We start from the raw sequence: 62,539 nt of genomic DNA, 5'->3' as shown, positions 1-62,539 counted from the left end.
TGTGTGTGTGTGTGTGCGTATACATACATGTGTGTGTATGTGTTTTTTACTCTTTACTGCATTTTTCTGTAATCTTTAATTAATCAATCTACTTTTAGATAACATTTTGATAAAAATCAAGCTCGAATTAGTCTCTTGAATTTTGCCGTTTAACTCCAGTTCTAAGTTTATAGTACGAAACCTTTTCACATTTTTTCCTCGAATATTCTCCCTGTCGACATGAAAGACGTGAAACAAAAGCGATATGACGTCATCTACAGGTGGTATTGTTTCATTTGTCTTATCTGTTGACAAAGATGAAATTATTAGACAATAAAAAGTTATTTTGGTGTAATTGAACTTACTCTTAAATGGAGAATGTTTGAAAATGTTGAAAATAGCCTTCCACTTCATATAAAATATTATATCTTTATAAAGAATCAAAGGATCACTTTTTGTATTTATTTTCCTACTCCACATTATCATCATCCATGTTTCACAATTGACATGCATCATTTATAATTTCAAGTTGTTGATTTTGTGCGGTTACATTAATCAAATAACAAAATTTCAAAGTTTCATCTAAATTATTCCATATCAAGAGTGTTTTCTTTTCAAATCAGGTTGGAATTTTTACTCACAGATGATTTCCCAATATGGTAGTCAGGATACTTTGTGGGTGGCGGTAGCATGCTGTATTGATTTTTGCCCTATAATCGAATTTTCGTTCCTGCCCCTTCCAATATTTGTCAAGTCTGGCTTCAAACTGCACAACTGTCTCGGAGACCACTACCCTATCTGGCAGTCTATTGCAGGCACTAACCACTCGGTTTGAGAAAGAGTAAGCTACTTGCGATGATTTAATCTACCTCTAGTCTTTGAAAATTTTCTTTTCGTGGCCTCTCGTCGCATTTTCTTCCCTCATCCTAAAGAGACTCTCGGTACATTCCTTGTCATATTTGTTGGTTATTTATCTTAAAAGTCTCAATTTGGTTTCCTCTGGATATCCTATATGCCAGGGTAGGCAGATCCATTTTCTTCAGCCTCTCTTCGTAAGGTAGTTCTTAACAACACGGTACCATTTTTGTTGCCCTTCTTTGCACGTCTTCTAGTGTTTCAGTATCATTAATAAGATATCTGGATGGCTTACTCTAATTGTGGTCTTACCAGGGCAGTGAAAAGAGGTTTAAAAACAGCTGGTTTTAGATGTACAAAAGTTCTTCTAACAAGTCCCAAAATCTTATTGGCCTTATTTATCTTCTCCGCCAGATTATCAGAGAACGTAAGATTGTCATCAATAACTACCCCAATATCTTTTTCTGTCCTGGTTTTACTGATTACATTGGACATAGTATAGTCATAATCTTGTACTTTAGTGTTGCCAATTCTCATATATTTACTTTTCTCTGGATGGAACAGCCATTTTTCTGTCCACAATCGTAGTTCGTCCAAGTCCTCCTGCAGCTTTATGCAATCTTCAGCATCCTGTATCCTCCTGAACACCTTGGTGTCATCGGCCTACAGGAACACCTCACTGTTATGTCTGACTGTATCAGACAGATATAGTCTCTAACTAACTAACTACCGAACAAGTGGGCCTGCCCCACACCTATCATCATAACTCAAACTTTCTTCCATTGCATTCTTTCCTTACGCTAACCCTCCAAATCCCCCCCTTCTTCCTCCCTCTCCTCATCTTATCTACCCTGCCCTGTACTACTACTACTGTGTGTCTGTCCATTTGTTTACTATGATCAATGTCTCACTACAATATTTGTTGATAGTATACATTGTATTTTTTCAGCTAGCTAGTTTTTTTTTCCCACAGATGCCATTACTTCACAAAGGAGAAGGCATATATTGTTTATGATGATTATTAGTTTTATTGCTAGGAGACTTTGGCATTATGTCGACATTTTTTAAACTCCATGAATAATAGAATATTATGGTTTTGCTCTTAAAATATGACATTCAATGATTACGATTAACTTTTAAGACATCACTTGAGAAACGTGGATTATTTTTAATCCTTTTTTAGATGTCGGTATTGAGAAACGGGTATTTAAAAATGAAAATCTTCATAATGAAAAATAAATAAATCGAGTAATTAAGTTTAGTACATGGTACTTACTAATGATATTATACATAAATGATATAAATGTGCCAGAAAGAAAGGCATGAAAATGAAAAAGCCTGCCCATCTCATGACATTGGTTAGCTGAAACATAATGCACCAAGGCACATTTCTCCCATAACAGGTTCATCCTCTCAAAATAAATTACGAAACAATAGAAAGAAGTTTTCCTTTGTACCCATTTCCAGGGTGCAGAAAATAAACAAGATTGACGATTGAAGAGAAATGTTCACATATATTTTTCCACGTAGACTTTTTATATAGTTTGTTGAATATTTGGTGATAGTTGTTATCATGATTTATTATCTACATAACTTTTTTATTATAATTATTTGTTTAATCAATTTGGGCTCGTTTTGAATAGTTCAGTACAGTACCACCAGGTGGCAGGAAGAGATGTAAACAAGAAGAGAGCAGACGAATCCAATACATTCATGGCGCTTCGAAAATTACAATTATTACAACGTTTAAATAATGGATACATTATTGCACATGGTAATGAAATTATACTTGGTTTTATTGTATACACATAATATTATTTTCTTTAGCAGTGGATATGAAGAAATGTCAGTTTTTTGCCATGGTTAGTATATAACAAACCCGGTACCTGAAATTATTAACAATTACAAAGTTAACAAACACTATCGTTTTATCATGATTGATAAAGAGTAGATTTATCTTTTGTCACTTTGGTAATTTTTCAAATATTAAATATTCATGAAAAAGTCTTTGGATTTATATTTTTTGTGTTGTGCACACCTACGGCTACGCGATATGTAGCTTTAGAAAATTAAATATTAATTTTATAAATTATCATGATACATGAACGTAATGTGCGATTTTCTTGGCGGAAATGAAAAACAAAAACTTTGCTGCAAGCATATTTACTAACAAACGAAGCCGCTAGGATATGGTACGATGCCATGTCAGTCCAGTCACTGTGACTATCAGACAGCGGCTTTCATGTTGTGGAACGGGTGTTCTCCAACTGCAGGTGACGGTAATAAGTCCTGTTACAAAGACAATTGGGCTTCCTTGGACTTTATGAGAGAACACTGGGTTCTGCCATTGTAATTGTTTGTTAATTGCTAGCTAGGTCAACATGAAAATGGAATTCATGATATTTGAGCTGAAGTAGTTCTCATGGGATGCAAAAAGTCGCTATGAGTATAATGCAATTTGAATTATCCATCTAGCTGTCCTTGTTCTCGAGATATTGCATTTTGAATGGAATTAAATCGGGCCTATTTTCTCCCCGGAAATCGGGCCGAAACGTGCGGTCTGACGAATCGCCGATCGAACGTAAACAATGACGGTTTTTGTTGACAGGCACAATTTTATATAAAAATTTAGCATATGGTTGCATTATTTGACATATTTTCTTTAAGATGTGTGATTTCCATGTAACTTGATCATAGAATTACGTTTTTATCCTCTGCAAAATTACCCACCACAGCTACGAATACCTTCAAATTACATGAAAATCACACATTTTAAAGAAAATAGTTTGAATAATTCAACTATATGCAAGCTATTACACTAATAACACAATAGCTTAATAGTGTAGTTTGATCCATACCACCAGTGATCATAGCGGGCAGGACGAATCGTAGCTGTGGTCCGTAATATTACGGAGGATAAAAACGTAACTTCTCTTTGATCAAATTACATGAAAATCACACATTTTAAAGAAAATAGTTCAAATAATTCAACTATAAGTCTATTACGCTAATAACATAATAGTAAGAAACTTAATAGAGTGAAGTTTGATAAGATGGCGGGTTGATGTTGATGTTGTTATCCGATAATCCGACCCGATAGAAAAAAAAAACTAATTAATACCTCCGATTTCTCAGCTCTACCGTAACACGCTGCCTTTATTTTGGTATTAGAATAATCCACGATACTAGTAGTTTTTCATTATTATAGTCAATTGCCACAACCGTAAATATGTTAGCTCATCTTTTACGTTGAAACATATGCCAATTTTCGATTTACTGCTGAATGCAGGCCGCCATGTTTATCTTATGTTTTTATTGACCGACATGTAACTGATGATGTGAATGTTTGAAATTTACTACGATCGTAGTAAATACACTCACACAACATTTTTATTAATTAACTTTCCCGCGGTATATAAATTTGGCCGTTTGAATGGCGTGCGCATAAAATGACGCGCTATTGTGCTCATCATCGACGGTGGCGCCTCTGGTGGTGTTTGACCTACCTATAATTGCCCTAGGTACAACAATAATCAGGCCGTCAACATCCGTGACAATGACAGTGACCCAGATGATCTTTAGGATTTGAGGTACTGAACTACTAAACATTGGTTAGCTTAAGTTAGGTTAGAATAGACTAATTTATCATCCTTTCATTTCTACGTCCTCGGCACTTATCAAAACAAATATGGCATATCATTCAGCCACCATGCCTTCATTAGTTAGAAATTAGGTTTTAGCAATTGTTTTGTTATTGATTTATGCCAAGAAAATCGCATATTACGTTGATCTATTACAATTTATGAATTAATCATTTTCTATTGCTATATCGTGTTGGCGTGCACAACTAAAATTTTACCAACTTTTTTAACTTAATACAAGTTTTGCTATTAGATTTCTGTAAACAATGAATTAGTGAAACTACAGTAATAGAAATAAAGTTTCAGAATCATTCAAACATGGGTGTTTATCATGAAACTTTTGTTGCCCAATAGCTCCTAGCATAACATATCACATTTATCTGTTCTGTATATCAGAGATTTATTTTCGCTAAATTTATGGAAGTGCACACCCATGTGATCATATAGCATTAGAAAATTAAGAACTGGTTTACTAATAGGGTGGTTGATGAATGGAATAGACTTAGTAACCATGTAGTAGTGAGCGCTGAAACTATCGGTTGTTTTAAGAAACAATTAGACAACTTTATGTATGGGGATGACAAGTGGTGATGGATACACGGAGCTGCCTAGTGTAGGCCTTATGGTCTCTTGCAGTCTCCTTCATTCTTATGATCTTATTTTGTAAATTTTAATACATCCACATACGTTTTTCTAGTTGGAAATTATTAATAGAAAAGGTTGCTTAGAGTGATACATTTATGTATGTAGCCGCTGGGGCTGCTTGCAACACCATCTTTGTTTTGATAGATGGGGTGGCTGAAGAAATCAAACTATGATAAATTTGTCTATTCTAACCTAAGCTACCTAACCTAACCTAACCTACATTCAGTAATGCAATACCTGTAATTCTATTGGTCATCAGGGTCGTGGTCGTTAGGGATGTTGACAGCTGGTTTTGGTATTGTATCGAATCGTACTGCGGGGTATACAGGAGTTGCATAGCTTTAAGAAATGCACAAATCTCAGCATCATTTTATAAATACGTACCATGTGAAGTACTGACGGAAGTACAGAGGATGTACTTCAGATACTGTGGTCACAGCTTTGTTAACATAAGAATGAAGGAGACTGCAAGAGACTATAAGGCCTACACTAGGCAATTCCATGTCCATCACCACCTGACATCCCATCCATAAAGTTGACTAATCGCTTCTTAAAGCAACCAATAGTATCAGCACTCATTATATGGTTACTGAGTCTATTCCATTCGTTAACCACCCTATCAATAAACCAGTTCTTGCCTATTACCTTCTTGGATCTAAACTTATCCAATTCAAATCCATTAATGCGAGTCCTGTCTTGTTGTCTTAATATCATGACCTTGTTTGCGTCACCTTTGTTAAAGCCTTTGTTCAGTAATGTATTTGCTTTTAGCGGGAGTGGACAGACAACATGGCATCTCAATCCTATGCTTGAAGTTTCATTTGGTAGCGTATTTGCTTTTAGCAATTTTTTTGTTACCGATTTCCGCCAAGAAAAACGTATATACTGTAATGATGTATTATAATTTACAAAATTAACATTAAATTTTCTAATACTATATTGTGTAGGTGTACACAGAGGAACTACCATTTTATCAATGGCATGTTAATGTTAGGTTAACTAAAGAGATATTGGACGACATTAAATATCTGTTTGTGCGATTCCGAAGTTTTATGCTTTTTTTTATATTTTGTTTAATTTATTTTTCTTATTTCATTATTATTATTGACATAATTTTTATTTATTTATTTTTTTATATATAGAGGTACAGTGAAACCTCATTAACGGATGTTAATTAGCTGTGGTTTTGGTGTTTTGGAGTGGTTTTTGGGTGGCATAGTAATTGCATGCACTTAACAGCATCACCGAAAACACCGCAAACACAGCTAATTAACATCCGTTAACCCCTTCACTCCGGGCCAAAATCTCACGGGCAGCATTAGCTGCCAGACATGTGATGTTGCTACATGATACTCGCATTATAAAAAATAAAGTTACCGCTGCATATTGCTCGTTCTCTTTCACCCGTGATTTTTGATAACCATAGAAAATATGATGAAGCCAGTTTACAGAGTATGGGGGTCATGCAGGTACAACTGCAATATATATAATCAAGATGCCGACATCGGCATCCTCGCGTACCCACTTGCTCCTCATGATGCCTACGTAGGTGTCATCGTATCGAAGGGGTTAAGGAGAGGTCTCGCTGTACAGACGCTCCTCTACTTCGATTTATGTTTGAAATGACTAAAAAAAAATTGTAAAAAAAAAAAAGAGTGAATTTTTTAGTTTAGCGCGCTCTCCGTAGTTCAAACGATACTTACGCATGATGCTGCGTCCATTGTTTACATTGTACAAACGACAGACTGAAAGTGCCTTGCCTCATCCTCCTCCCCTCCTCCTCCACCATCTCAATTTATGTTGCTTGAATTTAATTTATTTGAAATTGTTATTATTTTACAATGTTATGTGTATAATTAATGATTTAGGGGTGTTTTTTAAGATACGGTAATAGAATTTACGGATGTATAGTACAGTAACAACTTACGTTCATTTTCAACTTACATTCGGCCGTTCGGAACGTAACTAAAACGTAAGTTGAGGAGCGTCTGTATATATTTTTTTCCCGAAAGATGTAGATATCACGTCATTGGTTTACTTGCAGGATGCCGAACGTACCTGTCAGAGGCTTATGGATGTGATGAAACATGGAATCGGAGATTACAGCATCCTCTAATACAGAAGATAAAACCAGGTAGGTTGCGGAGAAGGAGTTGAACCCCAGGAACACCTTCTTCTTCTTCTTCTTCTTCCTCTTCCTCTTCTTCTTTTTCTTCTATTTCTTCCTCAATTTCATCTTTTTCTTTTCTTTTCTTCTTTTTCGTCTTCTTCATTTTCTTTTTCTTCTTATGTTTCTTCTTTTTCTTCTTCTTACGTTTCTTCTTCTTTTTCCTCTTCTTCTTCTTTTCCTTTTTCCTTCTTATTCTTCCTCAACTGTGCATTTTTCTTTGTTTTTCTTTTTTATCATTATTTTTCTCTTCTGCTCTTGCAAAAAGTGAAACTGCAAGTTTAGGACTATAGTACATCCCAATACATATTGATTATCATTATTATTTCTATGGATCAATTTATCTTCTGTATGAACTTGTAGAAAAAAGTAAGATGGGTCTATTCCAATATTACACAAACACACTTTTAATTTTCTATTTTTTTTTTTATTATTATTATTATTATTACTTTTTTTTTGTATCAAATAGTTGTATTAGTATGTTAGGTTAGGAGCTATTGGACAATGTAGATTCCATGTTAAATATCCATGTTTGCGTGATTCCAGAATTTTACCATAAAGCCTTTTGATCCCAGGGTTGTTTAATTTAGCTAATTTAGTACTACTGTCTTTTATTTTGTTTTTATGAATGATGAATGTCCCCTTTCGGGGCTACAGGTAGTAGGACTCCAAATCCCATCCCCCGTCCCTTTTTTGTCGCCTTTTACAACTCGAGTGGGAAAACTTGGTGGTAGTATTCTCTTTCCCCACCACAGGGTTGGCGAAAACAGAAAAAGACTACTCAGAGAATTGGTACAGGACAGCAACAAGGGGTTGGGGGACAGCATAACGGAGGGACAGTCGTAGTATAAAAGTGTCATCATTTCTCTATGAACAGAGTTTTCCTCTATCATGGACAAAATGATGTGTGGCTCTGGTCCATAGGGGCGCCCCATATAGACCCTAAAGTATCAACTGGATGCCACTTTGCCACAATAACATGCAGCCCAAAGGGATTTCTCCCCGTCTTCTCCTTTTCTGCATGAGGGGACGGAGAGGGGGGTCGCCGAATTTATGAAGTGGCCTTGCTGTGGATGTGCTGTGTCTTGCGACACTGTTTCTGACCCAGGGCAGTGGACAGGATGCAGGGATGACCCGTCATCCAGGAGGTGCCAAGATAAGAGAGAGGGAGGAGGGTGGAGGGGAGTGGAATATATAGGAAATGGAATGTGTGGGAGTGGTTTCTATGCCTTTTTCTTTGTGGCAACCCCCCCCCCCCATGTAGGGGGAAAAAGCCTTTGGTATAAGTATGTATGTAGTACTACTGTCCAATCCTCCCTTCCCTCCCCCATTGTAAGCGAACAAATGAAAGTGAACATTGTTGTTCGTGACTTTCCAGCGGAGTTTGCCTTCGAACTGGATCGTAAATACAAGAAGGAGAACCGGATAAGCCCTATCGACGTAGACCTGGTGAGCCGACTCATTTATTCGTATTTTATCCATTGATATATCATTCAATATGTTTTCCGTACGCTAAAGAACCCACTGTTGATTGGATTTAAGAAAAGAAAGGAAATAACAGCAGAATACGATCAACAGTGAGTTCTTTAGTGTATTTATACAAATGTGCTACGATGTTACTTGGCAGGTATTTTTCTGTATTTCATCCATTACTTGTTGCACAAGATTGTGGGCATATATGTCAGTGAATTATGTCATTTTATTATGATAAAATTCATCAGTTTATGTATTTTGTGGTGAATTATTTATACTGAATTCTCTGCCTGGGTATTATATGTGGATGAATTAACCACTTCAGCACGATGATGACTATGTATGCGTCATGAGGCACAAGTGGGTACACAGGGATGCTGGTGTCAGTGTCTTGGTTATATATATATATATACAGTAGACCCTCGTTTTACGCGGGGGTTAGGGACCGGGAACCCCCGCATAAAACGAAAATCCGCGTAAAATTCCGCCACTGAAGGAGATATACCAAAACAATCATTAGAACCCTAATAATTTTATTTCCACAATGAATTGCCATATTGAACAAAATAATACAATAGAAAAATAGGAAAACAATACAATACAAACAAAAGAACAAGAAAAAACAGTGCATGAAATGAATATATGTAGAAGGGGTAGTAGTCTAGGTAGCAGTCTAGTCGGACTCGGCATCAGAATTAGCTGGACCACCACGTTTCTGTAAAAACATGGTGATGGGCAATTGTACTCGGCGCTTTTTCATGTCCTGCAAAACGGCTTTGTAGGGCGCCATAACACTGTCGATGCCATTCTGCGCCGCAATTGCCCTCACCATGGATGTGTCAGTCTCATAAATGGCAGCCTTGAGAGCGGAGGCCTGTCGTAACAAGGCTGCCAATGAGTCCAAAGTTAATCCTTCCTGTGGATGGCTTTCTTCTTCAACATTGCCCTTGGTATTATATGTATGTCTGTGTGTGTGTGTGTGTTGCGTGTGTGCGCGTGTTTGTTTGTAAGAATGTTCATATTCGTGTTTATAAATTGCTTTTATGAGGTTTGCATGCGTGTGTATGAGTGTTAGTATATTTCTGTTTATATTCATGTTTATGAATATATTTGTATGCGTGTGTGTGTGTATGCATGCGTGTGTGCAAAAACCCAAAAATCCGCGTAAATTCAAAACCGCGCATAGAAAATCCGCGTAAAACGAGGGTCTACTGTATATATGTATATATATACATACATACATACATATACCAAGGCTTTTTCCCCCCTTACAAGGGAGGTAGCCAAAAAGGGAAAGGCATAAAAACACTCCCACCCATTTCATCCCTACATACACTCCACACCCCTCCCACCCTCCCTCTCATCTGAGCACCTCCTGGATGACGGGTCATCCCTGCACCCTGCCCACCGCCCTGGGTCAGAAGCAATGTCGCAAGACACAGCACATCCACAGCAAGGCCGCTTCATTTAATCGGCGACCCCCCCTCTCCGTCCCCCCTTGCATATAAGGAGATCATATATATATATATATATATATATATATATATATATATTTTACACAAGTTACCCCTGGATTCCATGAACTGGTTTGATCACGTTTTCTGTGTTTATTATCACATACATATACCAAGGCTTTCTTCCCCCCTTACCAGGGGGTAGCCAAAAAGGACAAGGCACAAAAACATTCCCACCCATTTCATCCCCGAAAACACTCCACACCCCTCCACCCTCCCTCCCATCTTAGCACCTCCTAGATGACGGGTCATCCCTGCACCCTGTCCACTGCCCTGGGTCAGAAGCAGTGACGCAGGACACAGCACATCCACAGCAAGGCCGCTTCATTAAATCGGCGACCCCCCCTCTCCGTCCCCCCATATAAAGGAGAGGACGGGGAGAAATCCCTTCGGGCTGCGTCAACATTTTGCTCACACACACTACCTCACCCCCATTCCCCCATCCAATCCACCTCATGCATCACATTTTCCATATACAACCATTCTCCATTCACCCCTGTCTTCTGTCCTCTCCCGTTCTTCCTCAACTGAAATTCCCCTCTTCCCCAAAGCCCCCTTCACCCCATCCATCTCATCCTAGGACGTCCCCTCATGTTCACTATCTCCACATCTGCCTTCCATACCTCCTTTACTAGTCTTTCTTCACTCATTCTTTCCATGTATCCAAACCATCCTAATACTCTTTCATCCACCCTATCTCCCAGCTCCCTTTCCACCCCTGTTCTCCTCCTCACTTCCTCATTTCTCATTCTATCTAGCCTAGTAACCCCCATCATACTTCTCAGACACTTCATCTCAAACACATTCAAGTTCCTTCTCTCTTCCTCTCTCATGTTCCATGTTTCTGCTCCATACAGTGCTGTTGGCACAATCACTCCTTCATACAGTCTCCTCTTAGCATCCATTCCCAGATTCCTATTCCTCATTATACTTTTTAAACCACCAAGGCATTTACTCGCTTCTCTCAATCTACATTCTACCTCCACCTTCACTCCACCCTTTCCTGCCACATGTGCACCCAAATATCTAAAAATATCCACTTCCTCCAGTTGCTCTCCCTTAATGCTCATTTCCAGATTACTGCCACTTTCACCCCTTGTACATCTCATCACCTTACTTTTACCCACATTTATCTTCAGCTTTCTTCTATCACACACTCTCCCAAACTATGTCACCAGTTTATTATTAATCAGAGTAAAAGAGAACGACTAATACAGCAGTGACCTTTATATTTTATGATGTTAGTAGTGTGATGCATCGTACATGTGGCAGCCAGTGCTGCATGAGAGGATTTGACTCGTACTGAAGTGGTTAATATGTGGGTTAGTTTATCTTTATATGAGCATTCTGAGGTTCCTGAGCTTTACTTTTTTTTTGGGGGGGGGGGGTTTATGGGGTTTGGTGGAGAGGCTCATCTGTGAACGTAAAAGAATGTCGCATGACTGGTGTGTAGGGGTGTTGTTACCGAAGCCTCTAAAATGAAAATATACAATGCTGAAGGTATGTCATGTGTTTTGTGTCCACGTGTTCATAAAATGAAATTATTTTCACAGTTCCTGAATTCCCTCACACCCAAAGATGCCCACAACCTTGCTGATGATGTGGAGCTCTGCTTGCACCGCCTCAGGCGCTCCCCGGACACGATTCACACACTCGCATCTACGGCACATGCAACCGTCAGGGCTTTGCTTGTTGGAGACAATACCGATATGCTCCTGCGACTGCTCTCGGACCCCCTACGATACGGACTCTTCCCGGATCATTATACGTGTAATCTCATGATGGATGCATTCGTCAAACAGAAGAACTACACAGGTTTGAAGCTCTTGTGGTTACGGTTTTTAGATCTCGTCATTTGGTCTTCGGGTAATTGGTCTGTGGTTCTATCTCCTTTAGAAGAAAAAAAATGGCGTGGATGTGCTTGTGTCTTGCAACACTGCTTCTTACCCAGGGCAGTGGACAGGATGCAGGGATGACCCGTCATCCAGGAGGTGCCAAGATAGGAGGGAGGGTGGAGGGGAGTGGAATATATAGGAAATAGAATGGGTGGGAGTGGTTTCTATGCCTTTTACTTTTTGGCTACCCCCCCATGTAGGGGAAAAAAGCCTTTGGTATATGTATGTTATTTATTTATTTATTTTTGTTTTTTTTAGGCATCAAGTAAATGTGTCAGGGTGTAGGTATACATATTGTAGTGATTGCTTTTTTAAATCATTATTATTATTGTTACGATTATGTACATAAAGAGGCGAATCAATTAGAGAAGAATAGGTAAAATGTTCAGATTGAGAGATTATTATGGAAGTGAAGTCAGTAAGTGGAACATGGGCAGAATATTTTAGGGAGTTGCTAATTGTGAAGGAGTATAGGGAGGGAAAGATAGCTGCAGTGGGAAATGCTATGAAAATGAGTGATGAGTCAGGAAAATGGAGGAGAAATAAGGAAGGATGAAGTGAAAGCAGCTGTTAAGATGATGAGAGCCGGTAAGGCACCTGGTCTGGATGGATGCCATGCAGAATGTCTGAAGAAAGGAGGTACAGTTATGGTGGACTGGTTGGTGAGGTTATTTAATGTTTGCTGAAGAGAGGGTAGAGTGTCGGAGGACTGGAGGAGTGCTTGTATAGTTCCACTTTACAAGGGAAAAGGGGACAAGTGTGAGTGTAGTAGTTTCAGAGGGATTAGCTTGTTAAGTGTAGTTGGGAAGGCTTATGGGAGGATCTTAATTGAGAGGATTAGGAGAGGAACAGAGGGAGTAATCGGTGAGGAACAATGTGGATTTAGGATGGGTAGAGGTTGTGTAGATTATATTTTTGTGGTAAGACAGATATGTGAGAAAGCTGTAGGGAAGGGGAAGGATGTTTTTTGGGCTTTTATGGATCTGGAAAAGGCTTATGATAGGGTAGACAGGAAGGCACTATGGGAGGTTTTGCAGATATATGGGATAGGAGGAAAGCTGTTATGAGCAGTCAAGAGTTTTTACGAGAATAGTAGAGCATGTGTCAGGATTAGAAATGGAGAGAGTGAGTGGTTCGAGGTAAAGGTGGGACTTTGTCAGGGATGCGTTATGTTGCCCTGGCTGTTCAACTTGTACATGGATGGGGTGGTGTGAGAGGTAAATGCAAGGGTGGTGGGTCAGGGATTGGTGATGGTTAAAGAAAATGGAGAAAAGTGGGAAATGAGCCAGCTGTTGTTTGCAAACGACACTGCACTTGTGGCAGGATCGGAGGAGGGATTGAGGAAGTTGGTGATAGAGTTTGGGAGAGTGTGTGAAAGAAGAAAGCTGAAGATAAATGTGGGTAAAAGTAAGGTGATGAGATGTACAAGGGGTGAAAGTGGCAGCAGACTGGAAGTGAGAATTAAGGGAGAGAGACTGGAGGAAGTGGATAGTTTTAGATGGGTGCAAATGTGGCAGGAAAAGGTGGAGTGGAGGTGGAGGTAGAATGTAGGTTGAGAGAAGTGAATAAATGCCTTGGTGGATTAAAAAGTATAATGAGGAATAGACATTTGGGAAAGGATGCTAAGAGGAGACTGTATGAAGGAGTGATTGTGCCAACAGCACTGTATGGAGCAGAAACATGGAACATAAGAGAGAAGGAGTTTGAATGTGTCTGAGAAGTATGATGGGGGTTACTAGGCTAGATAGAGTGAGAAATGAGGAGGTGAGGAGAAGAACAGGGGTGGAAAGGGAGTTGGGAGATAGGGTTGATGAAAGAGTATTAGGATGGTTTGGACACATGGAAAGAATGAGTGAAGAAAGACTAGTAAAGGAGGTATGGAAGGCAGATGTGGAGGGAGTGAACATGAGGGGACGTCCTAGGATGAGATGGATGGATGGGGTGAAGGGCGCTTTGGGGAAGAGGGCAATGTCTGTTGAGGAAGAACGGGAGAGGACAGAAGACGGGTGAATGGAGAATGGTTGTATATGGATGATGATGTGATGCATGAGGTGGAATGGGCGGGGGGATGGGGAGTGAGGTAGTATGTGTGAGCAAAATTTGATGCAGCCGGAAGGGATTTCTCCCCGTCTTCTCCTTTTATGCATGGGGGGACGGAGAGGGGGGTTCGCCGATTTAACGAAGTGGCCTTGCTGTGGATGTGCTGTGACTTGCGACACTGCCTCTGACCCAGGGCAGTGGACAAGTTGCAGGGATGACCCATCATCCAGGAGGTGCTAAGATAAGAGGGAGGGTGGAGGGGTGTGGAGTGTTTTCAGGGATGGAATGGGTGGGAATGATTTTATGCCTTTTTCTTTTTGGCTACCTCCCTTGTAAGGGGGAAAAAGCCTTTTGTATATGTATGTACGATTATGTGCTGTGGATGTGATGTGTCTTGCAACACTGCTTCTGACCCAGGGCAGTGGACAGGATGCAGGGATGACCCGTCATCCAGGAGGAGCCAAGAGGGAGGGAGGGAGGGGTGGTGAATGGGAGTGGAGTATGTGGGGATGAAATGGATGGGAGTGGAGCATGTGGGGATGAAATGGATGGGAGTGGATTTTATACCTTTTTTTTTCCACCTTTGTAAGGGGGGGAAAATCCTTTGGTTCATGTACAGTAAACCCTCGATGTTACAGATGATATGGGGACATGGGTCTGTCATTATATGCAAAGATCCATTATATCCGATGGAAATACTGGACAGATCCGTTATATCCTGAAGATTGTCCAGTATTAGAAATTAGTAGGATTAAATTACAGTACACCCTTGACATAAAGGATGATGTGGTGACAGGTCTGTCTTTAGGGTACGCGTACCAGTGGAGATGCACTTGCCCTATGCAGACGCATTTGACACAAAAAAAAACTTCTACCTGCCGATGGTGAATAGATAGGAACATAATTATAGGCTCAAAAAATCACTTAACTATCCCCTCATAATGTGACATAGTCTTACCTTCCTAATCCAAATAGGTATGTGACTGCAGGAGATGAAATAAAAAAAGTACTGTTTTTGAAAGAATCTTTTCATCTCCTGCAGTCATGTACCTATTTGGATTAGGAAGGTAAGACTATGTCACATTATGAGGGGATAGTTAAGTGGAGGGTGGAGGGGTGTGGAGTGTTTTTGGGGATGAAATGGGTGGGAGTGATTTTATGCCTTTTCCTTTTTGGCTACCTCCCTAGTAAGGGGGAGAAAGCCTTGGTATATGTATGTATGTATAATTATAGTCCTATCCATTCACCATCGGCAGGTAGAAGTTTTTCTGTGTCAAATGCGTCTGCATAGGGCAAGTGCGTCTCCATTGGTACGTGTACCCTATATCCGAAGATCCGTTATAACTGAGGATCCCTCGCCATAACAGATGAAAATCTGTTATAGCAAGGGTTTGTCCGGTCAGATTTTTTGTCCATTATATCTGATATCTGGGATATTGAGGGTTTACTGTATGTGTGTATGATTATGTTGTCATTGCCATCAACCGCAGGATTTGAACTTTTTTCGCTTCTGCACAGAGTGAGAATCCTATATGGCTACCAGGGGATCCTTCAGGGCATGATACCAGTGTGGATTGAACAGCGTACTCAAATAACCTTCTTTACAGCGGCAGCTCGGGTGGCGGCATACCTAATGCTACAGGAGGACTTTGGGCCAGCGTTGAGTCAAGCTCTAGCACTAGCTGCCTGTCACCACTACGTCACTGCCGAGAACAATGAAGAATGGGTTGACTATGAGGTTAAACCTGAGGAACCGGTGGAAGAGGTACGAAGGTTGAGGAGAGGATGGGAGGAACTGAGGGGGGAAATGGATGAGGTAGTGGAAAAATTTTAAAGTCAAATATTTTGAGATGTTATCAAGAGTTGGAAGAAGTAGGGGAAAATTTTTAAAGTCAAATATTTTGAGATGTTATCAAGAGTTTATGAAGCAAGAATTGAGACAAGAAGGTAAAACGCATTGACAGAGATAGTAAAAGGATTGAAACCCAAGGCTCTCCCATGCCTAGCCTGTTGGTTTGTGGGTAAAAGCTGATTGCACGAGGAAACGAGAAAATACATTTTCAAGTGCTCATGTGAAGGGGTGATTGTGCTGATGATATTGTGGGGTGGAGATTTTGAATCTAAGAGGCAAGGAGAAGTTTAAATGTGTTTGAGATGAAGTGACAGAGTTTGGGAAGGTATGCAGTAGGAGAAAGTTGAAGGTAAATGGGGGTAAAAGTAAGGTGATGAGATATACAAGAGGAGAGAATGGCAGCAATTTGAGAGTATTAACCTCTTCACTCCGGGGCACATCGCACGTCTGGCAGCATTAGCTGCCCGACGTGCGATGTTGCGTCATAATAATCGCATTATAAAAAATAAAGTCAGTGCTCAATCGTTTGTTCTCTTTCACCCGTGAATTTTGATAACCATAGAAAATATGATGAAGCCAGTTTAGAGAGAATGGAGGCTATGTAGGTATGACTACAATAAATATAATCAAGACGCCAACGTCTGCATTATCGCGTACCCACTTGCTCCTCATGACGCCTATGTAGGCGTCACTGTATGGAAGTGGTTAAGGGAGACTGGAGGAAAAGGATAGCTCAAGATATTTAGGGTTGCACGTGACCAGAAAAGGAGTGGTGGTGGAGGTATTATGTAGACTAAGAAAAGCAATTAAATGCCTTGGGAGATTAAAGTGTCGTGAGAAATAGGCATTTGGGAAAGGATGCAAAGAGGAGACTATATGAATGGATGCTTTGCCAGCTGCACTGTGTGGGGAGGAAACATGGAATTAGGTACCGAGAGGTAAAGTTTAAATGTGTTTGAGATGAAATGTGAGAAGTATGGTAGGAGTTACAAGGTTGGATAGAGTGAGAAATGAGGAGGTGAGGAGGAGAGCTTGGGTGGAAAAGGAGATGACAGATAGGGCTGATGAAAGAGTATTGGGATGGTTTGGACACACAGAAAGAGTGAGTGAAGAAAGATTAGTAAAAGGTGTGTGTGGAAGGCAGAGGTGGAGGGAGTGAACCTGAGGGGGTGACCATGGATGAGATGGATGGATGGGGCTTTGAACTAGAGAGGAATGGCTGTTGAGCAAGGAGAGGAGAATACAAGGGAATAGGGATGATTGGAAAATGGCTGTGTATGGATGATACAGTGATGCAGGCCTAAAGGATTTTCTCCCTGTCTTCACTCTTTTCAATGTCTGTCAAGCAAGGATAGAGTGGTTGAGTGTGGATGATATTTTGATGCAGCCCAAATTGATTTCCCCCCTTCTTCTCTAATAATTTTTGCATGATTGGGAAGAGGGTGGGGGATCAATAAAGTGAAGTGGCATTGCTGTGGATGTGCTGTGACTTGATGGTTCGCTTCTGACCCAGGCAGTGGACAGGAGACAGGGATGACTCTCTCATCCACGAAGAGCTAAAAGGAGAGGGAGACGAGGGTGGGAGTGGGTGCATTCTTTTGACTTGGCGACCTCCCTTATAAGAACATAAGAATGAAGGAAACTGCAAGAGACCATATGGCCTACACTAGGCAGATCCTTATCCATCACCACCTGTCATCCCCATCCATAAAATTGTCTAATTGTTTCTTAAAACAACTGATAGTTACTAAGTCTATTCCATTCGTCAACCACCCTATTAGTAAACCAATTCTTGCCTATTTCCTTATTAAATCTAAATTTGTCCAGTTTAAATCCATAACTGCGAGTCCTCCCCTGTTGTTTTAATATGATGCTCTTGTTTGCATCACCCTTGTTAAAGCCTTTGATCCACTTGAACACCTCTATTAGATCACCCCGCACTTTACGTCTTTCCAGAGATTGTAAGTTAAGGTGCCTAAGCCTCTCTTCGTAAGGCAAATTTCTGAGTCCATGTATCATTTTAGTCATTCTCCTCTGTACTGATTCTAGTGAATTGATGTCCATTCTGTAGGACGGAGACCAAAGCTGTACCGCATAGTCAAGGATGGGTCTAACTATCGCTAGATAGAGTCTAATAATTACCTCTGCATTTCTATTCATTATAAGGGGGAAGAAGCCCTTGTTATGTAGTAGATTTAATTTTGTTTTTGGTTTGACATATAGAAAGTAAGTCGAGCCTTGTCACTAACACGTAACCAAGATTCTAACTTCCTTGTGTTATCTGCAGGTGAAGGTACGGGTAGCTTACCTACGGAATCCCTATAACGACGACCACTTTGACCTGAAAGACCCGAATCACATCGTTGGCAAAACCTTAGCCTCCCTTGCTCCGCTGATGGCATCAAAACCGCTCCTGGCCACCTATTGCGAGGCACTTGGCTGGGCACTCTTTAGCAAGTGGGGCAATCTCCAAGGGTGTTTGGAACGGACTGTCAAAGGCACGGAAAATTTAGATGCTGGAACGGTGAGTTGTGCACATTTTAGAGGCGAGCCAAAGGTCAGAAATCAAGGCCAAATGTAACTCAGTCTTGAGAACTCCAGAAATGAATAATAATCGATCGATTGAGTTAACTTTGGTACAGAGATACACTGACAATATACAATTTGAGTAAATAATGTGCATAGAGGTGCTAGGTGCCTAAGTCCACTGAATGATGGTGTGTTTGCAGTGACCAGGAAGGGGAAGAGGTTGGGGCCATGTCAATTTTTGTTGTACAGGTGATGGAAGAGGTGTTTGTGAGAAGGAAGATGGATGTGTTAGCATTACATGAAAATAAGTTGAAAGGGAGGGGTGATGTCAGTGATGGGTCATTAAATATGTTTGTTGTACAAATGACAGAAGAGGTGTTTGTGAGAAGGAAGATGGATGTGTTAGCATTACATGAAACTAAGTTGAAAGGGAGGGGTGATGGAAGAGGTGTTTGTGAGAAGGAAGATGGATGTGTTAGCATTACATGAAACTAAGTTGAAAGGGAGGGGTGATTTTGAAGTTGGATAGTATGAGAAGTATCAGTTGACACCTCTTCTTGTGAAGAAGTACAGGGAAAACAGGAAATTGATTAACCCCTTGAGTACCGGATGTGTGTTTTGTGACACCTACGTGTCACGGCTGAGTGCATCCGCCAGGAACCGAGCGTGCTCCCTGTGACACGCACGTGTCACAGTTATAAGCTGTGTGTATTGAGGGCCCTCAAGGCCTCGGTTTCTGGTTTAGTTCTACCCATGTGGTGGTAAGTGTCTGTGTTTACAAACATAAGGCTCCAGCCATTCGTGGGACGGTTTGAAACGTTTGTTTACATAAGGTTGATGGGTCGGTAACGAAGGGGTTAATGGACACAGCTTGAAGATTTAGTATCATCCGTCTGTGTTCGTACATCCTTGGCTAATAGATGACACTTTAATTGCTGGTTCCTTGCCATGTTGTAAATATGATTAATGATGGATTTTCTATCGAAATCATGCCACAATATGGACAACATCCTCTAATCTTGTCCAAAGTTTGGCCATGCACCCCACAGGTGGGCAATATGATTTTCAAGAGGAGCAATTGAGGGCAACAAGATTTTTTTTTTTTTTTTTTTTTTTTTTTAACACCCCTAGTTCGAGGATTGTTGCTGGCTACTGTGGGGTGGTGGGTCTCCAGTTGTTGAAATTTGAGGCAACACTTACCATCATGCTCGCTGGTTGAGTGGCACTTGTAAGCAACATCCTCCTTTGTCTTTTTAAGTTTTTCACAGGCATGATATTCTTCCTATTTTTTTTCTTTTCCTGATAACGATCTCAATTTTTTGTCATTAATTCCCGATTGTAATAAACGATCCTGTTAACAAAAAAGTATTTTGTTGTGGTCAAATTATTTTTGGTTGGTGTGAAGTTTTGGGCAATTCGTGTGTCGGCTGTACCTGTGTGTAAGCGGTTTATTTTGTGCTGGCCTGCAAGTGATTCGTTTTGTGTAGCATTGCGTGGTGTGGTGTGCACATGTACGTATAGCAAGATGATGACTGGGGTAGATTTTATTTTGGCCAGATTATATCGATAGCAACATCAACAGAACGGCTTGCATGCCCAGGGATTCAGCCTAGGCCCATAGCCTCCTGATCCCCCACTGGGGGCTCTGCCCTCGGACACCCAGCCAATGTAGATTTTTTTTGGGCTACCCACTATCATGCCTGTTTTCAGTAAATTGCTGTGGCAGTGGTAGAATCTTAACAAAATTTGATTTTTTTTTGTTTTTTTCCAGATTTTTTTTCTTTATTTAGTTTCCATTTTGGCAAAGAAGCGAAAGCTGATGGGAAATGTGCCGTAACTACTGAAGTAAAGAAGCTTACGTAACAGATTTCCAATACTTGGATGTCAGTTTTGTAGTTGTTGATTCATTGATGTTTTATAACTTGAGGGAAAATGTTTTTATTTGTTCGGTCATTCGTAAACAGAAAAAATATATTAATAATTAATGAAGAAAATATATTAATAATTAAGAAAAATATATTAATAATTAATGAAGCGGTCTTGCTGTGAATGTGCCGTGTCTTGCGACACTGCTTCTGACCCAGAGAGGGCAATGGACGGGATGCAGGGATGACCCGTTGTGATCCAGGAGGTGCCAAGATAAAAAGGGAGGATGGAGGGGAGTGGAGAGTATTGGGGATGGCATGGGTGGGAGTTGTTTTTATGCCTTTGGTTTTTTGGCTACCTCCTTTGTAAGGGGGAAAAAGCCTTTGGTATATGTACATACATACATATACCAAGGCTTTTTCCCTCTTACAAGGGAGGTAGCCAAAAATGAAAAGGCATAAAATCATTCCCACCCATTCCATCCCTGAATACACTCCACACCCCTCCACCCTCCCTCTTATCTTAGCACCTCCCTGCACCTTGTCCACTGCCCTGGGTCAGAAGCAGTGTCGCAAGACACAGCACATCCACAGCAAGGCCGCTTCATTAAATCGGCGACCCCCCCTCTCCATCCCCCCATGCATAAAAGGAGAAGACGGGGAGAAATCCCTTCGGGCTGCGTCAAATTTTGCTCACACATACTACCTCACCCCCCATCCCCCTGCCTATTCCACCTTATCCATCACAACATCCATATACAACCATTCTCCATTCACCCCCATCTTCTGTCCTCTCCCATCCTCCCTCAACAGACACTTCCCTCTTCCCCAAAACCCCCTTCACCCCATCCATCCATCTCATCCGAGGACATCCCCTCATGTTCACTCCTTCCACATCTGCCTTCCATACCTCTTTTACTAGTCTTTCTTCACTCATTCTTTCCATGTGTCCAAACCATCCTAATACTCTTTCATCAACCCTATCTCCCAACTCCCTTTCCACCCCCGTTCTTCTCCCCTCCTCATTTCTCCCTCCATCTAGCCTAGTAACCCCCATCATACTTCTCAGACACCTCATCTCAAACACATTCAAACTCCTTCTCTCTTCCTCTCTTATGTTCCATGTTTCTGCCCCATACAGTGCTGTTGGCACAATCACTCCTTCATACAGTCTCCTCTTAGCATCCATTCCCAAATGTCTATTCCTCATTACACTCTTCAGTCCACCAAGGCATTTACTCGCTTCTCTCGATCTACATTCTACCTCCACCTCCACTCCACCTTTTCCTGCCACATTTGCACCCAAGTATCTAAAACTATCCACTTCCTCCAGTCGCTCTCCCTTAATGCTCACCTCTAGTCTACTGCCAGTTTCACCCCTTGTACATCTCATCACCTTACTTTTACCCACATTTATCTTTAGCTTTCTTCTATCACATACTCTCCCAAACTCTGCCACCAGCTTCCTCAATCCCTCCTCTGACCCTGCCACAAGCGCAGTGTCGTCCGCAAACAACAGCTGGCTCACCTCCCACTTTTCTCCATTTACAAAGGAAAAGGGGACAAGTGTGAATGTAGTAATTTCAGAGGGATTAGCCTGTTGAGTGTAGTAGGGAAGGCTTATGGGAGAATCTTAATTGAGAGGATTAGGAGAGGAACAGAAGGAGTAATTGGTGAGGAACAGTGTGGATTTAGGACGGGTAGAGGTTGTGTAGATCAGATCTTTGTGGTAAGACAAATATGTGAGAAAGCTATAGGAAAGGGGAAGGATGTCTTTTGGGCTTTTATGGATCTGGAAAAGGCTTACGATAGGGTAGACAGAAAGGCACTGTGGGAGGTTATGCAGATATATGGGATAGGAGGAAAGCTTCTGGGAGCTGTCAAGAGTTTTTATGAGAGTAGTAGAGCTTGTGTCAGGATTAGAAATGGAGAGAGTGAGTGGTTCGAGGTGAAGGTGGGACTTCGTCAAGGATGCGTTATGTCGCCCTGGCTGTTCAACTTATACATGGATGGGGTAGTGCGAGAGGTAAATGCAAGGGTAGTGGGTCAGGGATTGGAGATGGTTAAAGAAAATGGAGAAAAGCTTACATAACAGATTTCCAATACTTGGATGTCAGTTTTGTAGTTGTTGATTCATTGATGTTTTGTAACTTGAGGGAAAATGTTTTTACTTGTTCGGTCATTCGTAAACAGTTGTACCAACCAACCGCAAGAAAAATATATTAATAATTAATGAAGTGGCCTTACTGTGGATGTGCTGTGTCTTGCGGGACTTCTTCTGACCCAGGGAAATGGTTGGAATGCAGGGATGACCCATTGTCATCCAGGAGGTGCCAAGATAAGAGGGAGGGAGGAGGGTGGAGGGGAGTGGAGTGCATTGGGGATGGAATGGGTGGGAGTGGTTTCTATGCCTTTGTTTTTTGGCTACCTCCCTTGTAAGGGGGAAAAGAGCCTTTGGTATATGTACAAGAAAGATATATTAATAATTATTTTTACCTTAAAAAAAACAGGCCGAGCGAATCAAGACACTGGTATCGAGTGCGGAAGGAGACGACGATATAAGGGAGGAAGTGTTGTCACTCCTGTCTCGGCTTGAGGCCACTGGACGAGTGAAACAGATGGACCTGCGGAGTTTGGTAGATGAAGAGGTTGCGAAGGCCAGGGCGGCATGCGAGGACGCAGGTATAAAAGAACAGGTGCGTTGGTTTCTTGGCTGCGTTTCTTTGGATACAATTATAGCCTGCATGCCATTTATTTAATTTCTATTATTATTTTTTTATGTATTATTATTGTTCCCATTCCTAATTATTATTATTATGAAGTGGCCTTGCTGTGGATGTGCTCTGTCTTGCAACACTGCTTCTGACCCAGAACAGTGGGCAAGATGCAGGGATGTCCAGTCATCCAGGAGGAGCCAAGATAAGAGGGAGGTGGGTGGGTGGGAGTGGAGTGTGTGGGGATGGAATGGGTGGGAGTGGATTTTATGCTTTTTTTTTTTTTTTTTTTTGGCTACCTCCCTTGTAAGGGGGTAAAAGCCTTTGGTGTATATATATGTATAATATTGTTATTATTGTTCCCATTTCTAATTGTTCTTATAATTTTATTTATCTATTTATTTTCTTTCTGTTTATGATGGCACTGTTACTAATTGGAGAAGAAAAATATAAGAAATTTATTTTATTAATTTTTATTTTTCCCCCAAGTTCAGAAAGAGTGGTTTCGTTTTAAAATTTTATTTACCCAACAAACAATACCAACAAAAGCACTTTTGGTAACGGAACAATTAAGTATTTATAGGGTGGATGAAAGAGTATTAGGATGGTTTGGACACATGGAAAGAATGAGTGAAGAAAGACTAGTAAAGGAGGTATGGAAGGCAGATGTGGAGGGAGTGAACATGAGGGGACGTCCTAGGATGAGATGGATGGATGGGGTGAAGGGGGCTTTGGGGAAGAAGGGAATGTCGGTTGAGGAAGGACGGGAGAGGACAGAAGACAGGGGTGAATGGAGAATGGTTGTATATGGAAAATGTTGTGATGCATGAGGTGGATTGGACGGGGGAATGGGGGTGAGGTAGTGTGTGTGAGCAAAAATTTTGACGCAGCCCGAAGGGATTTCTCCCCATCCTCTCCTTTATATGGGGGGACGGAGAGGGGGGGTCGCCGATTTAATGAAGCGGCCTTGCTGTGGATGTGCTGTGTCTTGCGACACTGCTTCTGACCCAGGGCAGTGGACAGGGTGCAGGGATGACCCGTCATCTAGGAGGTGCTAAGATGGGAGGGAGGGTGGAGGGGTGTGGAGTGTTTTCGGGGATGAAATGGGTGGGAATGTTTTTGTGCCTTGTCCTTTTTGGCTACCCCCCTGGTAAGGGGAAAAAGCCTTGGTATATGTATGTATGTAAAATCAGAAGACAAGAAAATCACATGAGACATAATCCTTAACCAACACTTAGTTTACATATCCGGAGGTGCAACCTTGAGGGGCTGGCACCTGGTTCCTAGTCTAGCCCAAAGATCTTCCTCCGACTTCATACAGCTGCTCCCGTTCTTGTCGCTCTCCGCCAGCAACATACAAAGAGCCCCATAACCGTTACAGTACAGAAAACTGTCCAAAACTCTTGTAGCGATGCTACTGTGGTGAAGAGAAAGATGTTTTGGCGAGTTCGTCTCCTTTATTGTAAGGTACGAGTGAACTGATTTTACATGCGGTGGGAGCTGAAATATATACCACGTGGGTAGTCACCCGTGGTGCGTAATTACCTAATTGCACTGGTTTAGGTTAGGTCGGGTCAATCACTGTCAGAGAGCGTCAGGTTGTGGGTGATATGACGCGTATTCTATGGCATGTGGTTATTGTGGTGGGTATAGTCTTACCTCTTCAATACAAGTCAGTTTCTCACATGCAGCATCGGCTGCCATATGTATGATTCATCACACTACTCGCATCGTAAAATATAAAGTCGCTTCCACATTACTCGTTCTCTTTTACTCATAGTAATAATAAACAAGGAAAACGTGATCAAACCTGTTCACAGAATCAAGGGGTAACTGATGTACAACTACAAAAAATATTTATATATAATTGAGACGCAGACGCCGGCAACCTTGTGTACCCACTTGCGCCTCACGACGCATAATGGCGTCATCATACTGAAGCGGTTAAGATGTGCTATAAGGGATTTGCTGGAAAACCCCATTCCAGCCATAATGTTCCTCGAGGAAGTGTGACCGTTTGGTCAGACACCGGAACAACAGCATCAACGATCCAAAATTTCTTTCCAGAGAGATCCATAGGAACTCTGTGAAACTCGTTAGGAAGTCGTTGTTGTTCCCTAGACTGTCTAAGCAGTACCATCTCCCTAAGGAATGCCGCGGCTGAAACGGGGGATTTCCCACAAATCCTTTATGTAGTGTATGTTGTCTTTATATGGGGGGGACGGAGAGGGGGGGTCGCCAATTTAATGAAGCGGCCTTGCTGTGGATGTGCTGTGTCTTGTGACACTGCTTCTGACCCAGGGCAGTGGACAGGGTGCAGGGATGACCCGTCATCTAGGAGGTGCTAAGATGGGAGGGGTGTGGAGTGTTTTCGGGGATGGAATGGGTGGGAATGATTTTATGCCTTTTCCTTTTTGGCTACCTCCCTAGTAAGGGGGAAAAAGCCTTGGTATATGTATGTATGTAGTGTATGTTGTGCTGTTTGCGTGCGTGATTGTGTGTAATGCAGTCTTCCATGACGTGTTATATCCTGGGCAACATGTCCAAATGTTTGTGAATTCGTTTGTGTTTGCAAGTGTTGTGCAAGTGGAGTGGGCCCAGTTTTTGCAGCCAATACCCCATCTAGGCATAAGAGGGTGAATGAGTGGGAGTGGTTTTTATGCCTTTTTCTTTTTGGCTATCCCCTGTGTAAGGGGGAAAAAGCCTTTGGTATGTGTTGTATATGTATGTATGCCTGAATAGAATCACCAACGATGACGATGTCAATCAAATAATTCAGACGGTTGTCCCCGGACTTAAACCCAGGACTTGTATGTTAGCAAGCCCATGCTTCCACCAACCACGCTACTGAGGCTATAAAATTCTTCAACCCCACGGTTAATCTACACCCGCAGGATTTGGGTCGACTGCTAATTATCGTCCTAATCTCAATTTTACGAAGAACCAAGCCCACTTGTAGCTAGTGGTGAAGCTGGTATGTAACCTTGATAGACTTTCGTCGTTGAAATACCTGAATAGAGTCGCCAATGACGATGATGTCAGTCAAATAATTCAGAGAGTTGTCCCACAGGATTTGAGTCGACTGCTAAATGCCATCCTAATCTCAATTTTACAAAAAACCAAGCCCACCTATAGGTAGTGGTGAAGCAGGTCGGTAGAATCATAGACTTGTTAACCCATTAAACTCCAATGACAAGATGTCTTGTCATTTGGTCAAATAAAACAAAAAATCATAAAACACCAAAATGTTTGATCAAACACCAGAAAAATATGACGTCAGTCCTCGGACTGACGTCATATTTTTCTGGTGTTTGATCAAACATTTTGGTGTTTTATGATTTTTTGTTTTATTTGACCAAATGACAAGACATCTTGTCATCGGAGTTTAATGGGTTAACATACAAGTCCAGGGTTGGAGTCTAGGGTCAATTGTCAGAATTATTTGATTTGATGCATGTATGCATTGAACTGAACCCTTTGTCTGTCTGCTCAAAGTGACGGGTTTGGAGCATGTTTGGTAAGTGTATGTTGTGGCGGGTCCAAGATTGCTCTCTACGTCATCGTCATGAAGTTCAATGGCTGAGCGGGTCACAAAGGATTGCAAAGGCCAAGCATACCGACAGGAGACCTTTTGGTCCATATCTAGGTCGGATGCGAAAAAAAAATCATAATATGAATTGATAAATAAAAACTATGATAATGCAGAGAGGGTTGAGGGGATGGCGGTTCGAACCCTGCCACTGGCGAAGTTGGAAAAAGGACACGGTTTGTTAAATTCCACGCTACAAAGTCCTCTGCAAGGGCCACTGCCTTAGCTGCCCAACAGGGAGGAATTTGCGAGGTTAGACCATATCGTCATTATCGAAACTCGAGGCAGTGCTTCACAAAGGATTACAAAGGCGGAGCATGCCAACAGGAGACCTTTTGGTCCATAACTAGGTCAGATGTGAAAAAAAAGATAATAATGATGAATAAATAAAAATTATAATAATATGAAAAATAAAGTAGTAAACAAACAGGTAAATAGTAAATGATAATGAATTGACAGATGAATAATACATACATACTTACATATACCAAGGCTTTTTCCCCCTTACTAGGGAGGTAGCCAAAAAGGAAAAGGCATAAAATCATTCCCACCCATTCCATCCCCGAAAACACTCCACACCCCTCCACCCTCCCTCCCATCTTAGCACCTCCTAGATGACGGGTCATCCCTGCACCCTGTCCACTGCCCTGGGTCAGAAGCAGTGTCGCAAGACACAGCACATCCACAGCAAGGCCGCTTCATTAAATTGGCGACCCCCCCTCTCCGTCCCCCCATATAAAGGAGAGGACGGGGAGAAATCCCTTCGGGCTGCGTCAAAATTTTGCTCACACACACTACCTCACCCCCCATCCCCCCGTCCATTCCACCTCATGCATCACAGCATCTTCCATATACAACCATTCTCCATTCACCCCTGTCTTCTGTCCTCTCCCGTCCTTCCTCAACAGACATTCCCCTCTTCCCCAAAGCCCCCTTCACCCCATCCATCCATCTCATCCTAGGATGTCCCCTCATGTTCACTCCCTCCACATCTGCCTTCCATACCTCCTTTACTAGTCTTTCTTCACTCATTCTTTCCATGTGTCCAAACCATCCTAAAACTCTTTCAGATGAATAATGATAAATGAAAATCAAGCAAATAATGAAAACAGACAAATAATATCAAATAAATGGCTGTCATTGCATTGTTGTTACGATTTCAGTACGGGCATTGGTTATACTCGGCAATGTGTTCTAAAGACCCACAAACAAGAGCTGCATATCATTCGTCTTTATTAGAGTAAAATTGCTACTCGTAAAGGAGAAAAGACATTTTGGTGTGTATGGATGATATTTTGATGCAGCCCAAAGGGATTTCTCCCCGTCTTCTTTATTTTATTTTATTTATGTTATTCTTATTTATTTATGTCTGTGTATGGATGATATTTTGATGCAGCCCAAAGGGATTTCTCCCCATCTTCTTTATTTTATTTTATTTATGTTATTTTTATTTATTTATGTCTGTGTATGGATGATATTTTGATGCAGCCCAAAGGGATTTCTCCCCATCTTCTTTATTTTATTTATGTTATTTTAGTTTTACTTTATTTATTTTCTTATCCAGGAGGTGCTCAGATGAGAGGGAGGGTGGGAGGGGTGTGGAGTGTATTTAGGGATGAAATGGGTGGGAGTGTTTTTATGCCTTTCCCTTTTTGGCTACCTCCCTTGGAAGGGGGAAAAAGCCTTGGTATATGTATGTATGTATTTATTTATTTTTTTTTGCTGTGGATATGGTGTGTCGTGCAACACTGCTTCTGACCCAGGGCAGTGGACAGGATGCAGGGATGACCCGTCATCCAGGAGGTGCCAAGATAGGAGGGTGGAGGGGAGTAGAGTATGTAGGGGATGGAATGGGTGGGAGTGGTTTCTATTCCTTTTCTTTTTGGCTACCCCCCCTGTGTAAGGGGGAAAAAAGACTGGTATATTTATGTATGTATGTATTTTATTTATTTTTTATTATTATTATTATTTTTATTTTAATGAGGTGAAGGGAGGAGGGGTTACCATGTTAATAAAGCAGCCCTGCTGTGGATGTACACTCGACCCTCAATTTAGCGGACCTCGAATTTGCGGACTTTCGATTTACCAGACAAAAAAAGTGTGTCCTATACTGTACATGTGTAAATAGCAGCAACTAGATTTAAGGTAAGAAATGGTTCAATTTCTTCTTTTATATGTAATGTACATCATTATACATATGTAATGTAGCTTTTTACTACATATCTAATACGTATGTGCCCGCCGAAACCTAACAGTATCCAGTATTGGTAACGGACGGACCCGATTTTCAATAACGGACTTTTGCAACTAACAGACGAGGGTCTGCACACATTTGTCCGTTAAATCGAGGGTTAAGTGTTCTGTGTCTTGCTGCATTTGACCCGAGCAGGATACAGGTACGACCCATCATCCATGAGGAGCTAAGATGGGAGGGAGGGAAGGGGTGGTGGACGGGAGTGGAATGGGTGGAAGTGTTTATTTGTTTTGTTATCATTTGTCTGTTTATCATTATTTGCTTGATTCTCATTTATTATTAGTTATATGTCAATTTATTATTATCCACTATTTACCTGTTTGTTTATTATTTAACTATACCTATGCATTTATTTATGTATTTTATTTATTATTTACAATGTTTTACATACATATACCAAGGCTTTTTTCCCCCTTACAAGTGAGATAGCCTAAAAGGAAAAGGCATAAAATCATTCCAACCCATTCCATCCCTAAATACACTCCACACCCCTCCACCCTCCCTCTTATCTTAGCACCTCCCGGATGACGGGTCATCCCTGCACCTTGTCCACTGCCCTGGGTCAGAAGCAGTGTCGCAAGACTATTTACCTGTTTGTTTATTATTCAGCTATACCTAGGCATTTATTTATGTATTTCATTTATTATTTACACTGTTATACATACATATACCAAAGCATTTTTCCCCCTTACAAGGGAGGTAGCCTAAAAGGAAAAGGCATAAAATCATTCCTACCCATTCCATCCCTAAATACACTCCACACCCCTCCACCCTCCCTCTTATCTTAGCACCTCCCGGATGACGGGTCATCCCTGCACCTTGTCCACTGTCCTGGGTCAGAAGCAGTGTCGCAAGACACAGCACATCCACAGCAAGGCTGCTTCATTAAATCGGCGACCCCCCCCTCTCCGTCCCCCCATGCATCCAACCTAGATACGGAACAAAAGGTCTCCTGTCGGCATGCTCTGCCTTTGTAATCCTTTGTAGGTACGTCCCTTTGACAAGGCTACCTTCCTCACACTGGGGAAGAAGCCCTTGGGAGCCTGACGGCATGCTCTGCCTTTGTAATCCTTTGTAGGTACATCCCTTTGACAGGGCTACTCCCCTCACACTGGGGAAGAAGCCCTTGGGAGCTTTAGATTTTTCCCATTTTACAGATTTCTGTCCTAGGAATGTGGGAGAAGAAACGAGAGGAAGAACTGGAGAACCAGCTGAAGGAGTTCGAGAAGGAATGGCTACTGGAGGAGATCGAGGCCAAGAAGAAGGATCTTGCCACCAAGGAGGAGGTCATCTTCTTCTTCGACAACAAGGACAAGCTCGTCATGCTCCTGCCGGAGAAGAAGCGAAGGTATGTATCGCAAGTCCAAACGGTCCCCAGGGGTTCCTCCGCAGTGGGATTTCTCAATCAAGGGTTTCTAGCGGATTATAGAGGCCACGCAGACCATCCGAGGGGTCTGCAAGGTCTTGGCTAGATGTGTAAGAGTTCTTGCTTTGTAAAGAGTATTCTTATGTAGAGTGAACAATATTGTTTAACCACTTCAGTACGAGTCAAATTCTTGCGCACGGCATTGGATGTCATATGTACGATGCACCACACTACTCACATTATAAAATATAAATGTCACTGCAGTATTACTCATTCTCCTTTAGTAATAATAAACAGAGAAAATGTGATCAAACCAGTTCACAGAATCCGGGGTAACTTGTGCAAAGCTACAAAAATATATAATTAAGACGCTGATGCCAGCGTCCTCATGTACCCACTCTTGCATCATAGTACTGAAGAAGTGGTTAAATGTGAAAGTCAGGGAGTTGATGGCCAATCTGATGGCCATTACTGGTCGGCCTTGGGTCTTCTGTAGAAGAGATCTGGGTAGATGGATTGATTGATTTGACTGATCTGGGCAGATGGATTGATTGATTGGACCAATCTGGGCAGATGGATTGATTGATTGATTGATTTGACTGATCTGGGTGGATGGATTGATTGATTGACTTGACTGATCTAGGCAGATGGATTGATTGATTGACTTGACCGATTTGGGTGGATGGATTGATTGATTGATTTGACTGATCTGGGCAGATGGATTGATTGACTTGACCAATCTGGGCAGATGGATTGATTGGTCGATTTGACTGATAGGCTGCAAGACTGGTGGCCGTAAGCTGTTTTCTAGGATATTCGGGATAATGAAATAATTAATATATACATATACCAAAGGCTCTTTCCCCCTTACAAGAGAGGTAGCCAAAAAACAAAGGCATAGAAACCACTTCCACCCATTCCATCCCCTACATACTCCACTCCCATCTACCCTCTTCCCTCCCTCTTATCTTGGCACCTCCTGGATGACAGGTCATCTCTGTATTTTGTCCACTGCCCTGGGTCAGAAGCAGTGTTGCAAGACACAGCACATCCACAGCAAGGCCGCTTCATTAAATCAGCAAAAAAAAAAAAAAACCCTCTCCGTCCCCTCATGCAGAAAAGAAGATGGGGAGAAATCCCTTTGGGCTGCATCAGTTTATTATCCACACCCACTCCCTTCCATGCATCACAGCATCATCCATACACAACCCTTCTCCATTCACCCCTATTATCTGTCCTCTCCCGTCTTTCCTCAACAGACATTCCCCTCTTTCCCAATACCCCTTCCACCTTATCCATGATTAATAGTGATTAAAAAAATATTCCTGTCGTGATACAATTTTTTTTAAAGTTTCCAAGCACAGCATCATCCATGCACAACCGCTCTCCATTCACCCCCATCCCACCTCTGTCCTCTCCCATCCTCCCTCAACAGGCATTCCCCTCTCTCCCAATGCCCCTTCCACCCTATCCATGATTAATAATAATAATAAAGAAAATATTACTGTCGTGGTACAAGATTTTTTTTAAATTTCCAATCACAGCATCATCATACACAACCACTATCCATTCACCTCTGTCCTCTCCCATCCTCCCTCAACAGGCATTCCCCTCTCTCCCAATGCCCCTTCCACCCTATCCATGATTAATATATATATATATATATACACATATATATGATATTAATAATACATACATACCAAAAGCTTTTTTCTTCCTTACATGGGGGGTAGCCAAAAAGAAAATGGCATAGAAATCATTCCCACCCATTTCATTTCCCACATATTCCACTCCCCTTCACCTTTCTCCCTCTCTCCTATCTTGGCACCTCCTGGATGACGGGTCATCCCTGCATCCTGTCCACTGCCCTGGGTCAGAAGCAGTGTCACAAAACACAGCACATCCACAGCAAGGCCGCTTCATAAATTCGGCGACCCCCCTCTCCGTCCCCTCATACAGGAAAGGAGAAGACGGGGGGAAATCCCTTCAGGCTGCGTCAAATTTTTTCTCATACATACTTCCTCACCCTCCATCCCCCACCCACTCCCCCTCATGCATCACAGCCTCATCTATACACAACCCTTCTCCATTCACCCGTCTTCTGTCCTCTCCCGTCCTTCCTCTACAGACATTCTTTTCTTTTGTAAAGCCCCTTTCACCCCATCCATCCATCCCATCCTAGGACACCCCCTCATATTCACTCCTTCCACCTCCGCCTTCCACACTTCTTTTACTAATCTTTCTTCACTCATTCTTTCCATGTGTCCAAACCATCCTAATACTCTTTCATCAACATTATCTCCCAGCTCCCTTTCCACCCCAATTCCTCACCTCATTTCTCACTCTAGCCTAGTAACCCCTATCATACTTCTCAGACATTTCATCTCAAACACATTCAAACTCCTTCTCTTCCTCCTCTCAATAATAATAATAGAAAAATATTCCTGTTGTGATACAAGATTTTTTTTTTTTTTTTTTTACAACAGGTACTACCCGAAGAGAAAGTCACTCATCTACGGCAAGAAGCAGCCCAGGAAAGTGGAGGAAGGCTACGTTCCTCCTGAGATCAGTAAAGGATTCACACAGAGGAGCTGAAGACCGACAAAAATGTTCCTGTTCGCAGTGACACAATGTTCCTGAAGAAACGGAGGACACGTACGACTTGGAACGACGTTTTGATGAAGGGAAGGGGACGAAGAATATTTGATAATATGGAAGGAAAAGGGATGCAGTGATGATGTTGAAGAGTTGTAGTGGACGTGCGTGAGAAGCGAAACGGAGAACCTGTGCGGGTAATGGACCATTTCTGGGTGTCGTAGAACGGAATAGAATATTCAGGTGGCCGGCAGGATGAAATGGTTTGGGCCAAATGTAGAGGTAGAGTCTGAAAATGGTTTGTAGAAATTGAGTCTGAAAAAGATTATGTAGAAATCAAGTGTGAATACTTTTCATAGAAACTGAGTCAGAAAATAGTTTGTAGAAATTGGGTCTGGTATTTGTAGAAATCAATTCTGAAAATGGTTTGTAGAAATTCAGTCTGAAAATGGTTTGTAGAAATAAAGTCTGATAATACTTTGTAGAAATCAAATGAAAATAGTTTATAGAAATCGAATCAGAAAATAGTTTGCAAAAATCGGGTGTGAAAATAGTTTGTAAAAATCAAGTCTGACAGTAATTCGTAGAAATCTGTTCTGGAATAATTTTGTGGAAATCGAGTCTGAAAATACTTTGCCGAAATTTAGTCTGATTTGGGACGTCTCTCCGTAACCACCATTTTCTTTTTGCCATTGGTGCAGGCTGTAATACGACGGCAGAAAAGCAGGGCAAAAAATGGAATAAGATTTATACCAAGGAACACATGTTCTAGATTCTTCTTCAAGTCTTCAAGTAAGCTATAAATAGATTTGTCAGTCAACTCTGTGAGAGAATGGAAACTTGATCATATTTACGACTACGTTTTCTTCTAGATTCCTCTTCAAGTCCTCAAGTAAGCTATAGATAGATTTGTCAGAGTTGACTATGTGAGGATGGAAACTTATCAAATGTTATTTCACTTGTTGAAGCTTTCTCAAGTACACAGATGCAAAATAACATACCTGTATAAAGGTCCCATGGATTCTTGGTGTTGATACAGGATGATTTAAAATGGCAATAGTCATCAGAATAGGTTCCAGTAGGGTATGATAACAACATAATGAAGGAGACTGCAAGAGACCATAAGGCCTACACTAGGCAGTTCCATATCAATCACCACCTGTCATCCATAAAGTTGTCTAACCGTTTCTTAAACAACCAATAGTATCAGTACTTGCTAACTACATGGTTACTAAGTCTATTCCATTTGTCGACCACCCAATCAGTAAACCAGTTCTTGCCTATTTCCTTCTTAAATCTAAATTTGTCCAGTTTAAACCCATTACTGCGAGTCCTGGCATGGTGTCCTAATATGCTGACCTTGCTTGCATCACCCTTGTAGGGGGAGCAGAGGAGGCACAGGGATGAAGGAAGTCGTGACGGATCTTTGGTCAGGCCCTGCTAAGGCCAATCCAAACTCATATCTATACGGCTCAACCGTTGAGCCGTATATGGGGGTATGAGTTTGGATTGGCCTTAGCAGGGCCTGACTAAATATCCGTCACGACTTCCTTCATCCCTGTGCCTCCTCTGCTCCCCCTACAAGGGTGATGCAAGCAAGGTCAGCATATTAACCCATTCAACTCCGATGACAAGATGTCTTGTCATTTGGTCAAATAAAACAAAAAATCATAATAAAACAACAAAATGTTTGATGATCAAACAGCACCAGAAAAATATGACGTCATCAGTCCTTCTCCTCGAGGAGGAGGAGGACTGATGGCGTCATATTTTTCTGGTGCTGTTTGATCATCAAACATTTTGTTGTTTTATTATGATTTTTTGTTTTATTTGACCCAATGACAAGACATCTTGTCATCGGAGTTGAATGGGTTAAGACACCATGCCAGGACTCGCAACCGCTAATCCAGCAGTCCGAATCCGATTCCTGCCCAGGGCGGAAATAATTTGAGCATTGCTGCGCTGCGAGTCAGCACTCCAACTCGTAGGCAAGGAGGTGTGTGTGTGTATGTATATAAGGTATTACCCATAGATTGGCCCTGTCATCTGGGAAGATGAAGACTCTGGTTTCTTCAAAGTCCCAACTATATGAAACATATAAAATATTGGCAGCAGATGACCCGTGTAGGGTTGCATTCGAATTCTGAGGGAACATTTGGTGTAGTCATCGATGAATAGTGGTTGCTGTGAGCATTGTGTCCATACAGATATTTTGTGACAATCATGTTGGAGACGTTCAGCGGTGTATGGCACTTTTTTTTTTTTACAGATCAAACCATTTCATTACATGTTGCAATATCCTTGTTAACCACTTCAGTATGAGTCAAATTCTCGCGCACAGCATTGGCTGTCAAGTACAATGCATCACTCTACTTGCATCATAAAATATAAAGTCACAGCTGTATTACTTGTTCTCTTTTACTCTGAGTAATAAACACAGGAAATGTGATCAAACCAGTTTACAGAATCCGGGGTTAATTTGTGTACAACTACAAAAAAATATATAATCAAGACGCCGACACTTGCATCCTGCTCGCTCCTCATGACGTCTACGTAGGTGAAGGTGGTTTCGGGTAATTTTGAAAGCAAAATATCCTTGTTTAAATATGCTGGGAAATATACTTTTTTATGTGTCGGAGGTGAACGTGGTTTTGGGTAATTGTCAAAGCATGCATGAAACATGAAACTTTTTTTTTTCTCCATGAAATATCCTTGTAAAATAGGGGTGTGTCTTGTATGCTGGCAATTATTGTACTTTTTGATGATTACAATGAATCATGCATTGAAGTCCTTGCGGTCTTTGGTCATCTTGTCGTGTGCGTAGGAGGTGTCTGTACAGTCTTTTGTAAGATACAAATACAAAGGTTGATTGTTGTGTTTTTGATTTATTTTTCACTCCTAAGAATATTTGTATTGTTAACATAAGCTTCCTGGCCAATTGGGTTAGGGGCATCGTTACTTGCAGCGAAGGTTGAGGGGATGGTGGTTCGGACCCTGCCACCGGCGAAGTTGAACCAAGGGCATTATGGTTCGTTAAATTCCACGCTACAAAATCCTCTGTGAGGGGCACCATCCTAGCCTTCTGATAGGGGTGAGTATGCAACATTAAACCATATCAAAATGGATGGGGTAAAAGGGGCATTACGAAAGAGATGAATGTCTGTGGAGGAAGGATGGGAGAGGACAGAAGATAGGGGTGAATGGAGAAGGGTTGTGTATGGCTAACAATAACTGGTTTATCTCCCACTTTTCTCCATTTCCTTTAACCATCTCCAATCCCTGACCCATTACCCTTGCATTTACTAATCGCACCACCCCATCCATGTATAAATTGAACAGCCAGGGCGACATAACACATCCCTGACGGTCTCACCTTTACCTCAAACCATTCACTCTCTTCATTTCTAATCCTAACAGAAGTTCTACTATCATAAAAACTCTTGACTGCTTTTAACAGCTTTCCTCCTATCCCATATATCTGCAATACCTCCCACAGTGCCTTCCTGTCTACCCTGTCATAAGCCTTTTCCAGATCCATAAAAGTCCAAAATACATCCTTACCTTTTCCCGATAGCTTTTTCACATATCTGTCTTACCACAAAAATCTGATCTGTGCAACCCCTACCTGTCCTAAACCCACACTGTTCCTCACCCATCCCTGTTCCTAATCTCAATCAAGACCCATAAGCCTTCCCAACTACACTTAACAAGCTGATCCCTCTGAAACTACTTAACTCACACTTGTCCCCTTTTTTCTTGTAAAGCAGAACTATACAGGCACTCCTTCAGTCCTCTGGCACTCTACCCTCTCTTAAAAAAAAAAAAAAAAAAATCGCCAGTCAGTCCACCATCAGTGTACCTCCTTCAGACATTCTACATGGCATCCATCCAACCCAGGCGCCTTACCTGCTCTCATCATCTTAACAGCTGCTTTCACTTCATCTTTCCCTATTTCTCCTCCATTTTCCTCACTCATCACGGCCAGTTTCTTAGCATTTCCCACTGCAACTACCTTTCCCTCACTATCCTCCTTCACGTTTAGCAACTCCCTAAAACATTCTGGCCATCTTCCTCGCACTGCCTTCTCTTCCATTATCTCTCCTTCTACGCCTTACATATTGTCAATTTCAAATTTGATTTAAGTATTGGAACATAGATCTCGCAGCAACCGCGAGAAAACAAAATTTATATATAGATAAGTTCAGTAACGCAGATATCGTAACCGTATATGTACTAATAAATTTTTTTTTTTCATTTTAACAAGATTCGTGTGTATATGCGTTGTTTGTTAATATTTGATATTATTACAGTTTAAATTAAATATCTAACACATTTATATGTTTGTATTTTTTATGTTTTCTTTTATACAAACTTTAGTGATATATTGAAATATTGGCATTTTGTTAAGAGAAATAAGCTAAATATAGTAGGGGTGACTCTAACTTTTTGAAGTCGGAGTTGATAAATTTCATTGGGAGCCAAATGAAACGATGTTTGAATATTTTGTACCATTACATAAGTTTGAAAATAGCCACTATCATTCTTGATTTTAGTATACGGGAAAAGGCACATGGGAACGCTATTTGTAACAAAGTATAATGTGGCGTACGGAATTACCAGTGAAAAATTTCCCGTACAATACTTGACGTCATCGCAATCGACATTGTCCTGACTTGCCGGTTTTTTCAAACTTTTCAAGAGAAACTTCTCTCGCGTAATTTCGCACCTCCAAATAAAATTGGTGTTATTCAAGTAAATTGTGAAGATTCTCGGATGACATAACAATTTTTTTTAAGACTGCACACGTTCTTATATGTATTCATTGTTTAAATTGCTCACTTTTAAGTTAAATGTTTAATAATTATTTTCTTCTATGTTCATTTCTTTTATGTTTACTTGAACGTTATACTAAAATATAATTTTTGTTCGCGATACGAGTAAAGTATGTTAAGGGTTGCGTTGTTTCTGAAATCGAAATTTACATATTTCGAAATAGCCAAATTGTCTGAATATTTTGTGTAACGCCTCTATTCAAAAGGATCCACAATCATCTTTGCTATTAGAACACGGCGGCAAATGCACTTTGGAAAACTGTAACAAAACAAGCCTGCACCAGTCAAGTACGTAATTGTTTGGCGCCCACCGTGCTGGTATTACAGATATTCATCGTGGAATACTCAAGAGATTAAATTGGCACTAATTCAACAACTGTTTCAAAGTTCTGACTGAAAAGTCTACACATGATTCTACTCATACAAAAGTTGAACTCTTGCATTTGATCAAACATGAAAGTCAACATGAAGTACGAGATAGACGACCTAGCTGCAGCAGCTGACCACAAAATCAGTCTTTCACCCTGTTACTGCCAGTTTAATCACATCGAACTGATATGGGGTCAAATTAAACAAATTAAAAAGAAAAAAATCAAATGACAAGCAACAAATGAAAAATGTTGAAGACCTTACAATAAAAGCTATTGAAAATGTAATTCCAGAAAATTGGAGAAAGGCACAGAATACTCAACGATAATCCAAGAAGATTATATGAAGAAAGAAGTTAAATATAAACACTTGATTGAATCCTTTGTGATAGAACTATCTCAGTCAGGTGACAGCAGTGAATGTGATAACATTGATTGCATTGATAGTGATGAGATGGAATACTAAAGCTCAATGACCAGCAAAAAATAATAAATGATGAAACGAATGAAATAAATTTAATAATAATAATGGGTGTAAATATGATCCGCCTTCTCGTGGTGCACCATGGAAATGTAATTGTTTACAGAACAAAAGTTCACGTGAATGTTTCATTTTCTCTTCTATATTTCTCCGTATGTAAAATCTAAGAACACCATCGTGTTTACGACATAACTATTTTTTAAACCACATGTTTTATTGTAAGCTTGCTATAATGACATATGCATATATCAATTGATAATAAAATGTTGTGTAAAATGTAATATCTTGTCATCTGAATTATACATATACATATACTCGCCGTAATTAATACATTTGAAAGCCTTTTGATTTCTAAATATAGTAACATTGTAGTATAACCCTTCATTGTTCTATTGCAATGTAACAAATCTGGCGATCGTACATAATAGTTGAGAAAAGTGGAAAAAGGTAACACAATGTATTTTATAAATTTATCTATTTATTAACGGGAGGGTGAGTGTAGGAGTAGAGGTTGCCCAGTAGCAGTCCTACCAACCTATGGGAGCTGTACCACGCAGATCTCTTTGTCGTGCCGCTGGGGATGGTGTCTACCCCCAATCGTATAAGTGTCAGTAAGGGTGCTGCCTGCCCGTGCCGTTGATTCTTGCCTTGTAGTATTTCTATGTTATTCTTCAACATTCTCCTGTCGTGTCTTCGTCCTGTCTTGCTCGTAGGTCTTTCTTGGTTTTTAGTTGTTCAGCAGTTGGTCTTCTGACGCCGACTGTGTTCGTAGACGGGCTCGGGCTTAGGTCGTCTATGGTGCCAAGTTGTGACGGCCCATATTTATTTCCCGCTTTTGATTGTGGTATTCGGATTGGTGCCGGTTTAGTATGTGGCCTACGATTATTATTATTATTTTTTTTTTTTTTTTTTTTTTTTATCTGGTATAGTATGTGGGCTACCTATTCAACGCACCGAGGAACGTACTTGGTTGTCGAACGTTGTTCGACAACCAAATACCCCGTTCACACGTCACTTTAAACACTTGTCTGTCGAACCGCGTTCGACGAGTCGTTAGACTGGGTAAACACCCTTTTAGACGTCTTGTGTGACCTCAAGTCCCTTTTTTGGTACTGAGGACGTTTTGGGGCAGTTCCTTTATGTTCTTGGTCTTGACAATATTTCCTATAGTAGAATTGGAAGTCCTTGCTATTTTCACCCCCACCTTTCCCAAGAAAAAGAAATCTGTCTATGACATCGGTTTTCCTAGAGTTGGGAACCGAAATATATTGTATTTTATTCCTCTCGGATAATTGGACATTTGGTTTTATGAAGATGTTCCTAGCTGTTTCTTTCAACTCCCCCCCCCTACCCCCGGATATTTTAATTTCTTAAAGACATTGGTTATGTAAGTTAACTCATCTTCCAAAAATTCCTCACTTCAAATTCTAGAAGCTCTGAGGAAGAAACCTATGAGCATGGCGGTTTTCACTCGCTCACTGTGTCCTGAGAAATAGCGTACAAAGTCGTCTCTGTTAGTGGGTTTTCTGTACACTGAGAATCTTACTCCTTCATCCCTCCTGTGCACCAACGTGTCAAGAAATGGTAATTTGTGGTCGACTTCCATCTCCACAGTGCACTGCATATCTTTATGGACACTATTGAATTTATTTAACTTATGTCCAATGTCGATATTCTCTGGTACTATTACAGTAACGTCGTCCACATATCTTAACCACGCGGTGACTCTACCCATGATCCTTCTCTATTCATCTACCTCCAGCGGTTCCATAAAATAGACAGGCCAACACCGCAGAAAGAGGACTTCCCATGGCGAGACCTCTGTGTTGTCTATATTCCTTACCATTGAACGTAAAAACACTGAATTTGACGCATAGGGATATAAGTTTAATGAATAATTTTTGGGAACCGGTAACTCATCATTAACCCATTAAACTCCGATGACAATGTTCTTGTCATTTGGTCAAATAAAACAAAAAATCATAAAACACCAAAATGTTTGATCAAACACCAGAAAAGTATGACGTCAGTCCTCCTCGCTTCGCTCGCGAGCGAAGCGAGGAGGACTGACGTCATATTTTTCTGGTGTTTGATCAAACATTTTTGTGTTTTATGATTTTTTGTTTTATTTGACCAAATGACAAGACATCTTGTCATCGGAGTTTAATGGGTTAAGCAAGTATGTAGTGCTTAGGTCTCGGTAATTTTTACCATTAAAACAGGGTTGTTGTTTTTTTGGCACTTTTGTTAATTTCTCAATAGAATTAATGTTATTTCTATGATCAGCATACGAAACTATATTAATTGTGAAAGTTTCATCAAAATATTCCGCGTGCCGTCAAACGAAGACCCATATATATATATATATATATATATATATATATATATATATATATATATATATATATATATATATATAGAGAGAGAGAGAGAGATAGATATGTAAATGCCAATATGTTTCTGTTTCTAAATAAGAATATGAGCTAATTTGTACGAACAAATAATTGAGGGAATAACAAACATGCTGACAATGATATCTAATATATCCTTGAGTATTCACCTTGGTCTTTGGATCACGTGCTGGGCTAATTTGTATGAAATAAGTATTAAGGTAAGGGAACATGAAACAGTTTTTAGGAAAACATTTATTACAAATTAGTCAGGTTAGTTTTAAGGAAAACTTTTGTTACAGATTAGTCAAAGCTCATTATATGTGTATGTGTGTGTTAACAAAACTCCCACTCCCACGTGCACCCTCCAAACATGAACCCATGCATGCAGACACGCGGATGAAAGTTTACACACCTTACCCACCCTCCATTCACTCACTCGCGCGGTATGTAGCATACAAACGTAGCACCAATTAAAGTATGACTATTTCCCTTTACAATGAAAAGATATAGCTTATGAAAAGACAAAAACATTGATTTTTTTTAGCTCGACCCTAACTTGGAACGGCACTACCTCACGAGTCTTTTACCGGTAAACTGCCGGTAATTTCCTGTTACGGTAATGATGCTCATCGGTACTTTCGGTTTAGAAATAAACGGTGTTTATACAGCATTAGTGTAGGGTAGACGCGCTTGTAAATCAATTTACCTCTACCATGTTTTTAGTGATGATTTATTACTCGGCTCAGAGAATTTGGTGTGATTAGGCACCGTTAAAGATAATCTAATTTTCCTTGGTTTAGCAGGATACTATTTATCTAAATGAAACTCCTTTAATTATATAAGAATATATCAATACATTTCATACACAAGTCAATTTTAGTACAATATTACGCAGAAAACAATTATATCATATATTATATAGCATAATCTATTTTACTTAATTTTTTTACATATAAATTTGATTTACATATATATTTTGTAAAATATATTTTAGAAATACTATTTTTAAAAACCTAAACATAGCTTAGTTAAGGGATAACTTTAGCTTTATACACATGCATAGGTTTTTGTGTCTGAAAGTGTATTGATTTGATAAATTTATTACGCCTAGTGGCGGCAAGCAATTTACAATCTGAAGCAGTTACAGTGATGAATGTCGCGCAGGACATTGTGGAATCTAAACAAATCAATAGTCACCAAGATATGGAAATCTCATGAATGAATCCATATTATTCTGTTAAAGATATTTGTAGATAACATACATAGTACACGTCATACATATGTACAGTATACATGCACATACATAACACATATACAATACAATATACTATTTATAAATGATCCTTATGTAATTATGATAATACTTAATTACATAAATATACACTGCACCACCAAGATACAATACTAGTATGATATATGCATTGGAGATTTGCATAGTTAGTAAAATGCTTTGCTCAGTGGCGGTAAACAAAATATAAGCTTATGGAGTTACAGAGAGAAACGTATTGCGTGGGACATAGTAGAATTCAAATTAATTAACAACCACCAAAATGTGGATATGTCATTAATAGTACATCTAAATTTTCATTCTGTAAGAGGTATGTACAAACATATATTAGATCTTGTCCCTGTGGTAGTGAGTCTTTCACTATAGGACATGCGAGACAATAATGTTCAAGTGTGTTGGCGTTGGCGAGGTGACACAGCTTGCAGGTATAGTGAGGCACATCCTTAGTCTGAGAGACCTGCCACACTGTTCGGTAATCCAGCCGGAGTCTAGCACTCACTATATTGTGTCTACGGATCAGTAGTCCATGTCGACGATATTTGTGTGAGGTGTCAATGAAGTTATCATAGTGCTGTATGGAGACACTGTGAGCTCGCTCGGTGTTTCTACGATTCACTGTTAGGGTATGCATGGCTGAACATAGGATAGTTTTGTAATACCGTAAGGAGGGCTGGTAATTCGAGAGCACACGCAGCCTTTGCGAGACTGTCCACAGTATCGTTACCCGCGATGCCTACATGAGATGGCACCCATAAAAAGGACACAATCATTGTATTATAATGGGCATAGGCCAATCGACACAATATATCTCGCACTATATGGTCATCAGCAGGTCTTGGAGAGGAAAGGGCGTGAAGGGCAGACTTAGAGTCGCAGATGATTACCTCATTTAAACGTCTCTCAGTAAGGAGGGTACCAACAGTATCTAACAGTCCATTTAGTTCACAGTAGGTGGAACTTGATGTGTCGGGCAAGCGACGGCCAATCCACCCATCTCCCCCTGGTGGCTCCAGAGTGGGGGAGAACACAGCACACGCAGCACTCCCGTCCGCCTGCATTGAGCCGTCAACGTAGAGATGGTGTGCCGTGGGAACTGAGGCAGACACACAGGCGATGGTCTCTAGGGCCAACTGTTTCTGGAGAAGGGGATGGGCCGTTTTAGACGTGGGAGTAAAGGAGACGAGAGGGAGAGGTTCTCGCCAGGGTGGCAATTCAGGTACAACCTCAGCAGCCGGAACATCAATGGCCAATCTCTGGAAGTCAGCACACACGGTACGGATAAGGTTACGTCCACCCGGCCGAAGGTGAGGCCGAGGCATATCAGGGTTGAGTGCCGCCAAGATGACGTTGGAGTAGTGAGGAGCCAGATGGGGAGAACGTAGACACTTGATGCTAAAGTAAGTGACATTAGCGTATATCCTGTCAACAAGTGGGGTCAAGTTAAGCTCAGTCAGCATGTTGACTATTCTGGTGGAGGCAGGACAGCCCAGGATAAATCGCATGACTCTGTTTTGAAACTTATCAAGGGGTTGCAGTGCTGTCTTAGGGAGCTGACAGAGTGCAGGAGAAAGGTAGTCAATTACTGATCGTAGGAACAATATGTAGATGGTCCTAGCGACAGGGATAGAAACTCCTTTCACGTTGTTGGCAAGCCACTTGACAGGGATGAATCGTCGCTCCAATCTATCCAGCAGGTCTTTAACGATTAAATGGATACGTTGCCGTGCGGGTATGGTTGGGGTGACACGCACGGGGGCACCTAGGTAAGTGTATTGTGTGCAGTGTGGTACAACATTCCCTCCCACGGTGAAGACTGGCAATGTTCGAGGGTTGCGTGTAGATAATATCCTACTCTTGTCGGGTGAAATTCTGAGGCCACAAGCAGCTGATGAATCATAGAATGGGTGAAGGAGGACCTGAAGATTCTGGGGTGAGTCGGAGTGGATGCAAATGTCATCAGCATAACACGTGATTGTAGTGCCAGGGATGTCAGGTAGTATAGAAAGAAGGCGATGAACTAGGACATTGAAGAGAAAAGGACTGAGAACGCCACCTTGTGGAGTACCTAAGTCAAAATTTCTGGAGGTACTGCATGCGCCCCTAAAAAGGACTTGAGCAGTTCTGTTGCTAAAGTAGCTTCTTATCTATCTCAACAAGTTACCCTTGATACCAAAAGCCACGGGCTGATCAAGTATGATGTCCCTGTTTGCAATATCAAAGGCACTCTTGAGATCGATGAATGCGACAACACTGGTGGGTGAGAGGCGGGTGTAGAGGTCGAGAAGGCAGTGGTGTGTACCTCGCTGTGGCAGGAAACCATACAGTCGCGGTGAAAGCTTGGACTGGAGACGAAACATCAAACGGTTGAGGAATATTCTTTCAAGCACCTTGCAGAAGCACGAGGTTGGGGAGATGGGACGAAATTTATCAGTGCCGGGTGTAGGTGTGGGCACTATAATACTAGAGGTCCAGGCGCTGGGTATGTAACCCCTCTGAGAGCATATATTAAATAAAGTAGTTGTAAGTGTGGGTTATCTGGGACGTTGAGGAGAAGACGTAAGTTGGGGGAGTGGAAGGATGTTGGGATCTAGTGGGGTGCAAAATAAGTATCATACATGTGAATGTAATAAAAACTATTTCTATTCTATAAATAAGTGTGTTCATATGCGTTGCTTATTTATATTTCATACCTTTACTTTACAAAATTTGGTATTGTACTCATATTTATTTGTATATTTTTCAATTTTTATATAAACTTGAATGTTAAATTGAAAAATTAGAATTTTGTTCAGAGTAAGGAGTAAATGTAAGGTAATGCACATAGGTAAACAGCATATTCCAAAATAACAGCATATTCCAAATATGGACAAACAAATTATTTATATAGCTTGTTAATGACAGATTGACTTTTAAAATCAAAAGACTGCGCAATCAGCCATAGAATCGTATTTGTCTTCACTGAGGCGGGAATACGCTGCTTAGATGATCTGAGATCATCACTGATAATTACGTCGAAATCTTTTTAAATATCCACTTTTGTTAACGATTTTCCAAATAACTTGTAATGAACCTAATGCTATTTTTGCTTATGTGCATAACCTTACATTTACTTATGTTAAATCTCATTAGCCACTTTTCAGACCATCACTGTAATTTATCTAAATCTTCTTGAATATCTAATTGGTTTAAGTGATCATTTACCATTCCTCACAGTTGTATCATCAGCAAATTTGGAAATGGTAGATTTTAGTCCATGGTCTATATAATTTATACTATGAATAGAAGTGGCTTAAGAATGGAACCCTGAGGAACTCCACTTGTAACATTTTTCCATTTAAAATAACTGTTTTCAATCATTCAACCAATTACTAGTCCAACTTAATAAGCTAGTAGTAGTAATATATCTGAAATTTTTTGTAACATTATACCTATTTAAAAGACGAGATGACTCGCGTATGCTCAGTCCGTCAACGCCAGCGAGTCCCCCAGAACCTCGTAGAGACTCGACGCTCTCGAATCCGACCGGCCGTGTCGGTCTCGCCAGCGTGGTGGGAGCACGGATGGAGCTCTTGGGCACGAATCGGAGTGTTTACTTTTATGAAAATTTTGATTCAATGAAATTTTGAGAATTACAAATGCGAGATTATCCCAAGAGAAAAATCGCCGCCTCTTTTAAGGACAAATGGAGTGAATGGGGCAGGCGAAGTAGAAGGCAATAAATACTTTATTATGTGCCGAATGAATTGCAATAGCAATTAAGAAATTAACATTGATATATAGATGAATGAATAAATACATGAAAAAATAAACACAAAAGTTAGTAAACAAACAAACAACTAAATAAGTAGATTCAGCAATCATCCTTGCTATTAGAACACAGGGGAATGCCGTTCGTAACAAAACAAGCCTGCGCCAGTCAAATACATTGTCGGGCGTCCACTGTGCTGTTCACGTCTAAATGCAGAGACGGGTCCAACAAATGTGCGTTCTAGATGATGTCAAAGCTTTGGACACCGTCTGACATGGCAAACTTCCTTCAGAGCTTAGACCTGTTGGAATTTGGCCGGGACTGTACAGATTCGTGCCGTCGTTCCTCCGTGAGGGTACGCTGGAAAGGATCCCATAGCCCGTCGGCACCTGCTGATATGGGCCCAAGTGCCCCAAGGTTCCTTGATAGTCCCCCGCCCTTCTCTTGACGTTGCTGCTTGCAGATATAAGAGATGGGGTGAGGAACGACGCTGTCGTCGTAGCCTGTTCTCTCTCTCCAGGGAATTTGTTCTCGAATTCTATGATAACTAGTTTCCTCTCGTAGGCTGTGATTTGCTATGCGAGGTAGTGGCTGGTTGTCAATTGGGTGAAATATACGCGGTCGTTTAGTTGTAGTAGGTGTTGATTTTCTGCTAGTTCCCTTTTTGCAGTCACTTCTGATTTTGCGTCATGTTCTAAGTTTTCTTCATCACTGGTGCTAATTGTTTTGCGTGTATCTGCCATGCAGCTGTCCCTTTTGTCTTGTGTCGAATATCTTCTTGTTTTCCACATCAAGTGTGTGGTTACCGGTGCCTGTCACATCCTTAGCGTGAATAAAATCCTATGGTTGTGCTATTTCACGCCCTTGTGTGAACAAGTCCCCTGTTTGTATTCTTTAAGGCACGATTTGCGTTAATATGATATGTTGTGTATTATCAATGTATGTTATGAATTGCATTTCATATGTAAACAATTGGGCAATACCAGTCTGTTGGGGCGCGCTTCGAAGTACGGTCTGTCAGAAGAGAAAAAAAAAATTACATAATTTAGTGCGAAAACATGTTCTTTGTTCCTATTGGTTGGAGGTCTTTAAACTACCTAATTTAGTTACAATTCGGCATCCCGGAAACTAAAGCACCTATTCCCGGGCTATATAAAGGCCGGGCAGAGAGAGAAGCATAGAGAGATTACCGAAATTAATAACCGAGAAAGAACCAGAGAAAGCAAGAAAAGAAGCAGACGTCCACAGCTCATCTGATTCTACGCAAAAGTTTTTCTATATTCGTCGATTACAAATCAACTAAACAGGTTGTTTGGACCACAACGTTTGCCCAATTTCCACGCAAGGTACAAAGCCTTCGTTTTTCGGAATTGTTCCCGACTACCAGAAGATTCTCCTACCAGAAGTTATCGTGCATCAGCCATTCCTCAAACACTTCATTTGTTCCCGAGATTTGAAGAGCGAACCAGACGACTTTCCGTTGGTGCGACCTCTAGCAACCAGAATCAAGACTCACCTATTGTAAATGATAATTTTAACAAATAATCTAATTGTCCTGCCTGAGCTGTGTCATTCGTTTGAGCTGCGTATGGCCTTCTTTTTTTTTTTCCCGTGTCGCGACTATCCTTCCCCCTAGGTGGGTCGTGGCAGATATACTTACGAATAGAACTGTGGGGGCTGCTTGAGACATCGTCTTTGTTTAGGTATATGCGGTGGTCGAAGAAATTAAAGACTGATAAATTCGTCTATTCTAACCTAACCTAACCTAACATGCAATTAGTAATGCGATAGCCATGAGGGTCGTCGTTGTCGTCAGGGATGTTGAAGGTCTGTTTTGGTATCTGATGGGACTGTGGGGTGGACATGAGTTGCATAGCTTTAAGAAACGCATGGATCTCAGCTCGGGAGTACCATTTTAAAAACACGTACCGTGCGAAGTACTGACGGAAGTACTGAGGACGTATCCCAGGCCTTATTACCCACTCCTGTTTGCTTTTGGCGGGACTGGACTGACAACGCTGCGTCTCGATCCCATGATCACAGCTTCGTTCGGTAGTGATTTTGACTTCAGCATTTTTATAGTTATTGTTGATTTCCTCCAAGAAAAACGTATATTACATTGATGTATTATACATACACACATACATACATACATACATACATACATATACCAACGGGTTTTTTCCCCATACAAGGTAGGTAGCCAAAGTCAAAAGGCATAAATCCACTCCCGCCCAGTTCATCCCCACATACTCCACTCCCATTCTCTACCCTTCCCTCCTGTTCTTGGCTCCTGAATGACGGGACATCCCTGGATCACGCCCACTGCCTTGGGTCAGAACCAATGCAGCAAGGCACAGCATATCCACGGTAAGGCAGCTTTTTTAATCGCCCCCCCCCGCGCCTTCTCCGCCCCCTCATACGGAAAAAGAGAAACGGGGAGAAATCCCCCCCACTCCCCATCCCCTACCCAATCCCTTCCATGCACCACAGTATCGCCCATACATAACCATTCTACACTCACCCCTACCCTCTGTCTTTTCCCTTCCTCAGTAGACGTTTCCCTCTTTCCCAATGCCCCTTTTACCCCATTCATCCATCTCATCCTTGTTCACCCCCTCATGTTCACTTTCCCCACCTCTGCCCTCCACTCCTCATTTACTAATATTTCTTCACACATTCTTTCTAAGTCTCCAAACCATCCCAATACTCTTTTATCAACCCTTTCCACTCCCGCTCTCCTCTTCACCTCCTTTCTTACTCTATCCGGCCTAGCTCCTACCATACTTCTCAGGCATTTCATCTCAAGCACATTCAAACTCATCCTCTCTCATGTTTCTGCCCCCATAGAGTGTCGTCGGCACAATCACTCCTTCATACAATCCTCTTAGCATCCATTCCCAAATGTCCATGAAACTCGAACCACCTTTTTTTTTTTTTTTTCCTTCTTTCTTTTTAAGGCTATCGACTCCGATGACAAGATGTCTTGTCATTTGGTCAAATAAAACAAAAAATCATAAAACACCAAAATGTTTGATCAAACACCAGAAAAGTATGACGTCAGTCCTCGCTTCGCTCGCAGCGAAGCGTGGACTGACGTCATACTCTTCTGGTGTTTGATCAAACATTTTGGTGTTTTATGATTTTTTGTTTTATTTGACCAAATGACAAGACATCTTGTCATCGGATTTGAATGGGTTAAGGCTATCGACTCATAAGGTAATCATTAAGTCTGGTGTGAATTTGTACAGTCTCGACGTTGTGATCTGAACCACTTCCTCGTAGATTGTTTTACACGGAGCTCATTCGCGTATGTCCACTTGGTACTACGGATGGACCTCCTTTTGTCATGATCACCTGACGAAAATGCGTTTCGTTAATTAGACAATATTAATCTCACAGAGAGTGAGATTATCAAAAATATTTTATTTATTACAAAGAAGTTTTCATTAATCATTACAGAGGAATGCTACATTCATTAAACAAAAAATATTTTATTCTATAAATTTACGTGTCTATATGCACTATTTATCTATATCTTATACCGGAACATTAAAACATTAAATGTTTTACATTTGTATTTGTTTATTTTTTTCAAATAATATGAACTTAAATGTTTGAAAAATTGCCAATTTGTTCAGATGAATGAGTGAAATATGGTTGGGGTGACCAGCTTTTTGAAGTCGTTATTGACAAATTTCATTGTAGCCAAATTAAATGGTAATGTCTGGTTTGAAAAAAAATCCACAGTAATCCACATGGAAACGCTGTTTGTAACAAAACATCCACCGTGGCGCACGGAATTACCACTGACAAATTACCCGTGCAATATTCAGGACATTATCGCAACCAATATTGCCCAGACTAGTCGCAAGATCTAAGAATATAAGGTCTAACCACTTCCGACCGAATTTCGAGGGAGTTGGCGCAGCGGGCCCGTGAACGTCACCTGGCTGTTCAAAGTGGGGTTAGCGGGTCCTATAGCTGTCAGTTGAAGCTGGTCCGTCGTTCGAAAATGACGTCGCCTTCTCTCGCACTGCTCCACGCAATTAGTTATATTCTGACAAATATTATATAAAATATATATATAAATATATATAAAATATTATAGTTCCTGTCTATATATATGAATATATAATATATATTATATATAATATATATATATATATATATATATGATATATAAAATATTATAGTTCCTGTCTTCCTTGGCGTTTCACAGTTTTCTTCAGTGTATCACAAAGAGAAAATGGACTCAGCCAAATGACGTCAGAAGCTGCGCAGAAGATTTCAAACGGTCTGACCTGTATATTTAGACCTTGACTAGTCGGTTGTTAAAAAAAAAAAAAAAAAAAAAAAAAAAAAAAACGTACCTCCAGATCGAATTGGTGGTATCCAGATAAAGTGCAAAAAATATCGGTTGATAGATTAGATCGAGAGGACTAAAGTGGCCGTGGTGCACCCCAAGGTCTAATATAGCAGGTCTAACCACTTCCGACCGAATTTCGAGGGTGTTGGCGCAGCGGGCCCGTGATGTCACCTGGCTGCTCAAAGTGGGGTTCGCGCGTCCCATCGCTGTTAGTTAAAGTTGGTTCGTTGGGTGGATATGTTGCTGCCTCCGCTCGCACCGCTCCACGCAATTAGTTCTATTCTGACATTGAAGATCTATATATACCGATACATATAGATCTTGACAATATGGCTTATTGTGCCATTAAGGGTTGTGGCTCAAACCAAAGGGATAGTAAGCCAAATGTTAATTTTTATCGTTTCCCTGCAAACACACACACACACACACGACGATATCTCCCCTTCCCGTAAAATACAAGTATATAAACATACACACACATGTGAACGTGTACACATATAAACATACCCGACTATATCTCCCCTTCCCGTAAAATACAAGTATATAAATACACACACACACATGAATGCTCATACGACTCGGTGGCGCGGTTGGTAGAGACTCAGACTTTTAAAACAGAGGTATCGGCGGTACCTGGTTCGAATCCTGCCCAGGATATTTTTTCAGTATCGCAACGCTTCGAGTCGTTACTTCAACTCCCGTGGGCGGGGAGTTGGGGATGCGTGTGCGTGTAAGTTCATAGATCGGACATACGAGCTCTCTTCCGGGAGGGAAGTAGCTGTCGATCACGAGTCCAACACGTGATCCAAAAGACCAAGATGAATCACACACACACACATATGTGAACGTGTACACATATAAGCACCCACGACGATATCTCCCCTTCCCGTAAAATACAAGTATATAAATACACACACACGCGCGCGCGAGCGCGCAGCCTCGGGCCTTGTAGGTATGGTGAATGCAGCCCGTGCCGTTAAATGTTGCCTTAATTGTTGTAGTCCTTTTCTTTGTCATTCTCCAATCTTCTCCTGTCGTGTCTTCGTCCGATCTTGTAAGTCTTTCTTGGTTATTAGTTGTTCAGCAGTTCGTCTTACCTGGAGGCAGTTGTGACGCTCCAGGTAAGAAGGGAGTGGGGATAGGTTTGGTCGCCAGATTTCTTTCCCGCTTTTGATTGTGGCATTCAGATTCATAGTCCACATGACGTTTCCTTGGACGTCGCCTGGTTGTTGCAAACATTAGATTGTACGTATATATATATGTCTTGTATCATCTGCAATGGCCTTCGTGCAAGCGTGAATGTTCACCATGTTCAAATGGTGGGAGCCCCTACAGAACTCGAATCTCGCCGATTGTCTTGCACGGAGCTCCTTTGTAAACATCTACCTATAGTCTGCTACCCTACTAAATTTAAGTTTCAACTATCAGAGAAATATTATCTCACTTAGAAAGTAAGATTCCAAAACATGTTGTATTTACCTAGTTGAGTGGAGGAAGTCATACATCAATAGATAACAAAAAATATCTTTATTCTATAAGTAAGTGTGTTTATATGCATTATTTCATCTATATTTCATACTTTTACGTTACAAAGTTTAATATTTTACACATATATTTATTTGCCTGTTTTTCAATTTCTTTTTATATCAATTTGAATGTTAAATTGAGAAATTAGAATTTTGTTCAGAGTAAGGAGTGAAATAAGGTAGGGGTGACTCTAACTTTTCTGAAGTCGGAATTGACAAATTTCGTTGTAGCCAAATGAAATGGTAATTTCTGGTTTGAAAAAATCCACAATCATCCTTAGTATTAATACATGGGATTGCTTTTTGTATCAAAACATCTACTGTGACTCTGGTCCGTAGGGGCGCCCCATATAGACCCTAAAGTATCGACTGCATGCTACTTTGCCACATTAACATGCAGCCAATACCCCCAGACGGTGTGCATATATATATATATATATATATATATATATATATATATATATATATATATATATATATATATATATTATCAACAAAGACCCACTGTGTTGGATAAGAAGAAATGAAGTAGACGATATCCATATATTTCGAGATCACGGACTGTGATCCTCTTCAGTGGAATACAGGTTAGTGAGGAAAATACATATCTAACATACCTAGAAAGAGAAGAAACATGGGCAGGGCTCAAGTGGCGTCTATTGCCTTGCGCGGCAAGTCACCCGCCTTCGCCACCTGAGCAGTCAATAAATCATTACCATCCTTATATCCCCACCACCTACTCGGAGGGAGTAGGTGGTGGTGATATAAGGAGAAATGAAATGGAGAATTATAAGGATTTGGTTTATGCCCACCCTATCCAAAGGAAGAATATAATTAGAAAAATAGAAAACACACGAAAGAAAATTAACAACTTCCAGAATCCTGTCGTATTCAAACACACACACACGCACACACACACACACACACACACACACACACACACACATATATATATATATATATATACATATATATATGTAAATATATGTATATATATATATATATATATATATATATATATGAGAGAGAATGTGGGTGGGGAAGGGCAAACGAAGATGTGTTAGGAATAGAGTTTTATTGCCCTAACGTTGCGACCAACTTGGTCTTCTTCAGAGGACTACAGCATTACAAACGGATCACAATTCTTATATTCGTAGTGAGAGGGAACCCGCCAAGGTATGAGCGTCATGTTTTCCCTTTGGCTAACGATTTAATTATTAGGACACTTGCTGCTTTCGAGAGGCATTTAAATCCGTCTCTGTCGTTGTTGTTCTTGTTGGCGGCGATATGTGCAGCTTCCACAGTTTTTCTCATTTTCTTCTCAAATCCCTCGTGTAGAATTTCTGCGTTGTTCCAATCAGGTAGATGTCCACATTTGTCCAGGTGACGAACCAGGGAGTTAGATGTTCTATGAGCCCTGAGATCGTTTTTGTGCTCATTCAAGCGTTTATTGAACCCTCGACCTGACTCACCGAAATAAGATGATGGACAACCGTTGCATGGAATACGGTAAATGACACTGAGATTATTACGTTCAATAAACGCTTGAATGAGCACAAAAACGATCTCAGGGCTCATAGAACATCTAACTCCCTGGTTCGTCACCTGGACAAATGTGGACATCTACCTGATTGGAACAACGCAGAAATTCTACACGAGGGATTTGAGAAGAAAATGAGAAAAACTGTGGAAGCTGCACATATCGCCGCCAACAAGAACAACAACGACAGAGACGGATTTAAATGCCTCTCGAAAGCAGCAAGTGTCCTAATAATTAAATCGTTAGCCAAAGGGAAAACATGACGCTCATACCTTGGCGGGTTCCCTCTCACTACGAATATAAGAATTGTGATCCGTTTGTAATGCTGTAGTCCTCTGAAGAAGACCAAGTTGGTCGCAACGTTAGGGCAATAAAACTCTATTCCTAACACATCTTCGTTTGCCCTTCCCCACCCACATTCTCTCTCATTTGTCTGAAATAATCTTAAATATATATATATATATAACTGGCAATGCACAAAAAAGTCACAAACGAAAAAGAATAAATCTTAGAGAACAACACAAATCACCAAATTATTTTTGGTCACTTGCAACCTGATTACAAATTTTGGTGATGATGAATTGATCTAATTTATAAGTGCCACCACTGATATTAAGATTAGAACCTTCAGATTGTTTCATAATACTATTTGCTATAATGTTTCTATTGACAAATGAATTACAAGAAAAAAAGGAGGAAGTATTAGTCCAATTATACAATGATTGAAATTTGTCATGTGAACAAGTAGAGCATTGGGTTCTTGTGCTAGTTAAACACTATATTTGTGTTGTTTAATTCTGGTCGATAGTTCTTTGCCTGTTTGTCCAATGTAACACTTTTAAGAACATAAGAACATAAGAATGAAGGAGACTGCAAGAGACCATAAGGCCTACACTTGGCAGATCCATATCCATCACCACCTGCCATCCACATCCATAAAGTTGTCTAATCGTTTCTTAAAACAACTGATAGTTTCAGCGCTTACTACATGGTTACTAAGTCTATTCCATTCGTCGACCACCCTATTAGTAAACCAATTCTTGCCTATTTCCTTCTTAAATCTAAATTTGTCCAGTTTAAATCCATTACTGACGAGTCCTCCCTGTTGTCTTGATATGATCACCTTGCTTGCACCACCCTTGTTAAAGCCTTTGGTCCACTTGAACACTTCTATTAGATCACCCCGCACTCTGCGTCTTTCCAGAGAGTGTAATTAAGGTGCCTAAGCCTCTCTTCGTAAGGCAAATTTCAGAGTCCATATATAATTTTGATCATTCTTGTCTGTACCGATTCTGATGAGTTGATATCCATTCTGCAAGGGATTCTGTATATGCAGCCATTTGAATCAACAGGAGAATTCTTAATTATTAATTTCTTAAATGTACATGTGTTATTAAAAGCTAATTTAATACTCCATGTTTTAAGTAGATGAGGAACTTAAGAAAGATTGTTACTAAAGGGTAATACTGAAAGGTCCTTAGAGTCAAAAGGGGGAGAGGGTTGAATCCTAGAGATTTTTCGCTTGAATAGACGAAAACGTTCGGTGTTCAATTATTTTATTTTCCAAGTGGTTTCTGCACATATATGTATGTATATATATATATATATATATACAATATATATATATATATATATTTGTATACATATATATATATATCACAAATTCACCATAAACTTGCCTTGTTTTTTTTTTTTTTTGTAAGTTTTCCGGTGTAGTGTATTTATAATACTCTTCAGTAAAAAACAATTTGGGGGGCTAATTGGATTATCGGGAGTGGGGGGCTAGCCCCCACCCACCTACCCACACGGCTATCTTGGATCCTCTGCAATAATCTTAGTGCAAGCGTGAATTTTCACGATGTACATCAAACGGTGAGATCCCAAATGCAAACGCGAGCGTTCACTTGTTACCGCGGGTCAACCTTACATGCGTCCGCTCCTATTAGTAATAAGCGTTTTATGTTTTAGTAGTGAATTATCCCACAGAATGAGTGGGATTTCAAAATATAATTTACCATAATATGTTATATTGCTTTGAAATAGATCATACATCTACCGATAACAAAAAATATTTTTAATCTATAAGTAAGTGTGTTTATATGCGTTGTTTATTTATATTTTATACCTTTATATTACAAAGTTTAATATTTTACACATATATTTTGTTTGTATGCTTTTTCCAATTTCTTTTTATATAAATTTGAATGTTAGATTGAAAAATTAGAATTTTGTTCAAAGTAAGGAGTGAAATACGGTAGGGGTGACTCTAAATTTCAGAAGTCGGAATTGACAGATTTCGTTGTAGCCAAATGAAATGGTAATGTCTCGTTTGAAAAAAGTCCACTATCATCCTTGGTATTGTACACAAGGGAAAATGCACATGGAAACGCTGTTTGTAACAAAACAGCCACTGTAGTGTACGAAATTACCATTGACGAATTCCTCCGTGCAATGTTCAGGACGTTATCGCAATCAACATTCCCCTGACTTGTCGGTGGTTTCAAAATTTTCAAGAGAAATGTCTCACTTTTGTAATTTCGAATGTCTAAATAAACTAGTGTTATTTAAGTAAATCGCAAAAATTCTCGACTGATATCAATAACAAAAATTCTTATTTAGACACCATGCGTGTTTTCATTAATTTTTTAAATTATTCACTTTTATAGGTTAAAATATTATAAACATCACTATTTAAAAGAATCTATAATTATCGTTGCTATTAGAACATGGACAAATGCGCTTGGGAACGCCATTTGTGACAAAACTTAAGCCTGTACCAGCCAAATACGTTGCTTTGGCGTGCACCGATGTCTACGGCATTACCAATGTAAAATTCCTCGTGGAATACGCAAGACTTTATTGCGATTAGAATTATCCTGACTCGCTGACCATTTCCAAGTTCTAAATAGATAGATCGTATACTAGTGTGTATTGGATGTCAAAAAATTATATTTATGTAAAAAGAAAATACATATTACATATCAAATATTTTTTTCCAATTTAAATAAGGTACGTCTGTATGCAGTGCTTGTTTACATTAAAAATTTCATTATCTATACCACGAAGGAGTGCCTCCAAACGCCAGGAACAACGCTCGCACTCAGTTGGAAAGGAAGAACAGTGAATTATGGAAAGAGGAAGACGACAAGCCTTGTCTATTCACTGGGAGTAGCTAAGCTGACTAGCCCATGCTGTCTCTCTGTTGCCCACTGTCACCTTTCTTGCCTCTGTTAGTCCTGTCACCACTATAGCCACTGTAAACACCCTTGTGGTCCTCACTAATGGATATTACAGCTCCCTCCTTTTAGTCTTTCAGTTATAATTCCTCGTCTTCCTCCTCTTCCTCTTCTTCCTGTTCCTCCTCCTAAAGGTTTCTGTCACACTTCTTCTTCTTCTCATGTGTGTACATGATTGTACACATCAGCTTAAGAATACACACACATGCACACACATACGTACGCACATACACACACGATGACGCAGTGCTAGAGTTCCCGGCTGTCACTACGGCGGTCCGGGTTCGAATCCCGCCCAGGGCTGAAATAATTTTAGTAACGCTGCGCTGCGAGTCGTTACTCCAACTCTCGTGGGAGGAGAGTTGTGTGTGTGTGTGAGTATGTGTGTGTGTGTAAGGTCACAGCATTACCCATAGATCGGTCATACGAGCTCTGAGCTCTCTTGCGGAAGGGTAGTAGCTGTCGATCACGAGTCCAACACGTTATTCAAGACCATTGTGAATCACACATACACACAGTGAGCAAGTGTGTATGTGCATAAGAATGACATGACACACAAATGTGCACTTTCTGCATACATACATACATACATACATACATACATACATACATACATGCACAATAAATACACATACACATGAAAATGCACATAGAAGAAAAATTTACATACGTACAATGTAAAGCTTTCATACACATACATGCAAGACACATACATACATACAAAACGTATACATACTGTGTGTGTGTGTGTGTACTTACCTAGTTGTATTTTACGGGAAGGGGAGCTATGTTCGTGATGTCCCGTCTTCATATCTCATTTTATCTAAACTATTTTTAAATTTATGTATTGTTTTTGCACACACCACTTTCTCATCTAACTTGTTCCAACTGTCTATTACTTTGTGTGTGTGTATGTGTGTGTGTGTGTGTGTGTGTGTGTGTGTGTGTGTGTGTGTGTGTGTGTGTGTGTGTGTGTCGATTCCAAAGACAAGTAACCAACCCACCAAGGGAAACAAGAAACGCACACACGCGCACACACACACACACACACACACACACACACACACACACACACACACACACACACACACACACACACACACACAAGGCGATGGTATGTGAATGTATGTGTGTGTGTGTGTGTGTGTGTGTGTGTGTGTGTGTGTGTGTGTGTGTGTGTGTGTGTGTGTGTGTGTGTGTGTGTGTGCATGCATTACCCATAGTTCGTTATATATACAATCCATTAAGCTCTCATCCGAGAGGGTGATAGCCGTCGCTCACGAGCCCAGCACGTGACCCCATGGGGTCCATTTTGTTCGACCAATAATAGGTTGCTAAGTACGCGTGACGTCACGGCCGTTCAACCAATCAGCGATCCTGAAACTATAGAGCAAACCCAACAAAGGGAACCTGCTAATGTTTCCAGACACAGAATACCAAGAGGAACTCTGCTCACAGAAAGAGTATTAGCTTTCTCTTGTAATCATGAGGAAAATGACAATGAACTCGCATCAATAATACCTCTTAGACCAATGAAATTCAGAAGAGAGTCGGATGGATTATGCTGCAACAGAGGATAGATTCATTTGGAAGAGCTTCCAAGTCCTCCAGAACCTATTCAGTCACTCTTGAATGGAGTTTCACAAGAATCCAAGGAATTCCTGCAACAGATCAGAGCGTAATTATATAAGAGCTGTTCTGCCACGACCTCTTTAGCTAGGAAGCTGCAAGTCAAATGTCAGAACTGAAAGCCAAGTCCCTTAGAGGATTGGATCTCTTTCCTTCTTTGAAATGAGATGACAAGGTTCCTGCAGTTATTTGATTTTATTTAAATTCTACCTTCATGTTTTTTTTTTTTTTTTTTTTTTTTTCCGTGGAAGATTTCCGACAGAAGAACAGACCTAAAGATCCAAAAGACCTTGAATTTGAACTGCAGAACGACCGTACACCGGTGGAATTTCTAAAGGGAGATGTTAAAGTAAAGGACCGCCGCCATCTGATATTTTCTACGGATGAGCAGCTGAATTTACTGCGTAACGCGAAAACATGGTACGCCGATGGAACGTTCAAATTGTGCCGGGACCCGTTCAAGCAGCTGTTCTCCATCAACGCCTTCGTAAAAAGTGGGGAAAACACGAAACAGATATCACTTGCCTTCGCACTGATGTCCGGAAGAAGAAAAAAAGGATTACAAGGCCGTACTAAAGAAACTCAAGGATAAATTAGGTACTGTCCATGTTCGCAATCTTGTGATTGACTTCGAGATTGCAATGTGGACAGCCTTTCCACGAGTTTTTCCTGTGGTCAAGATTACCGGCTGTCTCTTTCACTGGACCCAGTCACTATGGCAAAAGGCCCAGGAAATCGGCCTGCAACATGCATTCATAAACGACAACGCAGTGCACGGATTCATCAAGAAGCTGATGGCCTTACCGTTCCTACCGTCGGAACACATCCCAAGAATTTTCGAAGATCTAAAGACAAAGGCAAATTCACCGCACTAGAACGTCGCGTTTCCTACATTGAAGATACCTGGATCATCAGCAACGATTGGCCCCCTGCCGCATGGAGTATTTTTATGTCACCCATAAGAACGGACAACGATGTCGAGGGGTGGCATCATGCCATTAACCGTAGGGCAGGTGACAGGTGTGGCTTGCCTTTTTACCAACTCATTGAATTGCTTCATGACGAGGCAAGAATCGCCGGCCTTCAAGTCCGCCTCGTATCAGAGGGTAAGCTACGTAGGATTCAGAGGAAGAAGTACGTTCAGTTGCAGAAGAAGATCTTCGATATTTGGCAAGCCTATTGCGACGGTAGGAAAACGGCGGAACAGCTTCTGAATGCTTGTTCTCACTTGAACGGTCCCGTGATCAATCACCAGTAGGCCCATCAAGCTGTCCGTCCACTAGACCTATGTTCACTTAGATCCATCTTAGTTATATTCCGGATTTATTTTGATACCGGTATAGACCCTAGAAACTTTGTAGTGGTGTCCAAACAGGCATATTGTACTTTAACGGGTGCTTATCCGTCCAAACCAGAGCATGAATATTTCTTTTCTTTCCGATAACAAATAAACTTCTTTTCTTTGCAACAGACCGATTTCTTTTCTTTGCAATGAAAGTTGTTCCATCCCCGTTTGAAGTGTAAGCTATCAATTTTCATTTCTAAGTTAATTTGTTAACCTTATCTATCGCCAAATCGCCTGATTAGGCAAATTCTTCTGTCTCACATAGAGTTACTTTATAAACCTGCACACATCGTATTTCTTATCATATTCGGATCTCAAATGCGAAAAAATATAATGTAGCGAAATATAGCGAAACGATCGAACAATGTAGCGAAACGACCCAAACAATGTAGCGAAACGACCGTGTAACTGGTCGTTTTGCTACATGGCCAGTTCGCTACATTGTTCGATCGTTTCGCTACATTGTTCGGTCGTTTCGCTACAATTTTTTTTCGAAGTTGAGATCCGAATACGATAAAAAAAAAAAACATATGTCAGTATACAATGTATAATGTGCTATTACTATAGAATACTAGTAGTTACCAATCATTTGTTTTTCAAGTATGCTACTTTTATTTATGGTCTACGGTCTTTTTAATGTGCCCCAACTAAGTATCGGTTGCATTGCTACTGGTCGATAGCTTTGGTGGGGGAAACATTGATTAGGACCATCTAATGTGCTTACGGCATATACCTATATTTTTTTTTGTAGGCCTACAATTTTTTTGTTTTTCAATTGTGCTACTTTTACACATAGGCCTGTAGTCCTTTTAATGTACCCCACCAACTGTTGGCTGGATTGCTGCTGGTCGATATCTTTGGTGGGGAAACATTGATTAGGACCATTCGATGTGCTCACTGTATGACATTTTTTTTTTCTTATTAGTATGTGTTCTTTTCCTTAATTACCAATCCTGTGTTTCAAAACAATGAAAATTCTGTTCTACTTCATACTAAGGATATAAAACTCCGGCTTATTTTACCTATTTTTGGCCTAGTTTTTGGGAAACAATTTGGGGGGGGGGGGGGTGATCAAAAGTTGAACAATCCATTTTTTTTTTTTTTTTAAGAAAAATAATTTTGCACTGTGCTTCCCAACTGATGAGGTCCTGACCTGAACAATCCAATTCCATCTTTTTTTTTTTTTGTAAAAATAATAATAATAATAATAATAATAATAATAATAATAATAATAATAATAATAATAATAATAATAATAATAATAATAATAATAATAATAATAATAATAATAATAATAAATAATTTTGCACTGCGCTTCCCACCTGATGAGGCCTTGAGCACAGTTATATGTATATACATATATATATATATATATATATATATATATATATATAGATATATATATATATATATATATATATATATATATATATGTATGTATATATATATGAAAAAGAACCAAAACTGATGAAACGTATCTTCCGGCCTTTTTAGGCAATCGAAGATACGCATCATCACAAATATTTTCTATAGGCCTGAAAATGCCTAAACCATGGAGGTCCAGCGGGGCATCAACCTCATAAGAACATAAGAATGAAGTAGACTGCATGAGACCATAAGGCCTACACTAGGCAGCTCCGTATCCATCACCACTTGTCATCCCCATCCATAAAGTTGTCTAATAGTTTCTTAAAGCAATTGATAGTTTCAGCGCTTACTACATGATTACTAAGTTTATTCCATTTGTCGACCACCCTATTAATAAAACGATTCTTGCCTATTTTCTTCTTAAATTTAAATTTGTCTAGTTTATAACCATTACTGCGAGTCCTGCTCTGTTGTTTTGATATGATGACCTTGTTTTTATCACCCTTGATAAAGCCTTTGATTCACTTGAACACCTCTATTAGATCACCCCACACTCTGCGTCTTTCCAGAGAGTGTAAGTTAAGGTGCCTAAGCCTCTCTTTGTAAAGCAAATTTCTGAGTCCATGTATCATTTTGGTCATTCTTCTCTGTACTAATTCTAGTGAATTGATGTCCATTCTGTAGGACGGAGACCAAAACTGTACCGCATAGTCAAGGATGGGTCTAACTATCGCTAGATAGTTTAATAATTACCTCTGCACTTCTATTTGTTACCGTCCTAGCAATGAAACCTAATGCTCTGTACCCAGCGTCTTCCTCTAATCTCGGGTCGCGTCGTCAGACCCTGGAGACACAATCGGTTGAACTGCAAGATTCTTACAATATAAACTTTAATTAGAAAATATTCCGTTTAAAGCTCGAACCAATCAGGTTGCAGGATTCGACTTATGTTGCCAGGGCTAACATTTAGTGCAAACAGTAAGCCTATGGCATAGGTGCGGCCTATCATATTACATTTACGTTTATTGAAATTGAACAATACACATTATTTTGTAATAAGTACATTTCGAATAAAAGAAAGAAATTAATGGAAAAAAATAAGAATTATTCATCCCAGTTTTAAATCATTTATAAATTTGCACACATCGTATTTTTTATCATCTTCGTATCTTAAATGCGATAAAAAACAGTGTAGCGAAATGTAGCGAAACGACCAAATAATGTAACGAAACGACCGAAAGAATGTAGCGAAACGACCAAACAATGTAGCCAAATGTAGCGAAACAACCACACAATGTAGCGAAACGACCGAGACAATGTAGCGAAACGACCGAAGAATGTAGTGAAACGATCGAAAGGATGTAGCGAAACGACCGAAGAATGTAGCGAAACGACCGAAAGGATGTAGCGAAACTGCCGAGCAATGTATCTAAATGGTTGGTA

At 40.5% G+C, this 62,539-nt stretch overlaps 1 protein-coding gene across 1 annotated transcript; it reads left to right on the top strand.

The window, feature by feature from the left end:
• Positions 1 to 2,487: 2,487 nt before the first annotated feature.
• Positions 2,488 to 34,364, top strand: LOC143031130 (uncharacterized). The gene is made up of 9 exons (XM_076194612.1): positions 2,488 to 2,608; positions 7,165 to 7,254; positions 8,666 to 8,736; positions 11,828 to 12,089; positions 15,817 to 15,974; positions 18,349 to 18,585; positions 22,966 to 23,151; positions 30,170 to 30,360; positions 32,865 to 34,364. The coding sequence occupies exons 1-9, from the start codon at positions 2,548 to 2,550 to the stop codon at positions 32,971 to 32,973; spliced, it is 1,365 nt and encodes a 454-aa protein (XP_076050727.1). The 5' UTR covers positions 2,488 to 2,547; the 3' UTR covers positions 32,974 to 34,364.
• Positions 34,365 to 62,539: the final 28,175 nt, after the last annotated feature.

The sequence above is a fragment of the Oratosquilla oratoria genome, chromosome 12, assembly GCF_046742065.1.
Source record: "Oratosquilla oratoria isolate Oo_2021 chromosome 12, ASM4674206v1, whole genome shotgun sequence".
Lineage (NCBI taxonomy): Eukaryota > Metazoa > Arthropoda > Malacostraca > Stomatopoda > Squillidae > Oratosquilla > Oratosquilla oratoria.
Note: the sequence above shows the minus strand (reverse complement) of the source record. Positions and strands in the feature narration are given on the sequence as shown.

What these genes read in the sequence shown, in the direction of transcription:
- LOC143031130 (XM_076194612.1), top strand. Translation starts at nt 2,548, where the DNA reads ATGGCGCTTCGAAAATTACAATTATTACAACGTTTAAATAATGGATAC. An exon ending in GCCCTATCGACGTAGACCTG is followed by an intron (nt 8,737 to 11,827) that starts GTGAGCCGACTC and finishes TTATTTTCACAG; the next exon opens with TTCCTGAATTCCCTCACACC. An exon ending in CTGCCGGAGAAGAAGCGAAG is followed by an intron (nt 30,361 to 32,864) that starts GTATGTATCGCA and finishes TTTTTACAACAG; the next exon opens with GTACTACCCGAAGAGAAAGT.